This window comes from Phoenix dactylifera, chromosome 3 (genome assembly GCF_051530095.1).
Source record: "Phoenix dactylifera cultivar Ajwa chromosome 3, Ajwa_hap1_PhDact_Kaust_v1.1, whole genome shotgun sequence".
In the NCBI taxonomy this organism is placed as follows: domain Eukaryota; kingdom Viridiplantae; phylum Streptophyta; class Magnoliopsida; order Arecales; family Arecaceae; genus Phoenix; species Phoenix dactylifera.
Window position 1 is genome coordinate 55,763,136 of NC_143192.1, and position 65,954 is coordinate 55,829,089.

At 37.8% G+C, this 65,954-nt stretch overlaps 4 protein-coding genes and 1 long non-coding RNA gene across 10 annotated transcripts; 4 read left to right on the top strand and 1 right to left on the bottom strand.

The window, feature by feature from the left end:
• The first annotated feature begins 5,782 nt into the window (after window positions 1–5,782).
• Window positions 5,783–16,332, top strand: LOC103706456 (synaptotagmin-3-like). 2 transcript variants are annotated; one of them, XM_039116445.2, is made up of 12 exons: window positions 5,783–6,152; window positions 7,380–7,478; window positions 8,280–8,330; window positions 8,466–8,589; window positions 9,457–9,575; window positions 9,657–9,758; window positions 9,908–9,982; window positions 13,110–13,186; window positions 13,603–13,852; window positions 13,953–14,318; window positions 15,833–15,961; window positions 16,045–16,332. In XM_039116445.2, exons 1-12 carry the CDS (start codon window positions 6,036–6,038, stop codon window positions 16,171–16,173), a joined length of 1,638 nt encoding a protein of 545 aa, XP_038972373.2. In that variant the 5' UTR covers window positions 5,783–6,035; the 3' UTR covers window positions 16,174–16,332. The 2 variants fall into 2 exon arrangements, with proteins under 2 accessions (XP_038972373.2, XP_038972390.2); XM_039116462.2 differs by lacking the exon at window positions 7,380–7,478 and having other exon boundaries at window positions 5,890–6,152.
• A 3,129-nt stretch (window positions 16,333–19,461) lies between these two features.
• LOC103706457 (uncharacterized) lies at window positions 19,462–21,932 on the top strand. 2 transcript variants are annotated; one of them, XR_015976830.2, is made up of 3 exons: window positions 19,462–19,880; window positions 21,212–21,380; window positions 21,502–21,932. It is a non-coding gene; the product is annotated as an uncharacterized LOC103706457 (long non-coding RNA). The 2 variants fall into 2 exon arrangements; XR_603977.6 differs by having other exon boundaries at window positions 19,469–19,880; window positions 21,248–21,380.
• Window positions 21,933–26,322: 4,390 nt separating this feature from the next.
• Window positions 26,323–37,152, top strand: LOC103708425 (synaptotagmin-3-like). Of its 3 annotated transcripts, none has more exons than XM_008793347.5 (12): window positions 26,323–26,583; window positions 27,810–27,908; window positions 28,711–28,761; window positions 28,898–29,021; window positions 30,313–30,431; window positions 30,514–30,615; window positions 30,767–30,841; window positions 33,938–34,014; window positions 34,427–34,676; window positions 34,783–35,148; window positions 36,650–36,778; window positions 36,867–37,152. In XM_008793347.5, exons 1-12 carry the CDS (start codon window positions 26,467–26,469, stop codon window positions 36,993–36,995), a joined length of 1,638 nt encoding a protein of 545 aa, XP_008791569.4. In that variant the 5' UTR covers window positions 26,323–26,466; the 3' UTR covers window positions 36,996–37,152. The 3 variants fall into 3 exon arrangements, with proteins under 3 accessions (XP_008791569.4, XP_026660959.4, XP_088575366.2); XM_026805158.4 differs by having other exon boundaries at window positions 30,313–30,392; XM_088719240.2 differs by having other exon boundaries at window positions 26,413–26,546.
• A 3,097-nt stretch (window positions 37,153–40,249) lies between these two features.
• Window positions 40,250–44,466, top strand: CNGC15 (cyclic nucleotide-gated channel 15). Its single transcript, XM_008793383.5, has 7 exons — window positions 40,250–40,393; window positions 40,765–41,341; window positions 41,445–41,657; window positions 42,009–42,298; window positions 42,376–42,487; window positions 42,945–43,181; window positions 43,561–44,466. The coding sequence occupies exons 1-7, from the start codon at window positions 40,365–40,367 to the stop codon at window positions 44,239–44,241; spliced, it is 2,139 nt and encodes a 712-aa protein (XP_008791605.3). The 5' UTR covers window positions 40,250–40,364; the 3' UTR covers window positions 44,242–44,466.
• Window positions 44,467–45,905: 1,439 nt separating this feature from the next.
• Window positions 45,906–57,649, bottom strand: LOC103708426 (uncharacterized). Of its 2 annotated transcripts, none has more exons than XM_008793348.5 (5): window positions 57,516–57,649; window positions 53,132–53,156; window positions 47,440–47,517; window positions 46,315–46,419; window positions 45,906–46,237 (listed from the first exon to the last, which is right to left on the bottom strand). In XM_008793348.5, exons 2-5 carry the CDS (start codon window positions 53,147–53,149, stop codon window positions 46,121–46,123), a joined length of 318 nt encoding a protein of 105 aa, XP_008791570.1. In that variant the 5' UTR covers window positions 53,150–53,156; window positions 57,516–57,649; the 3' UTR covers window positions 45,906–46,120. The 2 variants fall into 2 exon arrangements, with proteins under 2 accessions (XP_008791570.1, XP_008791571.1); XM_008793349.4 differs by lacking the exon at window positions 57,516–57,649 and adding an exon at window positions 56,970–57,027.
• Between the last annotated feature and the right edge of the window lie 8,305 nt (window positions 57,650–65,954).

Genomic DNA, 65,954 nt, shown 5'->3' on the forward strand with positions numbered 1-65,954 from the left:
TCTCTTTCTTTCTCCCCACTGTTGCTCGAAATCTTTACTGAGTTAATCAACAGAGAGTCTCTATTAGAAACTTTCTAGTAAGTAGATTTTCTCTATCAGAAACTTGCTTCTCGGAATGGTGACTTTAGTTCTTGGATGACCTACCTTTCACTTCGACAAAGGCCAACCTTGGTGTACCTTATGTAGCGACCAACCTCAACCCGGATTCTAGGAGCAACAGTAAGTTCTCCTTTTTCTTGGTGCAAGAGATAGAGATCAATTTCACTCTCTCTCTCTCCAATAATTGGCTGACCTTCCACTGGACCTAGTTCTAAATCCAGAGCACTCGTAAGGAGCAGATGCCTTCATCATTTCTGAATTTTAGCCTTCTGATAGAAGTATGCCGTATTGGTGTGTATGGATATGTGAAGATCAAATTTAATATGATGCTATCTTTTTGTTGTCATTGAAATTGGCACAATCATTACCTTGACAAAAGTACTTTACATACTGAACCATGCGCAAACCTAGGTAGTGTATGCTTGCCCAAATTATAGCAGACCATGCACTCTCAACTAAATCAGACTAATGCAAGAGTTGAATGTAGGTCTATATCACCATCACCATGAGATTTGAGTGGCGAGGTGAACTGACTTCCGCCACCCGCTCATCGCGTTTTGCGGCAAATCTAACTGCATTTTGGACTGAAAGGCGAGATAAAGCTTGCTTGCAAAGCATAATATTCCCAAATGTTCGTGGGCCACGTGGTGACCTTTTACGGCCGTGTGACTTGCTTGACGTGGGCCCGAATGGTCATTGCCCAAACTATTCTTGGGCCAACATATGGCCTGACCCAACGTAGCTACTTGTGCGTGGGCCGCTTGCTGCGCATTCCTATCTCCAGTTCATGTCTAAATAAGTCAGAGAAGCTACAAATTTTACTCAACCTGCCCTCTTTGTAATCATGAAAACCATTCCATTATCCGGACCAAATTCAAAGAAAGACATACTTGACACCAATTTAATTGGGTTCAAAGTCCCAAACCACGAGCTCATGTTGGTCACTTCAAAGTCTAGATGCGATCATCTAACCCACATACACCCCCGTACACAATTTAAAATATTGTAGATCTGATCGAAACTTAACCTAAGCTAAGCTAAGGGTTCAAATCCATTTAAATCTAATCTCAAACATCACGATCGGCTCGTGGTCAGCCCCAATAGATCTCTTGACTAAACATATGCTTGCATGGGTCGTCACAGATAAAGTTTTAATTAATAGTAAAAATGCATGGCAAATGTTTGCATCAAAATCACCTGCTGCTGCCCACGCTCTTGGACAGCTTAAATGACCGGAGGATGGTGGAAAAGGAGCTCTGCATATGTAATTGCTTTATTCTGTCCGTCTCCTTTTGATCTGTAACGTAAAAGTTGGGGATCTCAAGCTATCCGCTTTAATGTTATTCCCCTGAAACTTTTAACTATCTAAACAAAAGAAGGTAGCTCCCTTTACGTGTCTGTTGATCATTAGAACCTTTTGAAGTTGCCACGATATTAAAATAAAAAAAAAATCAAAAATCGATTTTATCAAGAAACGTTTTCAACATATTTTTATTATGAATTTTTAATAGCAATAGGTGGCTAAAAAAGTATACAACCCAGAGCACCAGGAATATGCTTTATTCACCACAGCTTTATTCAACACGAATCCATTGCTTCATGCGCCTCCAAGCGTTTTAAAAAATCAAAATTGTCGTATGGGACTAATACGCTGTGCAGACCTACCGTTCAAATGGGTCAAGACATCTGGATTGGACTCAAACCTGAATTACAGACGGAAAAGACTTTAATTTTAGAACATGGACTGAAGGGTTTACATTCGAGCTCTACATCAAAGCACAGATCTAGACGTCTAGTGCCCTCAGTTTTGACCCAAGACAGCAAAAGCCTAGCCAAATTGAAACCACTTAAATAAGATTTGCCATCTTGATACTGGATCCCGTAACGATATCATTCTATTACAGCATCAGTACATGGTACAATATAAGACTGCGTATCGGTATGGTACGATACGGATGGTGCCAATTGGTACAGCAAATTTTACACCTAAAATTTCAAATGCATGCTCTAGGTTGAGAAAATCTAGACCTGAAGCCTATCAGGAGCATCCAAGAACATACTGGATTGAAGTTTGAATCATTCACAGCCTCCATCATATCCCAATTAGTATTGTGGTATTAGTATATATGAGGGAAAAATTATAGTAAAGCCAAACATGGTTAAAGAACACAACTAGATAATTGAGATGCAAGATTTTATCTACAAAATCCGATATAAAAAGTTAAAGAGCGTGGGCTATATGGTTAATGATGATGCTGGTACAAACCTACCCTGCAACAGAGACTTTAACTAATCAATCGGCTTAGGTAGTGAGTAGAAATTTCAGCGTCCGTGACCGTGACAAATGGATCAAACAAGAGTTCCACGTTGCATTAGCTTTGGTAGATATTCCTGGTCTCCTGGTTAGCATATCTACCTTTCGAAAAAGACATTGGCTTAACCTCCGCAGGGAGACGAATTTTTTTATTGATTCTTCCCATTGCATACGATGCTACCTCATCAGAGTTGTCAAGAAAACATTTATATATCAAGACCATATAAGCTGGCAGTGCATTATTGATTAGTGGAAGCTAAGATTCGTCATGGATCTTATATCGGTGCCACATTAGCATTATATCGAAACAGTACAGAATCTCTTCGACATACCAAGCATCGGTATGCCACCTGTACCAGATATGGATACCATTTTGTTCGGATCGAAACGGTGAACCATGGTAAAAGCAATTCTACATACCATCATACTCAAGAATATCTCAGTTTCTTTGATGATGGCACTATTTCGACATAAACAATTTAACTATTGAATTTCCTTATTCGTTTACTGATAGAAAGCTTTTTTGCAAGGAATTGGCTATCTCACAAAAATGCACGCTTGATTCTAGGGTGGATTGATTTGTTTTTCCCTAATACCTTCAGAACTCTCAATCGTAACGAAGGGGGGATCGAAACCTAGGTGTTGACTAGCAATTAAAAAACTTTACCTTGCAAGTGAAACTTGCAACGTTATCTTGCATTTGTTTGTTGCAACGTTATGAGGTTGTAACATACATCCTCAACCTCATTTCATTAGTAGTCTAATATTCCAATAATAATGACCTAATGTAGAGGGTGCTCTGTATCTGGCCTATTTTACTACGTGACGTGGTCATGTTTGGCGCTCCTGCACTTGTCATGTTTGGTGCTCCTACCCTTGACACGGTCGAGTAATCCCTGGCTGTCAACAAAATATTCAAAGCTTTTTGCTAAAGAAAAATAAAAAACACAGAGCTAAAGTATAATAAACTGCCGATATTGGGTGTGCTGTCATCAGAAAACAAGAGTCTCCGGTTCCTGATCGTTTCTTTCTTAAGTAATAGATGCAATATGTCTACGCCTCCATGGTTTCTAAGTCAGCACGGACATTATAGCAATTAGGATGCTTGATTGTAGTCGTACGTTTATTTTGATCTGAAATTAATATTAAAATAATTAACATTTACGTTTTTTTAATTTTATGACTCCTCAAAGAGGTTTATGGGACCATTCATCCAGAAAAAGGTGTTTTATGAATCGTCAAAGATTGCGGTACAAGGGGTCGGCGGCAATGCTATAACTAAGTCTGATAAAGTTCAAACCCATAGCATCAGCATATAATAATCTCGGCGAGCGTAAGATAGAAGCCTGACAAGATTGGATAGCTTCTTATGTGGCTAATCATTCTGAAAAAACCCTTTAGCTGAGAGAGAGGGGATTATCCGGTGCACTCCGATATTTGTTATTCTTCAACTTTTTTAAATATATTCATACCCGCTCTGCATGATATATCCATTTTTTTAAGAAAAAAACACCATGGATTGCTTCGGCAGCAAGCTAGTCGGCTCGTTGATTACTTTTCTGATATACAGTATAATAACCCAAGATCTCGTCCAAAAAAACTAGCTGAAATGTATTATTTATATTTTTTGATTCTGTATAAGTATTCAAGATATATCCAGCGAATAACCGATATGAGATTAAACAAACGTCTGCACAGATCTTTACAATATTAGTTGCTTGAAATACAAAACAAGCATGTTTCCATTGCAATATATTTCTGAGGATTGGATTGGCAGCCTCATTGACAGGCAATTCGATATTTATCTATGATGGAACAATATTAGGATCCCCCTCGGGTCAAATTTGTGATACCTAAAACAGAAGAATGGCACACCGCAAGCTTGCCTATGTGGCCACCAATTTTGCAAATGGAACACGGCACGAAGGTAGCGATATAGTTGCATGAGATTCTATGGGTATTGATATAAAAATACGTGGGGATGCAATGCTACTCCCAATTGTATTTGTAACAAGAAATTATGGTGCAACACTCTTAGAAAATGGAAGGCAAAGCTCTTGAACAAGGACCATGAATTCCCGGTCAGAACAAGGACCACAAATTCGGATTATATTAGTGGCCTAGCAAAAATTTCAAAAGCTTGAAACTTATTCATTAACTCCTAGATTGTTCAACACTTAATTTTCAAGTATGGATCTGCTTTGGTGATGGGGTGGCATCACCTTATATGTACAGCTAATCATCTAGGTGTTGACATCAGATGCATGCTTCCAAAAAGAAACAAACAAACAAACAAACAAACAAAAGTTCAAATAGCCAACCAAGCCAGACCGTCCATGCACATGTTTTGTCACCTTTTGATATAGCTTATCAAGGAATCAAGGAATCTTGTAAGGTAAAAATTGTGCACCTAGTAAGACAAATGTAAAACAATTCTTCGTCATCACGCTGACCTAATATTTGAGATAATAGGATTGTTTTAAATAATTTAATTTAAAAAAGAATATTGTGTGTGATAACCACTCCACTCCTTCACTCAATTTCAAGTCCTACATGGCAATTAAGTGTTGTGATGCACTTGCATTTTCCGCGTTTCCCTATATAACATATTTTATATAGGAACCACCGTCTTTCTATATCCTCAAGATCAATTTTGATAGCAATGTACTCGAGAGAGGTGATATAGATAGAGCAGATTTCATTATTCAAAGTGAGAGTAGTGCTTTCATAGTTGCTAGTGGTGCTAAATTTTTTCTATATCATGATTTCAATGGCAGAGTTGCAGGTGGAACTGAATTATGCTGTATACAAATTACAAGCTTTATAGATTTATCTGGAGGATAATTCTATCAGATGGCTTTCTGACTTACCTGGAGATAAGGATAGGCTTCATCCTATTTTATAGAAGTGTTAGAGACTATTGTGATCACTACTATATTTTGAGATTTTGCATATTTATAAAAAAATGAACAATACAACTGATTGGATAGTATCATGTACAGCGAATCATATGGGATCCACTCTCTAGGTATCCTCACCTGTTCTTTCTACCTAGTTTTCTAATATTTTATTTTTTGATTCCAATTAATATATTTTTTTTAGTTAATTTAAATCATCCGATCCATAAAAAATAAAAATTGTGATGTGCATGGCTTTGTAAGCATCGAGTTGGTTTAGACCATTCTCCAAGAAGTATCATGCAAGTATTTATCATTCATGCGAAATTACTTCGTAGAGAAGGAAGACGAAGAAGGAAAAGCCAGCAAAAAGTAGGAAGGTTTGAAACGCTAGTGGTTGGTTTTATTGAAAGAGAATCTTTTCTCCTTTTTTTTTTTTTATTAAAAGAGGCAAGCCTTTACGGAGCAAATCAGGCATTATGTAAAAGGAGAGTGGCACATGCGTGATTTCAAACGCTAACGTGTCGAAACCGTTGGCCGAAAAAGAACTAGTTTTGGCGGTTTTATTCGGGTACTCCTAGGCCTTGCCGTTCTCCGTCTCGGGACGGAGTTCTCCGGAGACAAGTCTCTTCCCGAGGCCGAAGCCGCCCGATCCTATTTTGCTTTCTCTTTTTCAATCCATCTCGATTCGATTCGATGATTGCGCGCGCGAGAGAGAGTAGACGATGGGCTTTGTGGGCACTTTCTTGGGGATCGTCGGCTTCGGATTCGGCGTTCCCATCGGGATTCTTCTCGGCTATTTCTTGTACATATACTTCCAGCCAACTGATGTTGAAAAAGAGGTCAGATTTTTTTCTTCTGAATCCAATTCCTCTTTTTGTTGTTATAGTGTTTTTAGAATTCGATGATTTTCACTATTGATTCATTATTCTTTTTTTTTTCGTGCAAGAACCAAGAAAGTCGATGAGAATTTTTCTCATGTTTTTTCCCTTTTCCTTTTCGTAATAGATTTTGAGATAAAAATGTGATCTTTCTTTGCTTTCTGTTCTTCTGAAGCCGGCGTTGTTTGGTCTGCTGTGCCGGAAACCCAATAGGAAAAAAGGCTCTGATTTTGGCCTTTTTCTTCGTTGTTGGTTCTCTTCGATAGTTTTAAAAAGAGCGGCGTTGTTGGGTCTGTCTTTTGAACACCTGATGGATTGAGTGAGAAACGAGATGAGGGTTTTGGCAAATTTCTTGATGTCGGTTTTTGATCGAACCTGATGTTCTGTTGTTGATTTCCTTTGACTGTGGAGGAAGCCCGATGAGAGTGTTCTTCTGATTTGGGTTTTGTTTCCTTGGCGTTTAGACATCACATGAAAGAATTGGCTGATTTGTTTTCTTTCTTCCTGCTGTGCATGTTTTCCAAACTCAGTATAAGACATTGTTCGATGGGACTGCAGACTGTCTTATAGGAATATCTTTGCTTGCTTGAGCGAACTTCAGTAAGAATTTTTTTTTTGGTTGAGTTGTTACCTTTTTGGTTCGGATCAAATGACTCTATTGTTCAACCATATTTTAGCATAATTCTAGTAAGAGTGCCTTTGAATTAGTCTTTTATAAAATGAATTCCTATTTTAGATGCTGTAGCTGCTAAAGTGTAAGATTTTTGTGACATTATGGTCCTGATTTGACTTGCCTCACTTTTCTGAAAAAAAGTACTGAAATAATCTATCTTATTGGGTTCTGATATTTTCTTCTTTTTTTTCCTGACTTGCTGTACTGGATCTTCAACGTGATATTTATATATAATTTCTCTGTTTTAATGCATTTTTGGCAAAAGTTGGATGTTGATGCTTCATATAAGAAAGACTGGGAAAACCAATCCGGCTGCATTGAAAGAGATCTTGAAATGAGCAATGCACAGCTATGTTGGCCAGTCCTGTCAAGAACCAAAAACTTCAGAAATTATTATCATTATTTTTTTGGATCATCAACACTTATTGTGCATATGGATATAATTAGGTACACATGTTAAATTGCTCATGTAGTAATTTTTGTTTATCCTTTTTTCTTGTGCTTCCTTCTGGCAGGAACCAATTATAAGACCCTTGAATGAGTTAGATTCAAAAACCTTGCATGCACTCCTACCTGAGATTCCATCGTGGATGAAAAATCCTGATTGTGACCGGGTCAGTTTGTTTATATCCTTGCAGAGCTTTTCCATATTCAGATCTTTATTGGCTTAATTATGATCTCTTGCAAATTCAGTTCTTTCTCCAAGGCCTTGTAGGACCAATTGAATCATCATAATGTGTTGTAACTTGTTAGATCCATGTTTAACCAGGAACAGTTTTTTTTTGTAGCAAGGGAAATGCGATCTTTAGTATGCTCTAATTGAACAGCACAAAGCACAAAGTTTGAGAATGGACAACCTACAAATGAGGGAGATCTAGCTTGAACAATCTCTCCAATTGCCATGGCAACTTATAGTTTGTTGGCAAAAGTACGGCTTTGGTGCCCATGTTCCAATCATCCAATTGGTTGTCTATAAGCACCACAGTGAAGTTCCTGGACCAAAGAACTAAGGTCCTATAAGGATTTTGACTTCTAACTAAGTTTTGGAGATGGTGCAATTACTGATATTAGCAACATGGCAGCTAATGTTAGCAGTCCAAGTTGGATTGATGATCTCCAATTAGTGTCAATGCCAAGTGGACATAAAGATGTTTTTCTAGGTAACTGTCATACCAAGACATCTTAGAAAAACCAAAGGATGGGAAGCATAATGACATGCACTAAATTCTACTTAGGATTTTTGATGTGATCAAAGTTTTAAGTATAATACTGAATTTACAAAAGAAAATTGTACACTAAGTCATCACATGGAGCACACATATATGCATCATAACAATTGTGTCCTAGCAATTTCATTGCTCTGCCTTAGTAAATGTGTATATTTTGTTAAGAGTTCTTCCCCTTTTCTTTTGCAGGTTGACTGGATGAATCAATTTATGTTTGATATATGGCCGTACCTAGATAAGGTTCTTCAACTTTTATATGTTTCATTCAGTAGAGTTGAATTTTTTGTTGTTTTTCTTAGAATAGGTATTTCTGCAGGTATTTGATAATGACTTCACTTGGTGCTCATTGTCTTAAAATTGTATGAATGAACACAGGCAATATGCAGTACAATAAGAAGCACAACAAAGCCAATATTTGATCAATATATTGGGAAATATTGCATAGAATCAATTGAATTTGACCATCTAACTCTTGGTACTCTTCCACCTACAGTTCATGGTGCGTTTCTTTTCTCTTCCTCTAAGCACTAGCATTAAGTAAAAACCTTTCAGAATGCAGCATAGGAAAAAACTCTGGCAATTTCACTTTGGTGAATAAATCTTTTTTAATATTTTGAATATGATTGCATGAGTCTTGGATTGAAGTAGGAGATGAACTTGACTGATGTGTCATATCATCTAAGCACATGATCATTCATGACATGTAACTGAGAAATATTTAAAACTATGAGGTAATCTAAGTGCAGTTCTCCATGTAAAGTGCAGTAAATTCTGTACGGCATCTGCTTAAAATCTGCTCATAAAATAGACATAGTTTTTTCTTTTCTTTTCTTTTATAAGAAATTTTGATGATGTGATTTATTGCAGGCAAACTTCTGCTATATTTGTGTCATAATTTCCAAATATATTATTATTGTTGCATTCCTTAAATTGTTTTCTGCACTAGAACAATTTCTGCAATCTGAAGGTTTTTAAATAAGCCTTTTATTTATAATAAATGAGGGTGTGTGTGTGTGTGTGTGTGTGTGTGTGTGTGTGTGTGTGTGTTCTTTTAGCCTTAAATTGTTTTCTGCACTAGAACAATTTCCAAATATATTATTATTGTTGCATTCCTTAAATTGTTTGACTTGCCTTTTATTTTTAAATAAGCCTTTTATTTATTAATGTCAGTTCAATTTTCAAAAGTTAACTAAAACTCAACAAAATTATTTATATTAACATGGTGAGCTGGTTTAAAATGTTCTTTTAGGTTTTTCTTGGTTGTTTGTTTGTCCTTTGATACTCACTCTCTTAGGGTATTAAGATTTGATGTTAGTAAACTTCATTCTTTCTCTTGCTTATCTTGTTCATCTTTCCGATCTAACAGGTGTTAAAGTTTATGAAACTCAAGAGAAACAATTAGCTATTGAGCCTGGGGTGCGTTGGGCTGGCAATGCCAACATATCTGTAATCCTTAAGCTTTTGTCTTTCAGAGTAACAGTGCAGGTCAGATATGTTCCAAGTCATACCAGGGGATAAAACAATATGCAACATATGCAACTAATAAGACATTTTTGGTGTTCACAGCTGCTGCAATTACAAATATTTTTGGTACCACGGATTACTCTAAAGCCACTTGTGCCAAGCTTTCCATGCTTTGCAAATTTGAGTGTGTCTTTAATGGAAAAGGTAATTGAATGTGTGTGTGTCCTTGTGTGGGTACGCATGTTGCGCGTGCCTGCTTGCGTGCATGTGCGTGTATGTGCGCACGTATGTACGTATTGTTAGATGATATTTCACAGCAAAGCTACTGATCTTCTTCTTCAATCTTATTGCAGCCACGTGTGGACTTTGGACTTAAGTTGCTGGGTGGAGATATCATGGCAATACCCGGCCTGTATCGGTTTATTCAGGTCTTAACTTCTATCTGTTTGGGTTAGAATTAAGTTTGAAGATGATAACTGGTTATGGAATTTAGTGGAGTACATTTGGTGAACTGTCTGCAAATAAATTAGCAAAATACACCATGACAATGCATTTGTAACTTTAAACATTATTAGAGATTCTAGAGGTTTTCTTTTTTCCTTTTATGAACGCTCTTTCTTTTAAATATAGATGATGATCAAATTTTTTCTCCAGTCAGCTTTACTTGAATTTCTAATAAGTCGAAAGAAAAGGATAGGAGAATCAAGAAATATTTGTGGAAAATTGCAAGCAGGATAGTCACCTCTTAGGTCATGAAACCTCTCCTTAAGAGGCTAGCAAAGCATCACAGTGCCCTTCTTTTATACTAGTCAGAGGAGGAGGTAGTGTCTACTTATGAATAGTAACTCAGATTTATTATAAACAATAAAATTTATCCATTTTGTTTTTCTTTTCTTTCTTTTTTGATGGAAGGGGAGAGGGGAATCCTAACTGTAGTGTATCTCTAGTTGAATTTTTTTCAGATTAGAAGTTATGTTCCAATTGAACTTAGCATATATAGTAAGTGACAATGACCATAACAACTGTTCACCAGGTTGACCCACTATAGTGCTTGTCAACATGTTGTTTTGACACCTTAAACGCTGAAGTCAGGCATCAGGTGGGGAATTATTGCTTCTGGATATTACATTGAATGATTAAAGGGTGGATTAGTAAATGCTGCACCAGATTTTGTTTTTTTGGTACTTGCCCTATGTGGGACTTATATGAACCATGGTTTTGGTGATCCTCCTGGATCACTATTTGTTTGGTTTAAGATTCTAACATTAAGACTTGTAGGAATTACTTACGGTTTAGTGTATCTTAAGCGTGGAAATCGCAAACATGTAAACCTGTTCTAATATTAATATTTCTTATGAATAAAGATATGCAAGATCAAATGATACAAAATATACAAGGAGTCAAGTGCACAGAGAAACAATTTAGCTCAATCTTAGTTTATGCCAATCATGCAAGCAAAAGATCTTATGGATTTATAGTAATTGAAAATATGCAATTACTAAATTATTTTATGTCATGCATGTGGCATGTGAGCAATATATTTTAATGTTTTATCTTTACAATGCATAAAATTACATAATTGTGGTCCAACCTCCCCTCCCCACTACTCTTATCAATCCTGATAAAAAAAGGGCCTAAACCCATCTTACCATCTCCCATTCCAAATCCATCATGCTTATTTCTCTCCACACACTCATTCTCTTCTAAATCCGTGTTATTCACTGCCCTCATTCCCCTCGCTTACGCTTTGGCTTGATCCACATGCTATGACATAGGCTAGACCTTATCCCTCGGCTTCCTCTAGTAGCTCTTAAAGTCCTTTTAATGCGTAAATTAGTGTTGCTCAGCTTTTTGACTTCGACCTTACCCTTCTCTTTATGCTCTATCAAATGTCTAATCTTCAAGCTTGGCCAAGTCATCATATCCCTTGACATTCTACTGTCTCATCAGCAACACCCTCCATTCTCTTCACCAGTAGCTCCACTATGGCCACATCTTACCACTTCTTTCCTCCAGTGCCATCTCCACCTCCTAACTAATGAGTAAACCATGTCAACAAGGCTTTGACCAAGCTTGTTGCCACCACATTCCCTAACTCCATTGTTACTATGAGTCAAGGTTCACCGAACCATCCCGAATCAAGTGGTTTGGGGCATACCAAACCAAACTGGTCCTTAATTTTGCCACATCGAAATGATATAAAAGGCAGTTCAAGGGTTTCCACTTTTGTTCGCTTAGTTTCTTTATCTCTGGCATCCTCTCGTGCTTGTCTTCCCCTCGCCGACCAACAACAATACGGATTGCCCCAGTTAAGCCCCTTATCTCTCCCTCCCTCTCTCTTCCCCCCCTCTCTCTCTCCCCCTCTCTCTTCCTCCCTCTTCCGAGTGGGGTTTCCTTGACACTACCATCTTTGTTCTAGACCGGTCCCTATTGTCTTCGCTTCGGAACAGGGGAGAAAGGGAATGAATCTTTGTATGTGGAATAGGGGAGAAAGGGAATGAATCTTTGTATGTGGAATAGGGGAGAAAGGGAACGAAGCAGAGGATCGCAATTGCGGTCCTCTATTTCGAACTCCTTTTTATGTTCAAATCTCGAATTGAAGTTAGCAAACCATTTGCTGACTTTCATTTGTGAACTCAACAAACCATCTGCCAACTTCAATTCAAAATATGAAAATATAAAAAAGGTCCAAAACATCTTAGAACAATATGGTACGGACCCATACTATGCCGAACTAGTCGCCGGTACGCCCTCCGGTACTGGTTCAGCAAACCTTGCTATGAGTTCTTTCCTCGTAGATTTATTTAGGATGTTTTTTAAGTCTGTAAGGTTATCTCTTGATAAATATACATATATCTAGATAAATACACATACATATGCTCATGTGGTAATGGATTTAATGTTCTGAAAATGTAGCTAAGTAGTTTTTCCCTATGCCACAATGCATGGATGATTTACTCAGTTTGTTTCATAGCACCTTCAAATATAGGCTAAAATTCTTGTGGTTTAGGATAACCCCAAATCATAGATAAAGATTGATCGGGATATCCTCAAATCATAGACTAAGATAACCGTTTGTTAATGAAAATTTGCTAGTTCAGCTGGTTAGCATCCCTATCACTTGGAAAGAGGTCCAGTGTTCAAAGCCTGGTGGTAGCATTCCCTCCATGTTTCTCAAAAAAGAGAACTGATGGTTTACTAATCACATGATGTATATATATAGTTTTTTAAAGCATTTGAATTTTTTGTTAGGTATTTAGGGTCTTGCGGATCATGATAAATGGTGTGCCATTGATTTGGATTTCCTATAAGTCGTTATAGGATAACTATGTTAGATATTCTCTTCTCTACGCATGAAGATACATACATGTGCACATGGATACAAATGCACTCCAATAAGGAATTGAAGAGAGAATTTGGTGTGGTTGCTTACTTTTCTTCTGTAATTTAATGAAAATGAAAGTTTACTCTAAAATCATGTATTAGCATGTAGAACAAAGACTTTATAAAAGTAGAACTAACTGCTCTTCTATGATTCTTGTCTGCCATTTACAGGAAACAGTTGCAACACAAATTTCAAATCTCTACCATTGGCCCAAAGTTCTAGAAGTACCAATTCTAGATGGTGCTAGGTGAGCTCAAGTGCAACAATTCTTCATGATTATCTTTTATGTTTTAATGATCAGTTTTAGTTCTTCCAATTTTTCTATTGTTCTGGGATTATAACAACACTTTCTTATACAAATATCATTAGAAATGGAATGTCAAAAATCAAGAAAGAAGTAAATATCTAAAGGTCACCTATACAAAACAGGTTTTTTGATGCTTGCAGTGTGGAAAAAAACTGGTTTCTGGCAGACTCACCTTGAGATGTCGCACTGACTTGCCTAGTTAATTTATGATGTTAAATCTTGAATGTTTTGAAATAGCCTAATAAATAATTGCATTCCATTTTGTTGATTGATTTCCACAGTATGCTTCCTAGAGAAACTGTTACATAATTATTATTGATCGGATAGTCTGAAGTTTTGATATCTCCTTTTTATAGTGGAGCCACAAAGAAGCCTGTTGGTATATTACATGTGAAGGTTGTTCGTGCACTTAATCTACGCAAAATGGATTTCCTTGGTAAATCTGATCCATATGTTAAGCTCAGACTGAGTGGGGAGAGACTACCATCGAAGAAAACCTCGATAAAGATGAGTAATCTGAATCCTGAATGGAATGAACAGTTCAAGCTTATAGTGAAAGACCCTGAGACTCAAGTTCTTGAGCTGCATGTCTATGACTGGGAAAAGGTTTAGCTCCCTGCATATGTTAATTCATACATGTTTTTCATTTTTTATTCTTGTGAATGACTGGATGTCATATCTAAAGTTGCAGTCATTTGTATGATAGGTTAAAATGCATGATAAGCTGGGCATGCAAGTAATTCCCCTTCGCTTGCTTACTCCTCATGAGACAAAGACGTTCACGGTTGATCTTCTCAAGAACTTGAACCCCAATGATCTACAAAATAAAAGAAACAGAGGAAAGCTTGTAGTGGAGTTGACATTTGATCTTTTTAAAGAAGAAAATGGCACGTTAAGTGGTACTTTAGATGGAGATGTTAAGCATAGTAGCATCAGCAGGGCTTCCCATGATGTATCGTCTGATGGTGGGGTTTTGTTGGTAACCATTGAAAGTGCCGAAAATGTAGAAGGAAAGCATCACAATAACCCTTATGCACTGATCCTTTTCAGAGGAGAAAAGAAGAAAACTAAGGTGAGTTTAAATCACTTATTGAGCTATCATTCTTAATGTTGGCAACTATAATTTATTGCTGTTTTCTTGGTTGCATGTGTGTCCTCGGCTGTCACTCTCTGACTTAATACATCTCCATTGAGGTGTTTAACACATATTGAGCGAGATCTTTCTACTTTACAATCCTTTTCCAACATTTTATCTTGCAGTTCATCTGTCTATTTGCCATAAGTAAGCTAATTGATGACTGGTTATGTCTTTTGCTGTGCTGGCAATGTGTGCCTCTTGATATATATCATTACTGCTTTTTTAGTGGTTCTTCAACCCCTTCTTGCATACATGCATGTGTGATCATTCTCATTTGATGTGTATAACTATTGTTCTATAAGTGGATGTGTATCCCCCATCCCCCAACCGCCTAAAAACACACAAAAAAGGAAATACAGGATTTTTCTTGTGCGTGCATGTGTGCATGCACTGTTGTATTAGTGAACCTTGAACTCCTGCTTACTTTTGTGTATGTATTGTATGAGCATGTCACTATTATTCTCAGCGGATCTCTAACCACCAGACCTTTTCTTTTCTTTTCTTTTCTTTTCTTTTGTGCACGCATGCATGTTCATGCTTGTGTCCCTGCTGTTTTAACAGTGGACCTCTAACCTCTAACCCCTTTTCTTCTTGGGTGTCTAAATCTTGTGTATCAAATTAACACTTCTTTTTGTTTTAAAAAAAAATGTTTTCCCTCATCCTTTGCTTTATTTTCTGGTTGTAACGCATCTTCCATTTTAATCCTCTATCCGCATTTGAGTTTAATGCCAGCATTTTGTGGCTTGACATTTTGTCAAATGGTATCATTAGTATTTAATATTAGTTATGCAAGAGCTGTCTACATTTTTTTGGTGCTATGACTGTCTGGATATCTGTTTTCTAATTTGTTTCTTTTTAAGTAGACAAGTACTTCCTGACATGACCTTCCTTTTTTCACTATCCTTTCCACAAAGTTCAATTTAATTCTCATGTGGAATCTTTTTATCTTGTTTGTTCCAACTAGTTTGATGCTACCAAATCTGATGCTATCTTCCACTTTTATTCGAGCCTGCTAAGATGATTCATCTTCTGTCATTGGTTTGGAGAAGCCTATTATTTGGAACTCCTGTGCTCTTAAACTTTTCCCCTTCTCCCCTGTCAGTTATTCTTTATGCTTGATTCAAATCTGATCAAAATGACTCCATTTCACATAGGACATCATTGTGTCTTGTTTTTGTCATTGATTGAGCATCGTTTCTATCTTTTTATACCTGGTGTATATTACGATCACAAGGCATGTCAAATTTGTAACTTATGTGAAGCTTTTTGTTTCGAAAAGGAGGTGAAAGGTCATTTTTTGATGTAAAAGTGGATGATCCATTTGTTCCCCTTAATTTCATAATTTAGAAATCGCATGTTTTACAACAGCAAGTACCCTTGTTACCTCTATTGTCAGTTTTTATGTTGATAAGCATCTCAATATTTCTTCCGTGTCGATCTATATTCAGATGATTAAGAAAAGCAGGGATCCCAGATGGAGTGAAGAATTCCAGTTCATGTTAGAGGAAGCCCCTATAGATGAGAAAATTCACATAGAAGTGATGAGCAAACGAAGAGGTTTCAGCTTTCATGGAAAGGTTAGGAAAATCCCGACAGTCCTCTTTGTTTTTATTTTCCTTTATGTTATTCCCTTCTAATTTCACCTCTTTTAATGCCATAGGAATCAATGGGGCACGTAGATATCAATCTTTCAGATGTTGTCAACAACGGCCGCATAAACGAAAGATATCATTTGATAAATTCGAGGAATGGAATGATAGACGTTGAGATTAAATGGAGCACTATTTGATGTTATGACCATAAATGTTGCATATTCATCGTAAGAGAGCTGTTTGATTTTCCATTTGTACATTCATCATGAGAGTTTGTGTTATGAACAACTAAATTATTGGAACATATCAGAGGAAAAAACACCATCAGAATATATACAACCTATAATTCTTTTCCATAGCACTTGTGTGAATTGAATGAGTGATACACGTCGACTTGATAGAGAACCAGTTAGGGTTGTTTTGATAACATCTCTCATTGGACATCCTTTTTTATTTAAATCAAAATGCTAGGAACTGTAAATTTTAGAATTAAAGATAAGTTAAAGATCATTAGAATTTGATGATGATCATTATTTAGTTCTTTTAGATGAAAAGATCATTTTTATTTAATTTCTCATTATAATTATATATGATGCAATGATGGATCCTCAAAATTTTTATAACGTTATAAAAATCGTTATTTCAAACATCGCACCTTGGCCGCATGAAAGAGACGAGTGAGGAAGCGCACCTCGCCAGCCGCCTGGTGGGAGGTGGCCGCGATGCCTCATCCAAGTTCAGGAGCTTGGGCTGTCACCGGTCGGTGAACAGCTCGAGAGAGACCTAGAAAACAGGCCGCGGCGGATTCTGCCGAGAAGATTTTAGATGCTCTGTATCCAGAGGCCGCTACAACTGGACCTTGGGTGAGCAGGGGTGTGGCCAGCGATGGCGAGGATGGAGATCCCCATCTACGGAAATCAGAGCTTATGTAGTGGCACACTGAAGATTGTGTGAGAACTGTGCGAGCGAATGTTTTGGGGGGTGGCTTCCGGCCCCAAGCCAGCCCCCAACATTGGTACTTTCATAAGGATACTTCGGAGGAAAAGTTTCTCCAAAGAGATAACGCCTTCTAACAATAGTGCTTTCATTGAGAGACTTTCGAAGGAAGGTCTCTCCAAAGAGGTAACACCTTTAAATCCAAGAAAATTTCAGATTTGGGTTGGAATAAGGAGTTTTACATTACATTGCATGCTTAGAAGTGAGGTTTGCTTCTTGATACCTTCATATTAATTGTTGAGCTTGTGGAAGGGTACATTAGAAGTTTATTATGCATGCATTGGGTACTTAAATTTCTGCAACATTGCATTCTTATTTGCAAAAAGAGGAGTGTGCACTTTGTTTTTGTGAAGGAAACAGATTGATCCTTCTATATTGCTCATCATAGGAATGGTACCAATGAGAAGGCTAATGGTAGTACCCGGCTCTATTTGACCCAACTATTCGGTGTAGGGTATATTAGAGACGGCATAAGAGGAAGGCTAGTGGTAGTACCTCGTGCCCTTTTCCAACTCCCGGATAGAGAGCAAATAGAGTATCAAGACGTCTCTTTCGGGGTGAGAGATTTCTAATTTGTAAACTCTTGTAATTGGAGAAGATTGAGTGGTGTTTATTCCAAAATTTTGATAAAAAAGAGGAGAGTCGGATCATCCCTTGGGTGACGGCCAAAGGAGGTTTGAAGTGACGATGTGGGATGAAAATGCGCGGCTTGAGGCTTTAGAGGGGAGTTCTCAACACCTAAACTGAACTCTTGAAAGTCGAAACCGAACTCTTGAGAATATATCAATTACCCTAGCCGGTGTAAATGCCCACCTAGAAAGATTAGAAAGGAGAGTTAGTGAAAATGAAGAAAGAAGAAAAGAGCAAGAAGTGAGGAAAAGAGAAGAAAAAAGAAGAGAGGAAAAGATGGAGAGTTAGGGGAGACCAATCATAATTTCTTATAGATTTATGCTAATGTTGGAGGGTGGCTTTCGGCCCCAAGCCACCCCCCAACATTGGTGCTTTCATTGAGATGCTTCCGAGGAAAAATCTCTCCGAAGAAGTAATGCCATCCAACAGTATGTTTAGTCTCACATTGATTATTTGTTGGATAGATTTTGGATGCTTATATAGAATCAAAAAATTCAAATAATACATTCTAGCAAACCATTTTGGGTGAGGTCTTGAGTTGTTACAAATGGTATCAGACCAGATCCGTTTCATAACCAATGTGGACTAGGAGACGATGATCTGTGCAAGTGCGTGTTTAGTGAGTACTTATACAGGATCAAGAAATTCAAATAATACATTATGCCTAGTTATTTTGGGTAACGTCTTAGAGTGACTCTTTAAATTACTTATAAGATTGTTCAGCTTGTTAAATAGTTTAGCAAGTCACTTATTTTAAAAAAAATTATTGCTCTTTTGTGTTTTTTTTTTGTGTAAATTTTTTATAAATAGTTTATATAAACTTTTCTTTAAATAATAAAGGCCGGTGGCTTTGACTCGCTTCATAAGGAAAAAAAAAAAAGAGAAAAAAGAAAAAATGGGGGGCTCGTAGTTCCATTGTTCGCATTACTCGACCTTGGTCTCTACCACTTCTATCTGTATGACGGTTGTCACCTACAATATGGCTCTGCTCCAGGAGAATCCTACAGCTGATCGTTTCATTCAGTGGTTTTCAGATGAAATTTCTGTAACAAATCCTACTGACTCCTGGAAATGGCGTAGATGATGTTCCTTGTTGGAGAGTGGAGAAATCCGGAAGGAGAAGGCAGGTTGACCAAACAGCTGAAGAAATATGAATCCTCCTCTAATTGGAGCCACAGATTTGGAATTTCTCAAGATGTTGTAGGATTCCTCAGGTCAAAATGTAAATTTGGTGCAAGACACTCAAGACTTTTAAACGTAATGAAAGAAAAAAGCGAAATATTTCACATTTGACGGCAGATCAGGTAGTATTGAATTCATATTAAAAAAAAGAGTTGAAGTAAAATCAAATCGTAATTTATCTGATGATAAAAAAGAAATGAAATAAAATTCTTGCGTTCAGGCTTATATAGTTGCACACTGAAGATACAGAGCTTCTTCAAATTACTTAGAAGATTGTTCAGCTTATTGAATTGTTTAATAGGTCTACTTACATATTCCTATCTTTTGTAAAAAAAATTTATTGCTCTTTTTTTTTTTTTCTTGCAAATTCTTTATAATTAGTTTTATAAATTGTTTTTTTAATAAAAATCGGATGGCTTTCCCTCCTCTTCATTAAGAAAAAAAAAAAAAAAAAATCTTGCGTTCGGATTAGGTTGGATTGCCCAATATCCCCGAATCCGATGCGGTTTTGAGTTGGGCCGGGATTTTAACGCAAATCCACCCAGGCCGTGCCTAAAGCAACCCATGCCCGGCCTAGTTCTAGTTGCGCTCCATGTGAGTTGGGGTTGGGCCGGCCAATTACCACCCCGATAGTTTTCCGCGGGCCAGGGCCAAGACCGTTGGCTCTCGTGAACTCAAAAGAAGGGTTTAGGGTTTTGTTCTCCCTTCTCCACCTCGAAACCGTCTCTCTGATGCTCTTCCGATGGAAGCTCCGACCTTTCGTCCCTCTTCCGCCTCCAGCCCCCAAGCCCTCGTTTTCCTCGGCTGCGGACGCGGCGGAGGAGCATCTTCTTGATTCGTCGACATATTCCGGGAGAGACATTTCAATCCTAGCGGAACGAGCGCCCGGGCCACTGTTCCGCCGATCGAATCGGATGCGGGATGGTCGGGAAGCTTGCGGCGCTGGGAAAGATGGGATCTTAATGGACAGGATGTGGTTTCGAGCACTAGAGTTCGGGACGCTAGGATTTCTCGACTGCAGGCTTGCCATGCTTTGGCTCGGGAAGGGAGGTTGAGGAGATGAAGAGGGTTTTGAGGCAAATGCCGGACCAAGAAGGTTAGTTGATTTTATTTAAAAGAAGAATTAAAAAAAAAAAAACAACTTTTAGCTTTGAAAGCATTTAAGTCTTTGTTCTATTGTATATTAGATTTGATGACCCCCTCTCTATTGATGTTCTATTCTATTGTACTTTCTTTTGTTATTTAATTGCTGTCTTTTTTTTTTTAATATTGGCAAGCGTTTTACTGCGATCATTGCTTCCACCATTTTGGATGACCTACTGTTGTTTTAATGTCAATTGTCAAGATTGATTTTTGGAACTAGTATTTCTTGATTTTGATAATAGAAGCATGCAACCTTGTCTTAGATTAATCTAAGTCCATGTCTTTTCATCGTAAAGATTTCGTTACTTCATCATTTACTAGATGCATGGCTAAGGCAAGAATATATGAACTAGCGTTTTCCAAGCAATAAGGTCCCGTGAAAATCAAAATCCTGATGCAAGCGCACAAACAAGCGGGTAAACTTTCCATCTAAGAGCCTATTTGGGAAATTCAGTAGGATTGGACCCACTCTAGGGGAATTGGGTCCTGCTCAACCTCTTTTTTCGAACGACCCATCCTAGTCTTGGTCTAAATCCCATCTATGAGCCTATTGGACTGCAGGCTGGAGAGGGATTGGGTTGATATGAGCTTTATTTAAAAAGGTTGTGTAATCCATAATCCAACGGGCAATCCAGCCCAATTCTGCTAGATTTTCCAAACAGGCTTTATGTTGATAGGTGTCATAAAAAAAGAAATTGGTTTATTATTTTTTTATATATCTCTTCTTTGCATTTTGATATACTTTGTGCAATGCAGTTAACAGCTGAGCTTAGCCAACAATTGTTAACTAAGTTGGTTGGCACCTACTTGCCCTTCAAGAGGTCCAGGATTCAAATCCTAGGTATTGCTCCAAATAGTTGATAGCTAATTTAAGCAACTTACTTATGTCATTGTTTTTCTTTAGGCTCTAATTTGGCACCAGCCCTTTGTGCATTGCTGCAGAATAACTTCAGAGACTGGGTTTCTTTGTGTATAGTATGGGACGTTCTTTTAGTGTGGTTATTTTCTCCCGTCTCTTTGATGTTTTTTTTTTCTTCAGTGCTTACATTTGGTTTGACTAGTTATTTGCATTTAAGCCACTTTATTGGCTATAGACATGACCTTTTGTTTTCTGTAATGATTTTTCAGTAGCCATGGATGTTATTATGTTCGCTCTTTGCTTCTTATAGTTATTGATTACATTTCCATAGAGTCTTAAGAATCCTTATCTACCCCTTGCTTATTTCAAGTCATGAATTCAAATGTTGCTGACTATCAGCTGGATACTGATGTTTTGAATGGTAGTTGGTGGTTGATCAGGAATATGTTCATGCTATGCAGGGGGCGGCCACCTGCTTTTCATCATTTCATGTCGACATACTGGAATGGATCCCCCTCCTCCGCCACCCCCTCCTGAGGTGCCTCTCCTCCCGCCAGCACCCGCGCCACCACCGGTTGGTTTCCTGGATTTATGGTGAGTTGTCAATTACTGCTTCTTCCGACAAACAAAAATGCAGCTCCCTTGTTTTACAGTGGAATTGCAAACTAATTTGGCTTGTCCAAAAAATTATTTTTCTCCCTTATAAACATTGCAGCTTATGGTGTCTCTGCTGCTGCGGATTATTCACAAGCTGCTGTCCGCCGCTGTTTGAACCAGAACCCCCGCCACCGTGATCTCATTTTTTGAAAGAATCTTTAGTGTTTGGGTACAGCATGTGGTTCGACATACTACTATGAAAAAATTTGTTGTTTTCTGATAGTTTGTTACTAAAAAGGCAGCAATTCTCCGTTTTCCTTCTAATCACACTGAGGGTAAACTATGTAGCTTGAATGAAAAGTTTTCCACTTCTAATGCCGTTCTCTTTTTCGTGCTTCTTCATCCTTGCTTGACTGCTGTTATCGAGAAGCAGAAAGCATGTTGAATATTGAATGTAAGAGCAAATCTCTCTGAATAAATTTTCAATTTACTTTGGTAATCATTTTGTTCTTAATGAGAAAAAGTACAGAGGCCCTATATTTGTATTTATCCGCATAGAACAGTGAAATGTTTGGAATGGAATATTTGTGATTGGACCTTGTCATCATTGTTATGTAGCTATAATCTCTTTTGATTTTAGTTAATAGGGAAAATGCACAATATAGTCCTAAGTACAAAGATTAAATAACAGAGAATTGGAGTATGCTTCCTTCTTGAAGAAATCGGGTCAAATTGGTAGAAAAATCTTTGTTCAAGTTGTTCGTTATGTGGTGAATGGCATTCCATGGTGTTTTTTTTTTTCGTTTTTCAGCTGCAAGTCAACGTGCGTCTTCAACAAGTTGGCAGCTAACCTAACAGTAAGATGAGTAATGTGGATGTTCACCATAGGGAGTCTCATGGGCACAAGATTATATATATATATATATATATATATATATATATATATATATATATATATATATATATATATATATATATATATATATATATATTACGGGTTGTGTAAAAATTGATGCAGCAGATTTTAATTAATAATAAATCATAAATGAAAAATTAATAATAAATCATAAATGAATAACATCAAATACCTAATTAATCGGGGGGTAGTCCAAATGCCAGGATTAGTTCAAATTGGCACGAGGGAGTTACACATGTAACAGTTTGGACTTGAGATGAGGGACTCAATTACATTCAAAAGAAAGTTATATGCAGTGAATTTCTTCAGTTCCAACAATACCCACTTTGAACATGGCGCATAGCGGGGCTAGTACAAATTATGCAAGAGAATTATTTCATTGTAGTCTCTTAAGAGTCTAGAGTGTTACTATTATATGCAGCTCACCCAATCTTTTAATAAAAGAGGAACCTCAGCTCTGCATCATTTTTTTACCACCCCTTCCACCAAGACCATATTCCATCAAGAAACCACATCGCAGCAGTCGCATCGTTGTGACTCTACGTTCGTTGTAATCTGACTTCAATCCATCTAGAACTTCTAATTCTATAATTTTGCGGGTTGTACTAGTACAATCCACGAATCTAATAAAATTTTCAGTCTGCTTATCCCAACATAATCTTAGATTATAAAATTTAATTTCTTAAATAAGTCAAATATTGTACTTTTTTTAATTCTAGACTTGCCAAATCTACAGCCAACTAGGAAATCCGGATCATAAAGGGAGTGAATCTTTTATTCAAAGCTAAAACCTTAGCATACTAGTTACGAATACAAGACAAAAAGTATTGAAGTTTTCTTGTATGGTTTGCATCTCTTTTTTTTTTTTTTTTTTTTTTTTTTGCTTAGAAAAAAGGGTGAAGGGGGGAAAGAGAACCTCACCCGCGTAGCAACCCCATACTGAGCCCCTCTCCCACCAGGACATGTCCGATACGGATAGAAAGCACCCCCTACCCCTTCGGAGGTAGAGGCATACTTATATTTCTCATACCCTCCCTATCTTGCGGGCGGCCCCATCTACGTGGCAACCTCCTCACGGGTGAGTACGTCATCCCGACGTTGGTACCAGCCGGCCAGTAGCGCTTTCAGATCCCGTGTCCAGACATGGGGCATCCGATCTTTAAATTTAATCGACGTCTGCATGTTTTGAATATGAAACTACTTAGTTGGAAGCAAACGCCCCTTTTCAATTGAGCTACCACCTTGGTGGCATCTCTTTTGCTCGCAAAAAGTGCCACATAGCTAAGGAGGCCCATGAGCCCAACACCAACTCTCCTCCATAATATCATAGGCTTAAGCTCTCCTTAATAGGGCAGGCTGGATGCAGATCCCTGACCTCGGAATAAGAGTAAAATAATGGAGGCTGGATTCCGATGATGACCGATATGTGGCCCATGGCTTTTTATTATTATTATTTTAAGGGCTTCGGATCTCTACAAGATTCCATCAGGTATCACGTGACACGTTTGAGGGTATCATGTCCGGATCATCGTGGCCATTCGCACCCTGTGAAACGGTCATTTTTGAGATCCCGTTTCGCTCCCGGTGGGTCCCATCTCTCCTGTAAGGCCCGTAGGACACGGAGTACCGAGTCCCTCGATAACAACTACGAGCACTTCCCGCAGCTCCGCAATTAATTTTAGTTGATGGGTTTTAAAATGACAACAGCAATTATAGCTCTTCCCATTATACTACTAATCAAAAAAAAACAAAACAAATTCAACCAATAAATTGCATAGTATTAATTCACGGATGACTAAGATCTAGATCCATGAATCATGGTTGTAGGAGTTGATATTCCTCTCTGCTCATTGTTTTAAAGAAAGGAGGATGTCATTAGTAGTTGAATGGCTGGTACCAAAGTATAACAAAGTACGGACTATGAGCTATGAACAGCAAAAAACAGATTTTTTTTTCCAAGAGAATGAAATAGATCTTCCTATACTATAATTATCCAAATCCAAATGATTGAGAGTGCACGTCTAGGGCTCAAATCAAAAACCTTTAATTGTTAAGCAATGAGATGTGAGCATTGGAATAATTCTTAATTTATGAACAAAATTATACAATTGAATAATTGGTCTTCAAAGCAAAATACTACTAAAACAAATTCTTTCAAAAGAACTTCCAGAGACGCTGATGCCGGCATCAATTTAGATATGAAATATTCACAATATCTCATGCTAGCTGATAATGATTTTAGTAGTAAAGCAAAAATATTTTTTTTTTGTATAAAAGGGGGAAGTGAAATACTTCCCCAAATTCATTAGTAGAGAAAATTACGTATAAGAAGAAGAGAGATAAGAAGCCTCCAAACAAAGACCACAAAATAAGGATTAATCACCAAAAAAAGAATATATTTCCACATCTTGTTGTGCCCTTCTTTAATTTTTACAGGCCCGAGATTGTGCCAAAAATATAAAAAGCTTATAGGGTTTTCTATAGAACTGAGAATATAGAATACTGCCTGCTGCAAAGGAATATCCTACAATTCCGATCGAGCCATATATGCCAAAACAAAGCCATCAGAAGCCGATCCCAAGATTTTCTCAGGCAAGCTGAAATTTCTATCCTCCACGGAGTCTACAAGGAATGCAAATTTGTTGGCCGGCCTCTAAAGGCAAGATGTAAAAGTGATCCAAATGCTTCTGCGGAATGGGTATCTAAGAAAAAAGATGAGAGATAATCTCCTCAATTCAATTTTAAACTTCTTTGGCTTCGTTATGGTAACATTTTGAGATGGTTTCAAAGCTTGGCCTCCATATGATCCGTTCATAACAACATTTATCCAAACAATTGGGTTCATGCATGAAACCCTAGCAGGATTAAACTAGGCTTCATCTACTGTCACCTGAAGAAGCAAAACTTCTAGAGGGAAAAAGGAGAGAATGAAAAGGAGAACAATTACTAAGAGCGATCCCATCTTCGATAGATTCATAGACGTGCTACGTTGCTAATTTAAGAGTCTTAGAGAAAAGGAGATGTAATAAATATATCAGTAGTCACATGTTCCAAACCATATGTTTGAGGTTCACCAAGGGAAGGATCTCCAGAGCTTTTAATGCAACTAGGTTGTTCTATTCACAAGATCTCTGGTGAAAGCAGTTGTAGGATACCTTTTTAATCTTATGGATGAGAAATGAAATGTCGTCCCTTTCTGGAGTCCTCGTGTTGGAGACTATTGTAATCACTACCATATTTTAAGATTTCTTATATTTATAGAAAAATGAACAATACATCTGATTGGAAGGCATCATATACGGCGAATCATATGGGATCCACTCTCTAGATATCCTCACCTGTTCTTTCTACCTAGTTTTCTAATATTTTATTTTTTGATTCAAATGAATATATTTTTTTTAGTTAATTTAAATCATCCGACATGTATAAAAAAAAAAAGAAAATGTGTGGGGCTTTGTAAGCATCGAGTTGGTTTAGACCATTCTCCAAGTATCATGCAAGTTTTATCATCCTTACGAAGTTACTTCGTAGAGAAGGAAGACGAAGAAGAAGGAAAAACCAACCAAGAGTAGGAAGGTTTGAAACGCTAGTGGTTGGTTTTATTAAAAGAGACAATCTTGATGGTGAGGGAGGGAATTACTTTTCAGACTATGCATATATATCGTGAGGCTAACGGGGCGGCAGACTAGGTGGCGGTGTATGTTGCGGGCCACAGAGGCACTCTATAGGTTAGTGAGGATGATTTGTCTGGTGCATTCTGAGATTTTTTGATTACAAATGCTATTGGATGTATTCGCATCCATGATGTATGAAATTTCAGTTTTAGCAAAAAAAAATAATAAAAAAAAGAGTAGAGACAATCCTGTCTCCCTTTCTCCTTATTAAAAGAGACAAACCTTTTGGGAGCAAATCAGGCATTGTGTAAAAGGAGAGTGGCACATGCGTGATTTCAAACGCTAACGTGTCGAAACCGTTGGCCGAAAAAGAACTGGTTTTGGCGGTTTTATTCGGGTACTCCTAGGCCTTGCCGTTCTCCGTCTCGGGACGGAGTTCTCCGAAGACTAGTCTCTTCCCGAGGCCGAAGCCGCCCGACTTCCTATTTTCCTTTCCCTCTTTCAATCCATTTCGATTCGATTCGATGATTGCGCGCGCGAGAGAGAGTAGGCGATGGGCTTCGTGGGCACTTTCTTGGGGATCGTCGGCTTCGGATTCGGCGTTCCCATCGGGATTATTCTCGGCTATTTCTTGTACATATACTTCCAGCCAACTGATGTTGAAAGAGAGGTCACATTTTTTTCTTCTGAATCCAATTCCTTTTTTTGTTGTTATAGTGTTTTTGGACTTCGATGATTTTCACTATTGATTCATTATTCTTTTTTTTTCGTGCAAGAACCAAGAAAGTCGATGAGAATTTTTCTCATGTTTTTTCCCTTTTCCTTTTCGTAATAGATTTTGAGATAAAAATGTGATCTTTCTTTGCTTTCTGTTCTTCTGAAGCCGGCGTTGTTTGGTCTGCTGTGCCGGAAACCCAATAGGAAAAAAGGCTCTGATTTTGGCCTTTTTCTTCGTTGTTGGTTCTCTTCGATAGTTTTAAAAAGAGCGGCGTTGTTGGGTCTGTCTTTTGAACACCTGATGGATTGAGTGAGAAACGAGATGAGGGTTTTGGCAAATTTCTTGATGTCGGTTTTTGATCGAACCTGATGTTCTGTTGTTGATTTCCTTTGACTGTGGAGGAAGCCCGATGAGAGTGTTCTTCTGATTTGGGTTTTGTTTCCTTGGCGTTTAGACATCACATGAAAGAATTGGCTGATTTGTTTTCTTTCTTCCTGCTGTGCATGTTTTCCAAACTCAGTATAAGACATTGTTCGATGGGACTGCAGACTGTCTTATAGGAATATCTTTGCTTGCTTGAGCGAACTTCAGTAAGAATTTTTTTTTTGGTTGAGTTGTTACCTTTTTGGTTCGGATCAAATGACTCTATTGTTCAACCATATTTTAGCATAATTCTAGTAAGAGTGCCTTTGAATTAGTCTTTTATAAAATGAATTCCTATTTTAGATGCTGTAGCTGCTAAAGTGTAAGATTTTTGTGACATTATGGTCCTGATTTGACTTGCCTCACTTTTCTGAAAAAAAGTACTGAAATAATCTATCTTATTGGGTTCTGATATTTTCTTCTTTTTTTTCCTGACTTGCTGTACTGGATCTTCAACGTGATATTTATATATAATTTCTCTGTTTTAATGCATTTTTGGCAAAAGTTGGATGTTGATGCTTCATATAAGAAAGACTGGGAAAACCAATCCGGCTGCATTGAAAGAGATCTTGAAATGAGCAATGCACAGCTATGTTGGCCAGTCCTGGCAAGAATCAAAAACTTCAGAAATTGTTATCATTATTTTTTTGGATCATCAATACTTATTGTGCATATGGATATAATTAGGTCCACATGTTAAATTGCTCATGTAGTAATTTTTGTTTACCCTTTTTTCTTGTGCTTCCTTCTGGCAGGAACCAACTATTAGACCCTTGAATGAGTTAGATTCAAAAACCTTGCATGCACTCCTACCTGAGATTCCATCGTGGATTAAAAAGCCTGATTGTGACCGGGTCAGTTTGTTTATATCCTTGCATAGCTTTTCCATATTCAGATCTTTATTGGCTTAATTATGATCTTTTGCAAATTCAGTTCTTTCTCCAATGCCTTGTTGGACCAATTGAATCATCATAATGTGTTGTAACTTGTTAGATCCATGTATAACCAGGAACAGATTTTTTTTGTAGCAAGGGAAATGCAATCTTTAGTATGCTCTAATTGAACAGCACAGAGCACAAAGTTTGAGAATGGACAACCTACATATGAGGGAGATCTAGCTTGAACAAGCTCTCCAATTACCATGGCAACTTATAGTTTGTTGGCAAAAGTACGGCCTTGGGTGCCCATGTTCCAATCATCCATTTGGTTGTCTATAAGCACCACAGTGAAGTTCCTGGACCAAAGAACTAAGGTCCTATAAGGATTTTGACTTCTAACTAAGTTTTGGAGATGGTGCAATTACTGATATTAGCAACATGGCAGCTAATGTTAGCAGTCCAAGTTGGATTGATGATCTCCAATTAGTGTTGATGCCAAGTGGACATAAAGATGATTTTCTAGGTAACTGGCATACCAAGACATCTTAGAAAAACCAAAGGATGGGAAGCATAATGACATGCAATAAATTCTACTTAGGATGTTTGATGTGATCAAAGTTTCAAGTATCATACTGAATTTACAAAAGAAAATTGTACACTAAGTCATCACATGGAGCACACATATATGCACCATAACAATTGTGTCCTAGCAATTTCATTGCTCTGCCTTAGTAAATGTGTATATTTTGTTAAGAGTTCTTCCCCTTTTCTTCTGCAGGTTGACTGGATGAATAAATTTATGTTTGATATATGGCCGTACCTAGATAAGGTTCTTCAACTTTTATATGTTTCATTCAGTAGAGTTGAATTTTTTTGTTGTTTTTCTTAGAATAGGTACTTCTGCAGGTATTTGATAATGACTTCACTTGGCACTCATTGTCTTAAAATTGTATGAATGAACACAGGCAATATGCAGTACAATAAGAAGCACAACAAAGCCAATATTTGATCAATATATTGGGAAATATTGCTTAGAATCCATTGAATTTGACCATCTAACTCTTGGTACTCTTCCACCTACAATTCATGGTGCGTTTCTTTTCTCTTCCTCTAAGCACTAGCATTAAGTAAAAACCTTTCAGAATGCAGCATAGGAAAAAACTCTGGCAATATTAAAATCTTTTTTAATATTTTGATGATGCCAATTTTATCTCATATGATTTGTACAAGAGGGTTATACTTATTTTTCATAGGATTGCATGAGTCTTGGATTGAAGTAGGAGATGAACTTGACTGACGTGTCATATCATCTAAGCACATGATCATTCAAGACATGTAACTGAGAAATATTTAAAACTATGAGGTAATCTAAGTGCAATTCTCCATGTAAAGTGCAGTAAATTCTTTACGGCATCTGCTTAAAGTCTGCTCATAAAATAGAAATAGTTTTTTTTTCTTTTCTTTTATAAGAAATTTTGATGATGTGATTTATTGCAGGCAAACTTCTGCTATATTTGTGTCATAATTTCCAAATATATTATTATTTGTTGCATTCCTTAAATTGTTTTCTGCACTAGAACAATTTCTGCAATCTGAAGGTTTTTAAATAAGCCTTTTATTTATAATAAATGAGGGTGGGGGGGGAGGGCTTTGGGTTCTTTGAACCCTCCTTGCCTTTTGAAGAAAGTTCTTCAGATATCTTAAAACAGATGATCTCAGATTGCCCTCGAAATATAGAGGCCATTTTCTAGTAGAGTTGCTGTTCTATACATTTTATAACATAATTTTTCTGAGCTTCATTATGAAATTAAACATTGAGTTTTTCTCATTCTTTTTTGTTTTATACAATAGGGCAGGAGAGGGAGTTTTTGACATAATATCTTTCTTGCTCTAGGTCTTCATTTGTATGCCCTTTTTATTGTCAAACATTTTGACCATGTGATGTTTTTTTACCCCCTTTTTTTTGAGAAAATTAGACCATACAATGTTGGAGGCATGTGTTGATCTCTTAACAGCTTTGGAGCACCTTTCCACTTCATCAACCTTATTTTAATTCGACTGGATATGCCTTCAGTAGTCTCTTCATTTATTTTGTTACAAGAAAACCTGGATATGGATATGATCCATTGAGTATCTTTCAATTTTCTTGACTTCATTTTCATTTACATAAGAAATGAATATCAGTTCATTTTTCAAAAGTTAACTAAAACTCAAAAAAATTATTTATATTAATATGGTGAGCTGGTGTAAAATGTTCTTTTAGGTTTTTCTTGGTTGTTTGTTTGTCCTTTGATACTCACTCTCTTAGGGTATTAAGATTTGATGTTAGTAAACTTCATTCTTTCTCTTGCTTATCTTGTTCATCTTTCTGATCTAACAGGTGTTAAAGTTTATGAAACTCAAGAGAAACAATTAGCTATTGAGCCTGGGGTGCGTTGGGCTGGCAATGCCAACATATCTGTAAGCCTTAAGCTTTTGTCTTTCAGAGTGACAGTGCAGGTCAGATATGTTCCAAGTCATACCAGGGGTTAAAACAATATGCAAACATATGCAACTAATAAGACATTTTTGGTGTTCACAGCTGCTGCAATTACAAATATTTTTGGTACCACGGATTACTCTAAAGCCACTTGTGCCAAGCTTTCCATGCTTTGCAAATTTGAGCGTGTCTTTAATGGAAAAGGTAATTGAATGTGTGTGTGTGTCCTTGTGTGTGTATGCATGTTGCATGTGCCTGCACGCGTGCATGTGTGTGTATGTGCGCACGTATGTACGTATTGTTAGATGATATTTCACAGCAAAGCTACTGATCTTCTTCTTCAATCTTATTGCAGCCACGTGTGGACTTTGGACTTAAGTTGCTGGGTGGAGATATCATGGCAATACCCGGCCTTTATCGGTTTATTCAGGTCTTAACTTCTATCTGTTTGGGTTGGAACTAAGTTTGAAGATGATAACTGGTTATGGAATTTAGTGGAGTACATTTGGTGAACTGTCTGCAAATAAATTAGCAAAATACACCATGACAATGCATTTGTAACTTCAAACATTATTAGAGATTCTAGAGGTTTTCTTTTTCCCTTTTATAAACGTTCTTTCTTTTAAATATAGATGATGATCAAATTTCTCCTCCAGTCAGCTTTACTTGAATTTCTAATAAGTCGAAAGAAAAGGATAGGAGAATCAAGAAATATTTGTGGAAAATTGCAAGCAGGATAGTCACCTCTTAGGTCATGAAACCTCTCCTTAAGAGGCTAGCAGAGGATCACAGTGCCCTTCTTTTATACTAGTCAGAGAAGGAGGTAGTGTCTACTTAATAATAGTAACTCAGATTTATTATAAACAATAAAATTTATCCATTTTGTTTTTCTTTTCTTTCTTTTTTGATGGAAGGGGAGAGGGGAATCCCAACTGTAGTGTATCTCTCGTTGAATTTTTTTCAGATTAGGAGTTATGTTCCAATTGAACTTAGCATATATAGTAAGTGACAATGACCATAACAATTGTTCACCAGGTTGACCCACTATAGTGCTTGTCAACATGTTCTGACACCTTAAACGCTGAAGTCAGGCATCAGGTGGGGAATTCTGGCTTTTGGATATTAGTATATTACACTGAATGATTAAAGGGTGGATTAGTAAATGCTGCACCAGATTTTGTTTTTTTTGGTACTTGCCCATGTGGGACTTATATGAACCATGGTTTTGGCGATCCTCTTGGATCACTAGCTGGTTTGGTTTAAGATTCTAACATTAAGACTTGTAGGAATTACTTATGGTTTATTGTATCTTAAGCGTGGAAATCGTAAACATGTAAACCTGTTCTAATATTAGTATTTCTTATGAATAAAGATATGCAAGATCAAAGGATACAAAATATACAAGGAGTCAAGTGCACATAGAGAAACAATTTTGCTCAATCTTAGTTTATGCCAATCCATGCAAGTAAAAGATCTTATGGATTTATAGTAATTGAAAATATGCAATTACTAAATTATTTTATGTCATGCATGTGGCATGTGAGCAATATATTTTAATGTTTTATCTTTACAATGCATATAATTACATAATTGTGGTCCAACCTCCCCTCCCCACTACTCTTTATCAATCCTGACAAAAAAAGGGCCTAAACCCATCTTCCCATCGCCCATTCCAAATCCATCATTCTTATTTCTCTCCACACACTCATTCTCTTCTAAATCCATGTTATTCACTGCCCTCATTCCCCTCGCTTACACTTTGGCTTGATCCACAAGCTATGACATAGGCTAGAACTTATCCCTCACCTTCCTCTAGTATCTCTTAAATTCCTTTTCATGCGTGAGTAAATTAGTGTTTCTAAGCTTTTTGACTTCGACCTTACCCTTCTCTCTATGCTCTATCAAATGTCTAATCTTCAAGCTTGGCCAAGTCATCATATCCCTTGACATTCTACTGTCTCATCAGCAACACCCTCCATTCTCTTCACCAGTAGCTCCACTATGGCCACATCTTACCTCTTCTTTCCTCCAGTGCCATCTCCACCTCCTAACTAATGAGTAAACCATGTCAACAAGGCTTTGACTAAGCTTGTTGCCACCACATTCCCTAACTCCAGCGTTACTATGAGTCAAGGTTCACCTAACCATCCCGAATCGGGTGGTTCGGTGCATACCGAACCAAACCGGTCCTTAACTTCGCCACATTGAAACGATATAAAAGGCAGTTCAAGGGTTTCCACTTTTGTTCGCTTAGTTTCTTCATCTCTGGCCCCCGTTAAGCGCCTTATCTCTCCCTCTGTCTCTCTTCCGCCCCCTCTCTCCCTCTCTCTTCCTCCCTCTCCTTCTCCCTCTTCCCCAGTGGGGTTTCCTCGACATTGCCATCTTTGTTTCGGACCGGTCTCTACTGTCTTCGCTTTGGAACAGGGGAGAGAGGGAATGAATCTTTGTTTGTGGAATAGGGGAGAAAGGGAACGAAGTAGATGATCGCAATTGCGGTCCTCTATTTCGAACTCCTTTTTATGTTCAAATCTCAAATTGAATTGAGCAAACCATTTGCTGACTTTTATTTGTGAACTCAACAAACCATCTGCCAACTTCAATTCAAAATTTGAAAATATAAAAAAGGTCCAAAACATCTCAGAACAACACGGTACGAACACGTATTATGCCGAACTAGTGGCCGGTACGCCCTCTGGTACTGGTTCAGCAAACCTTGCTATGAGTTCTTTCCTCGTAGATTTATTTGGGATGTTTCTAAGTCTGTAAGGTTATCTCTTGATAAATATACGTATTTCTAGATAAATACACATACATATGCTCATGTGGTATTGGATTTAATGTTCTGAAAATGTAGCTAAGTAGTTTTTCCCTATGCAACAATGCATGGATGATTTACTCAGTTTGTTTCATAGTACCTTCAAATATAGGCTAAAATTCTTGTGGTTAGGATAACCCCAAATCATAGATTAAGATTGATTGGGATATCCTCAAATCATAGACTAAGATAACTGTTTGTTACTGAAAATCTGCTAGTTCAGCTGGTTAGCATCTCTATCACTTGGAAAGAGGTCCAGTGTTCAAACCCTGGTGGATCTAGTGGCCGGTGAATCACTGATCAAAGAGCGAGGGCATTCCCTCCATGTTTCTCAAAAAAGAGAACTGATGGTTTACTAATCACATGATGTAAATATATAGCTTTTCAAAGCATTTGAATTTTTTGATAGGTATTTAGGGTCTTGCGGATCATGATAAATGGTGTGCCATTGATTTGGATTTCCTATAAGTCGTTATAGGATAACTATGTTAGAATTTCTCTTCTCTACTTATGAAGATACATACATGTGCACATGGATACAAATGCACTCCAATAAGGAATTGAAGAGAGAATTTGGTGTGGTTGCTTACTTTTCTTTGTAATTTAATGAAAATGAAAGTTTAGTCTAAAATCATGTATTAGCATGTAGAACAAAGTCTTTATAAAAGTAGAACTAACTGCTCTTCTATGATTCTTGTCTGCCATTTACAGGAAACGGTTGCAGCACAAATTTCAAATCTCTACCATTGGCCCAAAGTTCTGGAAGTACCAATTCTAGATGGTGCTAGGTGAGCTTCAAGTGCAACAATTCTGCATGATTATCTTTTATGTTTTAATGATCAGTTTTAGTTCTTCCAATTGTTCTATTGATCTGGGATTATGACAACACTTTCTTGGTGCTTCTAGAAATGGAATGTCAAAAATCAAGAAAGAAGTAAATATCTAAATGTCACCTATACAAAACAGGTTTTTTGATGCTTGCAGTGTGGAAAAAAACTGGTTTCTTGCAGACTCACCTTGAGATGTCGCACTGACTTGCCTAGTTAAGTTATGATGTTAATTCTCGAATGTTTTGAAATATCCTAATAAATAATTGCATTCCATTTTGTTGATTGATTTCCACAGTATGCTTCTTAGAGAAACTGTTACATAATTATTATTGATCGGATGGTCTGAAGTTGTGATATCTCCTTTTTATAGTGGAGCCACAAAGAAGCCTGTTGGTATATTACGTGTGAAGGTTGTTCGTGCACTTAATCTATGCAAAATGGATTTCCTTGGTAAATCCGATCCATATGTTAAGCTCAGACTGAGTGGGGAGAGACTACCATCGAAGAAAACCTCGATAAAGATGAGTAATCTGAATCCTGAATGGAATGAACAGTTCAAGCTTATAGTGAAAGACCCTGAGACTCAAGTTCTTGAGCTGCATGTCTATGACTGGGAAAAGGTTTAGCTCCCTGCATATGTTAATTCATACATGTTTTTCATTTTTTATTCTTGTGAATGACTGGATGTTATATCTAAATTTGCAGTCGTTTGTATGCAATTGATAGGTTAAAATGCATGATAAGCTGGGCATGCAAGTAATTCCCCTTCGCTTGCTTACTCCTCATGAGATGAAGACGTTCACGGTTGATCTTCTCAAGAACTTGAACCCCAATGATCTACAAAATAAAAGAAACAGAGGAAAGCTTGTAGTGGAGTTGACGTTTGATCTTTTTAAAGAAGAAAACGGCAGGTTAAGTGGTCCTTTAGATGGAGATGTTAAGCATAGTAGCATCAGCTGGGCTTCCCATGATATATCGTCTGATGGTGGGGTTTTGTTGGTAACCATTGAAAGTGCCGAAAATGTAGAAGGAAAGCATCACAATAACCCTTATGCACTGATCCTTTTCAGAGGAGAAAAGAAGAAAACTAAGGTGAGTTTAAATCACTTATTGAGCTATCATTCTTAATGTTGGCGAACTATAATTTATTGCTGTTTTCTTGGTTGCATGTGTGTCGTTGGCTGTCACTCTCTGACTTAATACATCTCCATTGAGGTGTTTAACACATATTGAGTGAGATTTTCTACTTTACAATCCTTTTCCAGCATTTTATCCTGCAGTTCATCTGTCTATTTGCCATAAGTAAGCTAATTGATGACTGGTTATGTCTCTTGCTGTGTTGGCAATGTGTGCCTGTTGATATATATCATTACTGCTTTTTTAGTGGTTCTTCATCCCCTTCTTGCATACATGCATGTGTGATCATTCTCACTTGATGTGTATCACTATTGTTCTATAAGTGGATGTGTATCCCCAACCGCCCAAACACACAAAAAAAAGGAAATACAGGATTTTTCTTGTGCGTGCGTGTGTGCATGCACTGTTCTATTAGTGAACCTCAAACTCCTGCTTACTTTTGTGCATGTATTGTATGAGCATGTCACTATTATTCTCAGCAGATCTCTAACCACCAGACCTTTTCTTTTCTTTTCTTTTCTTTTTTTTTTTGTGCACGCATGCATGTTCATGCTTGTATCCCTGCTGTTTTAACAGTGGACCTCTAACCTCTAACCCCTTTTCTTCTTGGGTGTCTAAATCTTGTGTATCAAATTAACACTTCTTTTTGTTTTAAAAAAAAAATGTTTTCCCTCATCCTTTGCTTTATTTTCTGGTTGTAACGCATCTTCCATTTTAATCCTCTATCCGCATTTGAGTTTAATGCCAGCATTTTGTGGCTTGACATTTTGTCAAATGGTATCATTAGTATTTAATATTAGTTATACAAGACCTATCTACATTTTTTTGGTGCTATGACTGTTTGGATATCTGTTTTCTAATTTGTTTCTTTTTAAGTAAACAAGTACTTCCTGACATGACCTTCCTTTTTTCACTATCCTTTCCACAAAGTTCAATTTAATTCTCATGTGGAATCTTTTTATCTTGTTTGTTCCAACTAGTTTGATGCTACCAAATCTGATGCTATCTTCCACTTTTATTTGAGCCTGCTAAGATGATTCATCTTCTGTCATTGGTTTGGAGAAGCCTATTATTTGGAACTCCTATGCTCTTAAACTTTTTCCCCTTCTCCCCTGTCAGTTATTCTTTATGCTTGATTCAAATCTGATCAAAATGACTCCATTTCACATAGGACATCTTTATGTCTTGTTTTTGTCATTGATTTGAGCATTGTTTCTATCTTTTTATACCTGGTGTATATTACGATCACAAGGCATGTCAAATTTGCAACTTATGTGAAGCTTTTTGTTTCGAAAAGGAGGTGAAAGGTCATTTTTTGATGTAAAAGTGAATGATCCATTTGTTCCCCTTTATTTCATAATTTAGAAATCGCATGTTTTACAACAGCAAGTACCCTTGTTACCTCTATTGTCAGTTTTTATGTTGATAAGCATCTCAATATTTCTTCTATATTCAGATGATTAAGCAAAGCAGGGATCCCAGATGGAGTGAAGAATTTCAGTTCATGTTAGAGGAAGCCCCTATAGATGAGAAAATTCACATAGAAGTGATGAGCAAACGAAGAGGTTTCAGCTTTCATGGAGAGGTTAGGAAAATCCCCTGACAGTCCTCTTTGTTTTTATTTTCCTTTATGTTATTCCCTTCTAATTTTCACCTCTTTTTTAATGCCATAGGAATCAATGGGGCACGTAGATATCAATCTTTCAGATGTTGTCAACAACGGCCGCATAAACGAAAGATATCATTTGATAAATTCGAGGAATGGAATGATAGACATTGAGATTAAATGGAGCACTATTTGATGATATGGCCATAAATGTTGCATATTCATCGTAAGAGAGCTGTTTGATTTTCCATTTGTATATTCATCATGAGAGTTTGTGTTATGAACAACTAAATTATTGTAACATATCAGAGGAAAAAACACCATCAGAATATATACAACCTATAATTCTTTTCTGTAGCACTTGTGTGAATTGAATGAGTGATGCACGTCGACTTGAAAAAGAACCAGTTAGGGTTGTTTTGGCAACATCTCTCATCGGACATTCTTTTTAATTTAAATCAAAATGCTAAGAAGTAGGAACTGTAAATTTTAGAATTAAAGATAAGTTAAAGATCATTAGAATTAGATGATGATCATTATTTAGTTCTTTTAGATGAAAAGATCATTGTTATTTTATATCTCATTATAATTATATATGATGCAATGATGGATGATGGCCGGCTGTCGTGGTCCAATATGACGAGGGCAACGAGGCTGCCACCGGTCACATGCTAAGTTTCCGATGCAGAGGTCGAAGAACTTGGTGTTCGTCTGGGTATTCCTCATGCATTCTTGGTGGACTGCTGTCATTAGTTAGGTTGCTGGTCGTCTTATTATGGAGTCAAATTCTCCTCTCTCAGGTGCTTCGAACCAAGAATATATCATTTTGTTGGGGATTGGTTCAACTATTCTCCATTTTTTCTCAAGCTATTAGTGGCAACTTTATTTGGTTAATGGGGGGCTAGAGATATTGATCTATTCTTTTAGAAAACAAAGCCGACTCAAGTCAGGATACAGAGCTTATATAGTTGCACACTAAAGATACAAAATTCTTCAAATTATTTATGAGATTGCTCGTACTTCCATTGTCTGCATTACTCGACCTTGGTCTCTACCGCTCCTATTTGTATGACGGTTGTCACTTACCATATGGTTCTGCTCCAGGAGAATCCTACAGCTGACCGTTTCATTCAATGGTTTCCAGATGAAATTTCTGAAACAAATCCTACTAACTCCTGAGGATGGAGTAGATGATGTTCTTTGTTGGAGAGTGGAGAAATCCGGAAGGAGGAGGCGGGTTTTTTTTTTTTGGTACACCGGCTCCAAACAGCTGAAGAAATAGGAATCCTCCTCTAATTGGAGCCACTACAGATTTGGAATTTCTCGAGATGTTGTAGGATTCCTTGTATCAAAATTAATCGTGGGGTAGTCCAAATGCCAGGATTAGTTCAAATTGGCATGAGGGAGTTACACATGTAACAGTTTGGGCTTGACATGAGGGACTCAATTACATTCAAAAGAAAGTTATATGCAGTGAATTTCTTCAGTTCCAACTTCCAACAATACCCACTTTGAACATGGCGCAAAGCGGGACTAGTACATATCATGCAAGAGGATTATTTCATTGTAGTCTCTTTAGAGTCTAGAGTGTTACTATTATATGCAGCTCACCCAATCTTTTAATCAAGAAACCACATCGCAGCAGCCACATCGTTGTGACTCTACGTCCGTTGCAATCTCACTTCGATCCATTTAGAACTTCTAATTCTATAGTTTTGCTACTAGTCCAATCCACGAATCCAATAAAATTTTCAGCACGATTATTCCAACATACTCTTAGATTATAAAATTTAATTTCTTATGTAAGTCATATATTGTACTTTTTTAAATTCTAGACTTGCCAAATCTACAGCCAACTTGGAAATCCGGATCCTAGAGGGAGTGAATCTTTTATTCAAAGCTAAAACCTTAGCATATTAAAAACAAAAACAAATTCAACCCATAAATTGAATAGTATTAATTCATGGATGTTTAAGATCTAGATCCATGAATCATGGTTGTAGGAGTTGATATTCCTCTCTGCTCATAGTTTTAAAGAAAGGAGGATACCATTAGTAGTTGAATGGCTGGTACCAAAGTATAACAAAGCATGGACCATGAACTATGAACAACAAAACACACTTTTTTTTTCCCAAGAGAATGAAATAGATCTTTCTATACTATAATTATCCAAATCCAAATAATTGAGAGTGCTCATCTAGGGCTCAAATCTAGAACCTTTAATTGTTAAACAATGAGATGTGACCATTGGAATAATTCTTAATTTATGAACAAAATTATACAATTGAATAATTGGTCTTCAAAGCAAAATACTACTAAAACAAATTCTTTCAAAAGAATTTCCAGAGACGCTGATGCCGGCATCAATTTAGATATGAAATATTCATAATATCTCATGCTAGCTGATGATGAGTTTAGTAGTAACGCAAAAATATTTTTTTTTGTATAAAAGGGGGAAGCCAAATAATTCCCCAAATTCATTAGTGGAGAAAATTACGTATAAGAAGAAGAGAGATAAGAAGCCTCCAAACAAAGACAGACAAAATAAGAATTAGTCACCAAAAAAAAAAGAAAATTCCACGTCTTGTTGTGCCCTTCTTTAATTTTTACAGGCCCGAGATTGTGCCAAAAATAAAAAGCTTGTAGGGTTTTCTACAGAACTGAGAATGTAGAATACTGCCTGCTGCAAAGGAATAACCTACAATTCCGATGGAGCCATATATGCCAAAACAAAGCCATCAGAAGCCGATCCCCCAAGATTTTCCCAGGCAAGCTGAAATTTCTATCCTCCACAGAGTCTACAAGGAATGCAAATTTGTTGGCCGGCCTCTAATATCGAGGCAAGATGTAAAAGTGATCCAAATGCTTCTGCGGAATGGGTATCTAAGAAAAAAGATGAGAGATAATCTCCTCAATTCAATTTTAAACTTCTTTGGCTTCGTTATGGTAACATTTTGAGATGGTTTCAAAACTTGGCCTCCATATGATCCGTTCATAACAACATTTATCAAAACAATTGGCTTCATGCACGAAACCCTAGCAGGATTAAACTAGGCTTCATCTACTGTCACCTGAAGAAGCAAAACTTCTCGAGGGAAAAAGGAGAGAATGAAAAGGAGAACAATTACTAAGAGCGATCCCATCTTCGATAGATTCATAGACGTGCTACGTTGCTAACTTAAGAGTCTTAGAGAAAAGGAGATGTAATAAATATATCAGTAGTCACATGTTCCAAACCATATGTTTGAGGTTCACCAAGGGAAGGATCTCCAGAGCTTTTAATGCAACTAGGTTGTTCTATTCACAAGATCTCTGGTGAAAGCAGTTGTAGGATACCTTTTTAATCTTATGGATGAGAAATGAAATGTCGTCCTTTTCTGGAGTTCGACGCCTCGTGTTTCGATGCCTTCATCCTGCAATGACACATAAACTAGGGTACCTTTTTATTCTTATGGATGAGAATCGAATTGTGGTCCCTTTCTGGAGTTTCGATGCCTTCATGCTGCAACGACATATAAGCAGGCAATAGATTGATGACACAGAAGAGGAGTCGTCACAGGACACAATGGCTTATGGTAGCTCAAGATCTGTCAGGTGAGCTTATCGTCAACTGTTTCTGATTTGGAATTGCTTCTCTTCTTAGATGCGTTAATACCTTCCAGTTAATTCAATACAAAAAGAAGTAGATTGAGTTCAGCTTTCTGTGAATATTAAAAAAAGAAGCACAAATCCTTTACTTTGTTATGAAATTCATGGTAGCGAGAGATTGTCTTCCATGAATTTTGAATGTGCGATATCTGAGAACCATTCGATCGACATGAGAATTTCTTATATAGTCCTTAGCTTTTTTCTTCCAATTCTAGGAAGGAAAAATGGATCGAGTACCTTGAAGCAGTTCGCTTTTTATTGCACTCTTAAGTCCTCACAAGAGGATATTACCTTCACCTTTTTCGGATGTTTTTCAGATTTTATGATGATGATGATGATGATGATGATGATGATGTTGAAGTTGCAAGATCAACAAAATGCAATTCAAACAATTCGGCCAAACACGCCAACAGTATTTATGGGGCGTGGAGACGTAAACCAGGATCCATGTTCTGTCCTCGGAAGTCCTGCAGATCATTCAAAGAGACACTGCTGTCTCGAGTCTTCTCGGAGGATTATGAATCTTTAATGAACGACGAGAAGAAGTTCTTAGATCCTCATGGACGCATAATTCAACGGTGGAACAAAACCTTCTTGGTGGCATGCCTGATCTCACTCTTCCTCGACCCTCTGTTTTTTTACTTGCCCGGAACTCAGAAAACAGAGTGCATAGAAATAGAGATACCACTTGAAGTAGCTCTCACAGTGCTGCGCTCCCTGGCAGATGTATTCTATGCTGTTCGAATCTTTGTTCGCTATCGAACAGCATTTGTTGCTCCATCCTCTCGGGTATTTGGGAGGGGCGAGCTTGTTATCGATTCTTGCAAGATTGCTTCAAGGTATCAATCCAAGGGCTTCTGTCTCGACCTCATTGCTGCGTTGCCTCTTCCCCAGGTACAAAACCTCCTCCACTTTCTCAATTTGTTCTGAGCCGTGCTGTGGAATAAGAATTCATTTCTTACATTTCGGAGAACTGATCTTGAATTCGTGGTGACAGTTTCTACTGTGGATCGTCATTCCCAGCCTAAAAGGTTCCACAATGGTCCACATGAAGAACGTTTTTCGCTTTAGCATCATCCTGCAATACCTTCCAAGGCTGTTCTTAATATTTCCACTCTCAAAGCAAATTGTAAAGACATCAGGGGTCATGACTGAAACTGCATGGGCAGGAGCTGCATACAACCTTGTACTCTACATGCTCGCAAGCCATGTAAGTAAAATCCACACCTCATCAAGATCTGTGTGTGTTAAGACATCAATGGAGTTTGCATGAAGTGTAGATCCTATTTCACTTCTCGTATTTGATTCCCTGAGTGCATGGTAATTCTTTTGGAAAATAATGATAAACATGAACATTTTATCAATGGTGGTAGAAGTTTTTTTTGTCTAATTCTCAGTTGCATATCACTGTATTCTTATAAAATCCTCTTGAGTTAAAAATGAGAGTGCATATATGATAACAGACAGCAAGATCCAACTACATATAAATTAAAATCTGATTGCCTCAGATTAATTTCTCTTTTTTGATCTTCTAAGCAATCTATTTGCCTCGTGAGCGTAGGTGCTAGGAGCATGTTGGTACCTTCTGTCCATCGAGCGACAAGAAGCATGCTGGATGGAGGCCTGCCGTCTTGAAAGCCCATCTTGTCAGTACCGATACTTCAATTGTCGAAGCATCGACAATTCTAGGAACAGGTGGTATCAATCGAGCAATCTAAGAGATCTATGTGACCCTAATAAAAATTTCTATCAGTTTGGGATCTATGCTGATGCAGTGAACTTTAATATCACATCCTCACCGTTCCTCCAGAAGTACTTCTACTGCTTCTGGTGGGGACTGAAGAATCTAAGGTAAGCATTATGTCTGGATCTTCCTAAAAATGTTTTAATCTGAACCATGTATGCCTGATATTCATTATATTCTGCAGCTGTTTGGGGCAAAATCTCTCGACAAGCACATATGTAGGAGAAAACAGCTTCGCCATTATCATCGCCATTCTTGGGTTGGTGCTCTTTGGATTGCTCATTGGCAATATGCAAGTAAGTTTACGCATCCAAATATTGCTCAATAATCCAAATGATAGACAGTTCCTTTTTCATGGACTAGCCAACGTCTATTCAACACAAAGGCTATAAAATTCCAATTTAAGATGTGTTAGCTCATGATTAATAGTTTCAAAGCATGCACGAACATGAAAGAAGCAAGAGAGGGGGAAGCTCCACATGCCAATACTGATTTCAAGCGAGCAATTCATCATATTAAGAAATCCATGATAGGCCTGTATAATTGAAGAAACAATTCCATGTTCCAATACCTGGGAACAAGATCTATAAGAACAAAGGGATGCAAGAGCAACGATAGTTGTCATCAAAGCGCCAAGTTGAGACCAGTGACTACTAGTAATTAAAGTTGACACAAGATAAGTGCCGCATATTTCAAGTATTAATCTTGTTTCTCCTTCTTCTTTCGGTTTTTTTTTTTTTGTTTATTCGACAGTCCTACCTCCAAGCAACAACAGTCCGATTGGAGGAGTGGAGGATTAAGAGGACGGACACGGAGCAATGGATGCGTCACCGGCAGCTGCCCCCAGAGTTGAAGCAGTCCATTCGGAGATACCAAGAGCATACATGGGTGGCAACCCAAGGGGTGGACGAAGAAGAACTGCTTCTGGGCCTTCCCCTGGATCTGCGCAAGGACATCAAGCGCCATCTGTGCCTCGACTTAGTTCGAAGGGTAAGGATGGATCCATCTCCCTGGCTGCCCGTTTGTTTCAATTTTCCAGTCAACACGTCAACATGCACCGTAATCACCAGGTCAACCATTGACTTTCGAGAACACGAGTCCACCTTTAAAACCATTATCTATTTGATAGTTGCTGCATGCATGCTAACCAAACTTTGTCGGGATGACACGCCTATTCGTCATTTAGAAAAGAGAAGGAAGGAGAACAAATGAACTTCGCCGGAAGTCCTCTGAGATTTCTGTGTGTCTTTTTTTATAGTTAAATTCTCTTGTCTTTATATAAAAGTAAAAGTGATTTTTTTTTATTAAAAAAAAAAATCCCCGGACTTTGCATGCTGGGTGTTAATTTCAGCATATAAATTGGGTGCAGGTGCCGCTGTTCGATCAGATGGACGAGCGAATGCTGGACGCCATCTGCGAGCGGCTGAAGCCGGCCCTCTACACGCACGGCACATACGTTGTTCATGAGCTCGACCCCGTCAACGAGATGCTGTTCATCATCCGGGGACACCTCGACTCCTACACCACCAACGGCGGCCGCACCGGCTTCTTCAACTGCTGCCGGATCGGGCCCGGCGATTTCTGCGGCGAGGAGCTACTGACGTGGGCGCTCGACCCCCGTCCGGCGGCCTTCCTTCCCTCGTCCACGCGCACCGTCCAGGCCGTGTCGGAGGTGGAAGCGTTCGCGCTCGTCGCCGATGACCTCAAGTTCGTTGCCTCGCAGTTCCGGAGGCTCCATAGCAAGCAACTTCGGCACAAGTTCAGGTTCTACTCCCACCAGTGGCGCACCTGGGCTGCGTGCTTCATACAAGCAGCATGGAGGCGGCATAAGCGCCGGAGGCCCTCGACCGAGCTTCCACTCGATGAGGCACCGGTCGAGTTGACGGAGTCGCGGAGAGCGCCAGTTCCGGGGCCGGAGGGGGCCCTGTTCGTGAAGCGTTTGGTGACCAGCACGAGGAGGGAAGGCGGCGAGGTCTCATTGGTGCCGGATTGTGGGTTGAGGAAGCCATCTGAACCAGACTTTTCTATGGAGGAAGAGAGCTCAAGCTAAGTTGCTAACCGACACTAGCTGTACGTATGGGAGAGGCAGGATAAATCATTCAGGATACTGTGGGAGTGGAATATCTACCCCCTTTCTTTTCCCCTGGTTGAACAACAAACTTATCATCTGCTTTTAACTTTGTCAAGGAATAGGAATCTAGGTTAGGAATTGGGACTTTATCCTAATTCTCATACTTAGAAACTGGAGGTTTCATATTTGACTCGCTTCCCAAAATATTTGGACTCCAATAGTTACAGTGTGGATGATAGAATGCCCATCTAATAACCTTCATCCCCTTGTTTACATGCCTATCCCCTTCTCATCATGTTGGCTGCAGCTTCCTAATTACTTTTCATCTTTTTGTAACCAAGCGTGAAAATATAGTACGGATGTATTGCAGATTATTTGAACAACGAGGAAGAGGCCCTTAGGCTGAGAACATAATCTAAAACTTCGACTCCTTCACACAAATTTCAGCTAAGAAACAACGCTACGTCTTGATCCACCACAGGAAACTGCATCAAAAAATTCTCAGGTATCCATCCGCAAAATCTAGGCATTGAATTAGAGCTTGTCAACTGATGTCATAAGCAAATTACAAAGTATACAAGCTTCTCCAGCTTCATCTCTCCTCATCTGCCCCGTTGATCTCTCTCGAACCCTAAAGAACCAAGTGCAACAATGAGACATTCTCAGAATGATGAATTCATCAGAGATAAAAGCAGACACCTGCTGTTACAGCGTTACTCCCTAACTTCCACATAAACCTAGCGAACATCCTTGCTAGTTTTACTTCCAAATACATAGGTGTTATTTTCCCTATTTAGGGTAGGATCATTGAGCTACATATTTTGAAAAAACATCCTTCAACCTTTCCGCATCGAAGCTAGTTGATAACCCGATCGAAGAACATGATACTAGCCACTTGATAACCCTATCAAAGAACATGATAGTCCTACCATGTTGTGGACAACTCAAGTTGAAATGCATTGGGGGGGGGGGGGGGGGGGGGGGGGGGGGGGGTGGGGGGTGGGGGTGGTGGCGGGGGGTCGGTCATATCCAATTTCCATTGCCCTCCATTACTCCCACAAAACCTTAGCTCTCTGACCACCTCACGACCATATCAAGCCACCAACGAAAAAAACCAAAGCAACTCTTCGCAACCGTCCGTGCTGCAGACTGGTTCAAACTTCAATCCAACCTTTGCCCGCAAGAGTTCACCTTCAATTCAGCTTTGGCTAGTAAAAATTTCTTATTAAGCTTTTTAAACAATAGTTATTTGTTCCATAAATGCATTTCTCAAGACCACGATTCCTACAGAGCCACAAAAATCAAATCATCAGAAGATGAAAATTCACACATTTTTCTGATGGATGTTCCATATTTTATAGAAAATAGTAGATTCACTCCTTACTTTGTTATTCCACACTACAAAGCTATATATCTAGCCTCACCACATGCTATGAAATCAACAAAAAAATTAATGCTTGGCATTAGATTTTAAGCAAAGAACCCATTCAAGCTGAATTTCAAGGCATCATCCATAACCGGGTCACAAGTGACCTTAAATCTCTTTGATATTACAAAACCATTAAAAAAAAAACATATCATGTGCTACTTGATCCGATGTGCATGCTACTCCATATGATGAAAATAATCAAAACTACACCATGTAAAAAATTTATAAGAAGCTTCAATATCAAGTTACCGGTTAAAAACCCAAAATCTAAATCCAGTCGAAAAATGATATACAAATCAAAAGAGTGATAAAAACCATTACACAGGATAGATGGACAGCACACCCGCAAGTCAATATTAGTAACAGACACAGATTAGCTGCACTACAAGTATGACATGCCTGTATTCTGCCCAAGAGTAAACTTGATCCTCACTTGGGATTCCTGAGAACAATAATAACAGAATCCCCTCGAAGAAACATCTTGCTGATGAATCTATCCTTGTTAACAGGGAGAGCCTTCTTCTTGCCTTTACCAGTCTTGGGTATCTGCAGAAAAAACAATAACTAATCATTGTAGATACAGTAATGATGTAAAAATAACTATAATTAAGTGTTGAGACTACCTCGGTCCACATTTCCCTGACGTTTTCGAGAACCATGTTACAATGGCGATCAAATGCTCTCACACGGCCAAGTAGCTTCTTGTTGTTCCGGCAATTAATGAGTACCTAATGTGGCAATAGTTTAAGTCCAAATCTTATTGAATTGTTTTATTGGAATTTTGAGCACAGAAGGTAAAGAAATAAATGTAATCCAAGTTTTTGCCCGATGACACGAAGACCCCAATTAAAACCAGATTCCCCACAAAGATAAACAGAAGGAATTCCTCCTCTGTAGAATTTATGTCAATGACTCAAAATTGCAAAAAAAGCAGAGATTACTAATAATCAATGCCATTTTCTTAGGGTTGGAAATTTGCAGGTCAGGTTCAGTTCAAGTCACATCGAGATCATACATCAAAGGCCCTATGGACCTGACTGCATCAGACCTGTTGACCTGTTTAATTGGCTCAGGCCCATCTAGCTTTGGGCTTTTTATTGCATGGATAGACTGTTTTTTGTCCACATTTTTTTAAAATTGTTTGAGCTACTACCCAACTCAAAATCTGTTTCACTGTAGCGAAAAAAAAATAAAACCTGTTTGGAAATTAAAAACTGAATACACTAACTAGTGAATAATAATATAGCAAAGAAAGCAACATGCTAATATAAATCACATACCTCTAAGTAAATATTACATGCCAACCCAACTTTTAAAACAAGTTTTCTCCAAAGTGAGTGAGATGTCCAAACTCCAAATCACAATCTCCCTAATGGCTCAACGGGTTAAAGGATCTTGAACCGAACCCCACCCAACTTGGTGGGGGGCTGGAGTTGGCTGACCCATACCTGGCCCGGTACCAGTATTCACAATCTTTTACTTCTCTATTATATTGTTCAATATGTTCCCAAATAATATTACTAATTTTGTCAGCTCGAAAGGTTACCATCAGTGTTTTTTTTATTCTTCTTCGGGTAAGGTTAGGCAGGTCAGATCAGGTAAATGGGTCTAGGTCAGGATTGCCACCCTTACATTCACTCAATGAGCTCATTCTAAAGAACACAATACAGGAAAATTATGCAACCATTAAGCTAACCCTCTTTGAGAATAATGTTGACATACATTAATGAACAGCATAAGTCTCTTACCTGGGTATTGTTTTTGACACTCATCATCAGAACAGAGAGAGGGCCTGTGTTGAATTCCTCCTCTTCTTTCTTTCCAGCCTATAAGAAGTGGAACAAGCAAGCATTCGTCAGTTTGGTCGAGAAAATTGTAATACAGCTTATAGAAGCATCATCAAGATTTAGCTGATACAAAAAAAAAAGTGGGTTTGCATCAGCAATAGTTATCATAGTTAACACTTCATATGTTGTCCTTTAAAGCACTGTCTTCAATGAGCTTCAGAATGGTATTCCACGTAGCAACGTTTTTTATGAGGGAGATGAAAGATGATGCAAACCGGTAGCAAGTCACAAATTTTTAAGCTAAGGGAAAGTCCAAAGAATTAAACCTGATCAAATTGAATGATCAATTTCAAGAGATAACATGAAGGTAAAGAGAGCAATATAATAAGTGAATGAAATACTTTCATTCCATTGAATACATTTCTTGTAACCCCATCATGTTTTTTGCTATTGCTCATTGTTCTTGCCTCTTCAAGACATTTTATTCCATGTACAAGCTTGTATCAATGATTTGACATCTAATCTCTTTCTGTCACCTCTCTTAGTTTTTTTAGTATCTGGTGGACTCTTCACATCACAATGTAAATTGAAATCCATCCCCAATTTGAATTGTTCCTAAACAATGAGCTTGTGATATAAGTTCACCAGCATTCACAGCCAGCCAACAAGACTAGTTCAGGTTCAACTTTATGTCATCCTAGGGCAAACAAACATTATTCATGTTGTGCAGTCTCCAGGTTAAAGGCTCTGGATACCAACTCAATACAAACTGACTCAAAATTGACCTGATCAGAGACAATACTGTCCTTGGCACAAGATCAACTTGAAATCAACTAAAATTAATATTTGTTAACTATTTTTTCATATGTACTAATTGGGATTCCATCATATTTCTGATATATCCCTCAAAGATCCTTTATTTGCATATTCACACTTCAAAAAGTTGAAAGCACAAGCCCATCCAAAGGCCTTTTATTTGCATATTTAACCTTCTTACTTTATTGAGTCAATTTTCATCATGCTACGCTACATTTGGCTGGGATATAAGGCAACACAATGTAGCGTTGACTACATTTCTTTATCTTTTAAAAAAACTTGAGGGGCACATTCAGAAATTTTATGCTAATAGTATCGATGTATTTTCATTTGTTGACAGATAAACAACTAAGAGTGTATATCCGCCTCTCCAAAAGCCTTAAATTTGAATGCATAACTTTCCTATCTTATCGAGTTAAATCTTCATCACACTGAGCTAAGTTTGCCTGGACTAAAAGATAACTTAATTTAGCATTAATTATTTTATTTTTTTTAAAAAAATGAGGGGCATAGTTGTAATTTTGTCTAACTTTTATTCTTTGACAGCCAAACAAGCACCCTAAGGACCTTTCGAAGAGAATCATACAAAAGCTAGTGATGGGGTTAAAGGCTGAAATAATAAGGTAACAGGCCCTTTTGTTTGGAGAACGCTATTTAATCTAGCTTATACATGGATTTTGTGGATTACTCGACCAAAATTATAGGGAAACCAGTGAAACCTTAAAAACCTCCTGTCCTGAAATTAATTTGGTCAGTTGGTCTGTATGAAACTAAAACCAACTTCAGCCATACAAGAACCATGGAACAATGGAAGGATGGAAGTTGGTGGGAGGGCTTCATCTCATGTTGCACAGTAAAGGTTCTATGTTACATACCTAAACGAGATCATGAATAGCAACTTGATAGTTCACAAAAATGGACCTGCATAAATCGAACCCCTAGCATACATTGTTAGTTACATAACAACCTGCTTCAGGTCAGTGGGGCATTCAAGTCAACTAACTCAAATCTCATAAGGGCACGTCCAAATAATGGGAGAGATCATGAACCACAATCATTCAAAACCAATTCATAGGTACACTCCAACACATAGTACCATTGCCCATAAAACATGCAAGGGGCATATGCCTCTTTCATGAGGACATGCATGATAAACATGTTACCCACCTCAAGAAACTAAAGATGAAAAAAAAAAAAGCTGGCAAGTGAAATGTCCACCTTGGAAAATGCTTGACATCCCACTTTAAGAAGCCTTTGCTCTATAAGAATTTTTTTATCTCAGTCACAAACAGAAATCCAACTAACTTGACAACCATAGGTTATTTAAGGGCTTATACAAATGGAAGCAATCAAGATAGCATCTTTAGCTAGACAGCCTTATTAGTTGCATCCTACTTAACTACTTATCTGACACAGGTATATTAAAAGCAAAGAAGGCATCAAGCGGTGACAAGTGCCCATAAGCCTTTTATGGAAAGGATGAGTGCTTCTTTAACTTTCCCTTTTTATCAAAAAGTTATACACTTATTAGTGAAAGAACATGAATTCAAGGGCAACAACTTAGACTCACAGGCCTTAGGCCAAGGAAGACCATAACTATCAAGTTCAACAAGGTCGAATAATGAAACATAACCTATCAAGTACCTCCAAAGTTTGCATACATCCAATAGTCCAGGGTAGGTTCAAGGGACACTTCCAATACCTTGACTCTGGCATTCAATGTCATTACCTTGACTCTAACATTTAATTGTCCAACTGATCCAAACACTACTTAGTCACAACTCCAGTTTTTAAAAGCATTACCATAGGGGGTAGTCCAGCCAAATAACCATGTTATAAAGTTTCGGCTACAATTGCAAAAACAAAATAAAAGCTTGATTTTTGGTCTGAACCAACTCAACTTATGTAAATTCAAAGTTTCAGGCCTTCTGGCAGAAACTGACATATGACAAAAGCAGTGTATATAGGTCATCTGTGTTTGTATTTGTCATTTTCTCATCTCTTTGAATTATTTTCTCTAGATCAAATTCATATTCTATAGAAAAGACCTTCCGCATAGCATCCAGAAATTCTGCTTTCGAATCTTGGGTGGTGCATCCCAAATACTAGAAACTAGGTAATTATAGTGCAGGTGGGTCAGCATCGAGAGAGAGAAAGAGGGAGGGGGAGGGGGGGGGGGGGGATTTGGAGCAATGTGATCTTACAATGTCATTCAGGGAAGTAATTTTTGACAGATGCAACTATTCTACTGTTCATATCACAACTACATCGAATTTTGTCTGTTAGATTCTCAAATAATACAGAGATTAATGTGAAATTTTACCTATTGTTTAAAACATAAAAACATAACTTTTCAATTGTTTCGGCACAAAGTTAGCCAAGGTTCCAAACAACACAATATCACTAAAATGACATCTGATTTATTTTCTAGAATTATATAGTTTTTCTTTACACTTTTCCTAATTTTTCTTCCTTTAAATATTTTTATTTCAACTGAAACTATCCAAGCTAAAGAAGAAATCAATGTTTTTAAAGCCGGACCAAACAGCAAACCAGCAAGTTGTCTAGTTTCCAAGTCGACCAGTGACATCGAAGAGCAGTACAGGGCTCCAACGTTGTGTGAGGCCGGAGATCAAGCAGTTGGCAGCTATCGCTGAGCGAGGCCTTGCAATAGGGGGCTTTGGACGTGGAAAGAAGGCAACAGGGGTCGGTGAAGAAGGAACTAGAGAATAAATCCTCCGAGGAGGATGTGTTAGGGCTACCCTTGACCCTGGTATAGAGCAAGTGGAGCTTGAAGGAGTTCCTGAACAGGATGGTGAAGTAGGCGGAGATGGAACAAGCGAGGCTAAGGATGGAACTAGATATAATGAGGAAGCACTGGGAGAGGGAACTAGCGATGGCGAAGGGGGATGAACATGGGTTGATGAAGATGAAGCAAGGGAGGATGTTGGTGGTTTAGTCGGAGGAGTTGGGGATGGAGGCAGAGATGGCAATGGCGATGTCGAGGTAGGCGGTTGGGTTGGCATTGGTCACTGGTCCCACTGATGAAGTAGAAGAGAGAGGGGGAGGGGCCGTCGACCACTAGCACCAAGACACTATGGCAGTGCGCAACAATAGAAAAATAGGGTAGAGAGAGGGGGGCAGGGCAAGCCAGAGCTAGAAAGGAGGTTGGAAGGAAGGAAAGGGAGAGAGGGGGGTAAAAGAGAGGGGAGAGGGAAAACATATTACTGGCCGGCCCCATCTCCACTCGCATCCACCACCTCCGTTGTCATCGGCCATCAAAGAGAAAACAATTGAAGAGGGAGCGTCGCCAGAGACCAGGGAAGAAGAAAAAGATAGAGGGAGAGTCAAAGCCACTTAGTTTCAGCCAATCTAAAAGAATTTTGAGTTAAAAAGACGTCAAACCTGACCGGTTCATTTAGTTCTCTCGGGTTTCACTGATTTTGACCACTTTAAAATATCCTTTGAATCGGACTGGACAAACAATCAGCTCCCAATTAAACCAGTCAAATCAGCCGGTCTGGTCTGGTTTTATAAACATTGGCAAAAATGACAAAACTCTTTTGGGCCAGCCAAAGCCAAAACCAAAACCGAACTTTTAAATCTTGAAATTGAGCTACTACCTTAACATTTGGTAAATGCAATAACTAGGGATTGATTACGTTCAATGGCACAAGCCAAAGCAATGAAGCATAAAGAAGAATGCCTCACAAATTCTCCCCACAAAAGGATCTAGGGTTGCAACTAACCTAACCATATATTTTTGGGTGGAATAGACATTACAATTTAAACTCATGAGAATAGCTAACAAGCAAAATTTGATATCCTTTTTTGTACGTAAAAGGATGCAACCAACCTAACTCAATCTAACATATCCAGAATTTTGCCTATTTTAGAGCACTAATTCATAGTTCAAACTTTGAGATCCTACTTGTAAGCAACTTCATAGACTCGTATTCCTATGATTCTCAAATCAAGGCTATCATTATCCCCATCTCAACTTGAAGGATGAAGTAATGCCACTTCTATTTCTCTTCTTCATCCTCTTCAAGCCTATTTTGATCTTATGACTCTCGATCACAAAAGCATTGCTGCCTCCAACCCTAGGCCACCTTCAGCCCAATGGATAGCTGCACCATGTTGAAGTTAAAAGATATTTGATCAAGATGGACTTTAATAAACTGTTTAGGTTTCTGATTAGGTCAAAAAAAATAAACAATGGGTAGTCCATTCTTTATCTCAGGCTTCTTCTCTTGGTCCCTTCAAGGTATTCATCTCTATTTTTCAAATTGAACAGCCACCACTCTCAATATTCATGGAAAAAATTTTGTATAGTTTTTAAAGTTACTTAAACAGGTATATGCTTTTCTTATTAGTTAACTTCAAAAAAATTTGTATACTTTCTAAAGTCAATAAAAAAGTTAATATGATTTTTTTCTTTGTTAACTTGATTAAAAAAGAAAAAGATTCGCCGAACAAAATTTTGCTAATAGTGCCACTTTGTAAATCAAGCTCCAAGGTCTCTAAGAAACCAGGATGCGGGCAGAAGACCACATGCATAATCTACTCATAATGGCAATGCACAATTCATGATTACCACTTTTCGTAATAAAGGATTCATATTCTTGCACAAAACTTCTATATTATCAGGTTAACAGTGACATGTTCAAAAATTGAATAAGCTTGCACCTAAAAAGGAATATTCAGTTTGCATAGACCTCAAATCACATTGTCATGATATCAAGTTTCAACTTTCAAAAACATGCCTAACAAGTAATTTTAAGGTAGTCACATTACAAAAAACATGCAGCTTAGATGTCGATTTTACAAAACTTACATTAGTGTCGTCCTCCATTGGCTTACTGCAAAAGAAAGCAAAAACCTATGTTACCACATTCGTAAACAGAGGATTAAAATATCATGCATGACTATAATAACATTAGTAGCTGATCATGAAAATAAAATTTAAGCAAGGCAATCTAAAATGGAAACAATCATGCAAAGGAAGCTTCCCAAAAAAACTGAAACAAATGAATATGTAAGGAGAGATTCTAAAGTCTAAATGAACAAGCAATATGCAAAATGTAAAGTAGCATCATAATTAGAAGAATTCAAAAAAATTTCCAGGAACTTATTGCCAAAGCAACTTAGATTTTTAAGTGCTTTTTCAATTATTCATGTTCTTACAGAAGGGGGCATGAGTATAGAATCTTATAAGGTCAGTTATATATTATTCTCTATCAAAGAATTCCCAAATAAGGGAAAGTGGAAATATTTATTATTCTGTGATAAAGATCTTGTAAACAGTTACAGCTTTATAAACAAGTACCTAAAACTAAGGAAAGATATAGCATGTTATAGAATTACAGTTTGGAACCTTAGATTTTTAAAATATTTTTGGAATGCTTGAAAAATAGAAAAACACATAGGGTTTCCAACAAAAATAGTTGATTAATTTCTAGGTCAAAACAACAACTTGCCACCAAGGCAGTATACACAAGGTGTCTATATATGGTGCTTCACGGAACTACAAGTTTAGTCATTTGATACCATGAGATGGCAAGTATTTTTAACCAAAATTCACCCAAGGAACAAGGAGGAAACAAGGCAAACTTTAATCTAAAAGTCTTAAAGAAAGAAGACACAACAAACTACCATTAGAAAAATGAACCATAGCAAGGACATAAGCACAAATGCACAAATTCACAGATGCATGAGGCCATACAAGCAAAACTGTGCATGCAACACCATTTTTCAACTGAAATACTCCATCATGTGCTCTTTACCAAAAGTTATGACAGTGCAACTCATGGATCCTGGATTAATACCAAAACTAATACAAATCATCTACCAAACATATATCTCCAAAGAGAGGGAGTAAGTAAGGACTAATTTTCTCCAGAAAGTACAGAATTATTGAACTCAGGGATGGAAACTTCAGTGGTCTAGTTTTAACAAAAATTGAAAAAGCCCAAAAGTTTCTTAAGGTACTAAGACAGGGTTATGAATATCAAGCTCCATCTTTTTGAAGCTTGAATATTAGTGGATTTTAAAATCAAACTTTTAATTCTAGAAGAAATCCTAAACTTTTAAAAAAATAAAAAAAAAATGCTTAAAAAAACTCATGCATGGATCAAGGCTATTGACTCAAATTAAAACCAATTCCCATTAAATTGCTTGATACTTCTTTTTTAATCTTAGCCAGCCCAATTTGTGCTAATGGTTTTTTTGGATCAACAGCTGCTTTATGTCAAGAATTCTTTGGGAGTTGCAGTGATTTGCAGTATTCCTCAAATTAGAAGTTGCAATGCACCAATTCATCTCATCAAATGTATTTAAAATTCACCATGAGTTGCATTGCCATATAAATTGCTCTAAAAAACACATGAAATATCATTCCAAAAGCACTACTGCAAGGAAGTTTATTGTATTAAATAATTTCACAACTAGAAGAAACAACTTTGGTGATTTAAAATTTAAAGATAGCTACTCAACCTAATCATAACACCACTTTTGTAACATCTTGTTATTAACAATCTTCTTATTTAACCAATTCACCTCGCCAAGATAGAAAATTATTGAAACTAATGTTAAGCCTTCAGCGACAGTAAACCCATGAACATTAGGTAAACAAGAATAACAAAAGAACTGCAATCTCATTTTCTAGCACACAATGATGTCTTAAAACAATTCTTCTTATTAGCTTTTATTTTCATGAAATTAAACATTTTGAGTGGGGTTAAGCTTCCAAGAGCATTTGCCTTCAAATGCTTCCCAGTCAAAAACAAATAAATGACCTCCGAAATGGAAATCAGCATTCTTGATCATAACCAATGAGATTAAAATTGGCTAGAAGTAAAAAGTCGTGCATTTTTTATGTCTGTTACACATGCATCAAATGAAAACAAAATTGATAATTTCAACAGTATGACATCATGTTTCAGATTGATATATAGTTTAGAAAACATCCAAAGCAGCAGAAATTTGATCTGTTTATGTTTTAATATGTTCAGATCACGATCAATTGTTTGCTTGGAATTGCAAATTATAAAGTATATGCTATGTTTTTGTTCACTAGCTATATTTATACCATTCATCTTTTCTTGGTTTGAAGCATAGGCAAGAAGCTCAAGAATATGTTTTTTTTTTAGTTTCCAATATTTCATATATCTTGGATCATGACCAAAGGTCCTAATTTTCATTCTGAAAAATCATTTATTATTTTTGATTAGGAAGCATTTGGAACTAGATGCTCTCAAAAGCATCCCCGCTTAACTCAAACATTTTTACCAGATTTACTGTGTTTTGCACGCTTGTAAAATATAAGCAAGAGATTATAAGCCCTGGCACCTCGAATAAGCTAACTCAACATTTGAAGAATGGTGATGGATCATCACCATTCTTGAATTTCCATCCAAGTGATCAATGATGATAGTTGCCTAAATTCCTAAAACCTACAATGCCCTCACCAAAAAACAATTCAACAAAAAGAAGCAAAAATGATGCAACAGCTTCTTGATGACAATGAGAATAACACTATGTCATCCTAGAAAAGATTTATGACTCTACTTAAATAATTTAATTTTCATATTATAAGCCCCCATGCTCATTGTAGCAAATTCTTTTGTTCAAATATATAACCAAGAATAATCACTTCAAGATAGTTATTTTTAACACGATAACTAAATCTAAATTCAAAAAATTATGTTAGCAGACTCAAGAATCGCACCCTGCAAAATTTGAACTTAACTAAATCTAAATTCAAACAACTTCGTTAGCATCAAGAAATCGCACCCTGTCAAATTTGAACTTATCATCCGCAAATTCAACTACTGACTTTAACTCCTTCAAGCTCATAATGATCTATATGATAGTTCTAAATATTTCAAACACATGAAATGTGCATAAGCATAATGGTCACTAAATCAACCATTGTATGATCCTGCTGTGATGTCTAGCATAGTCTAAACTTGCTTTTTGTTACACTCCTAATCTCTAAATCAACCTTGGTATGATCTTGGTGTGATGCCTATCATAGTCGCACCGTGCTTTCAAGTATACTCCTAAAACTATACCAACTCTTTACCATATTCCAACCCTAATTTTGTTTATCCAAGCTAGGACCGATTTTAACTCCATCACCATCTTTATCCTTACAATTGTTTCAGCTCTCCATTGATGGAAGGTTATTAGTACAACATAGGGTGTGTTACCAATTACCATCCACGTCAACACATGTCACCATGTATCGACCTGTATTGCTGTGTAGCAATTTGTCACACCGTACAAGCCAATAAATTTTGATATATGCTTGGAACTTCTTTTTCAATTCTAAACAATGCATGACAATCTCTGTCGCCTTATTTCTACTCAGTATGGATGGAGCTCTTGCTAGTCTCTTTCTCTCTGTTTCTCTCTGTTTTTTTTTTTTTGTTTTTTTTTGGGGGGGGGGGGGGGGGGGGGGGGGTGGGGTGGGGGTATTGTCTTTAAAGGATTTGAAAGATCAGAGACAAAAAACAAGAAAGAAATATTCGTCAACATCAGTTAGCAGATAGAAAGCAAGAAAGGCCTTCTGAGATTCTCACAGTATACTAATATATGAATTCCCTGTGATATGAACTTCTCAGTAGTCAATACAAGACTTCAAATGGCAAAAGACTAAAGAAAACACTCACATAGGTATTCTTGATAGATCCCAACTACTTCAGCGACCCAAAACCCTAGCATCTTTCAGGCCAGACAAAATTATTCAAATCAAAATCACAACCCATCATAATCTGATCTCTTTCATAAAAATCGCGAAGAACTCCTCCTTTTAAAAAGAACATAAATGAAATTTTCTCGCTAAAAAATTCCTTTTGATCCCTCCCCTTTCTAACAAATGCCACTATGTATCGGAATTTCAAGAAAACCATGGCCCGAACTAAACGATCTTGAAGTGCAAACATAAGATTTAAAACTTGTAAGCATTCGCCCCACCGATCTCTACTCAATCAAACTCCTACAAAAATAAATCCTCCGTGCTAATCCATGCATCAAAATATTCAAAAAGAGGGGGAAAGATCGAAAGAACAGTATTATCGTAGAGCTCTGCTCTTCTAGGATTTAAGAAGACGAGACATAAGATCCATCGACCCAAACTTGAAGGAACAAGCTTAAACCCTAAAACCCAAGTGGGAGATACGAAAACCCTAAGGACTTGGAAAGGAGGAGAAACGCACCTGGAGCTGTTGTTTCTTTCTTTTCGCAAACCCTACACGCGGAGAGTCGGAAGCGGAGTTTAAACGCAAGCGACCGACATTGCTAACGAAGGATGACGCCGTTACGCCGCGTTGCCTATGAGTTCGGATTGTACCTTTCGGGTGAAATAATGATTGATCTCCTTCGGGTACATCGTTGGATCTCGTCTCACACATATCTCAAAGCATTCCGAACTCAGGATCCATGGATCTCGAAGCGACAATTGCACGATCCATCGGTGGATTCAAGCGAAGAAAAGTAAATCACGGGCCTCGCGGGAGCCCGTGCGTGCCACGGACGCCGTCAAGACATCATGTCACGTGCATTGCAGGTGCACCGATCCAGTGATGCACCGATATTGATGCGTTCTAGCGGGTTATGTGCGTTTTTTTTTTTTTTATTTAGAGGAGGGCAACTGCGGGGCCGGGGGGAATATCTCCGGTACGATAGGCGGATATATGAATAATTTTGGAGTTTTTTTTGAAAAAACATTTTTAAGAATTGGAAGCTGTTTTGAGTTATAATAATTTTTTTCTTTTTATATCAAAATACCCATAATAAAATATAATAATTATACAAAATATACTATATGATATAATTATAATATTTTATATCTTTATTATTGTATTATACTATAACTATAATATTATATTATAATATATTAATATGTTATGTTAAATAATTTAATATTATATTTATTATTCCATAGTCATCGAGAGGATGGAAAATTAATTTATGCTAATAATTATAATATATTATATATTTATTATTATATTATACTATAAATATAATATTATATTATATTATATCATATTACATTGATATGTTATGTTAAATAATTTAATATTATATTAAATTATTATGCTATAGTATATAATATTATATTACTATATTATTATATTATATTACATTAATATTATACTATATTACATAAAGCTCAACTGCCAATGACTTCCCCAAACGGGCTTTAGAAGTAAATTGTTAAAAGTTCTCTTCAAGACAAGAATAAATCATTGATTTGCAATTCATAGAAGAATGAAAGAATAAGCCATGCTGAATCTGTGAATAAATCATAACTTTTAGAAGAAAAAAAGTGCTTGAATGATTTTGGATTAATTTGTTTTGTTTTGGTGAGTTCGTATCAGTTTATTTACCAAAAAATAATTCTGCAATCATTTGGCCAAGTGAAGAACCAAGAATTATTCAAAAAAATTTAATGTATTCTACAATTTAATCTCTACTACCAACGGCTCGTCATGGAATCCCTAGTCTCTCTTTGATACGGGTACCAAAAGGCTCTGCGTTCAGCTAATAAGGCATCAAAACCTGGATAAGTGTATCCTCTGCAACTCTCGAAGGTAGAGCAATCCTCTACAATTATATCCTGGTAGAAGGCATCATTGAATGTGGTAAAGGGAGGGAGGAGACAATGCAAGAAAGTTGGGATGGGAAGGAGATTGAGAGAGGATGGAAGTGTCAAAGCATGTAAGAAGCATTAATTTAGGTCCTATATTGGACCATCAATTGTTATCATTTTTTCCTTAGAAAGAACTATAAAGCTCTAATCCATTTGGATCTTTAATTATTTTCAAGTCTTTGAGTTGCAAATCCATGACAATAGAATAGTATTCTGGTCACTATATGAAAAGAAAAAATAATACAAAAAAAACAATTTTTATTGCTTATGTGTTTTTACTTTTGAAGATTGCATATTATTTGCAATCTCTATCCAAAAAATATTCTAATGACATTTTTTTATGCCTTGGAGTGGACCCTTAACAATTTTTTATGACAAATTTACAAATTTTACATAGAACACCAACTATTGCCGATCTATATGAGAAGCATATTAATAGAAAAATCATTTACAGCTCTCCTAAAAGACCTCAGTTGCTTATAGCTAAGTCTTTGCCACATGTTTGTGAAGTATGTAGGAAGAAGAAAATATTATTCAAAATGTCAAAAGAAACATTTAGTTATTTTCAGACTCCCATCTTATGGTTTCTACGTGAAAGCCTCCGCATATATATGAAAGTGGATGGTGAGAACACTTACCGAACAACTGCTTGAAATATGCCAAGCACCAATCAACCATAAAGTTGAATGTGAGTTTTTACGAAAGTATTTTGAAAAAAATTAATTAATAAGAAAAATATGTATGAAAAATAAGAATCATATATCAGAAAATCTTTCTTATTTTTGGTGCTATAGATGTTGAGCTTTATGTTTCATATTTGGAATGTTACATGCATAGTTGTTTAATATTTTTTTTCACCCGGAGAATAAGGACAGCAATGGATTGAGTCAGGTTGGGACCTCACTTCCCCTTGCATAGTTGCACTCATTGTAAACTTGCATAACCATTCCTTAATGCTCGCACTATTTATATATTGTCACTCATCAGGAAAGCAAATTTCATGAGCTGATTATAAAAATTTACATGAAGCTAGAGATCCCACTTTACTTTTTATGGTCTCATATTTAAAGGTGATAGCTTACCAAGCTAGTAAAATTTTTAGGAGTTATATCAAATAATTTGGGATCAAATCCTCTCTTCTTAGATTTTTTTTTTTTTTTTGGTGAAAAAAGAGGAGGGGGGAGAGGAAATCTCACCCGCGTAGCAGCTCCCACTTGGCCCCCCTTCCACTAAAAAATCTTCGATGTAGGTAGAAATTTTGCTCATACCTTCCCTGACCCGTGGGTCACCCCACGTGTGAGTACGTCACCCTAGCACCACCTCAGTGACAGCTGGACCAGATAGCGTTCCCAACGAGCGTGTCCAAACGGGGACATACGGTCTCCAACATTTAATCGACGCCCGTGCATTTCGAACCTAGACTACGTCGATGGAAGCAAAGCTTCGTTCCAACTGTGCTACCACCTTGGTGGCTTCCCATAAATTTTGTGTAAGTGGGTCCAGCCCACTTGGAGAGGCCCAGAAAGCCCATTAGGGCTTTACCTTTGTTTGCTTTTGCAGGACCCTGGGAGTGTGCGCGTGAAAGTTAAATAGGGAGGCGTGAATCAATGGGGTGGCACATGAAAACCCCAAAAACAGAGAGAGCGGCTGTGAAGAAAAAAAAAGGGAAGGTTCACGGCGCGTCAGATCTTGGGATTTTGGGCAGAGGGCACAGTGACAGAAATTGGCACGCCAAACGAAGAAGAAATAAAGGAAGAAAAACAGGTTCTCTTTCTTTCTTTATTTTTTTTATTGGGTGTGGTTTTTCACACAATGATTTAACAAATTGGATTTCTATCTAAGAGTTGTGTTGGATGCTATAGGGAGTTTATAGTATTCATTTGTTAGGGATCTCATTACATTCTTAGGTTCATCACATTGTGGTGGTTTGGGTGAGATCATTGTTACTCTTAGGGAGGTGATATTGGAGTTTTCCCAATTTGTTATGAACTCAAGTTTTGGGCATAAACTTGAGGATTGTAAACTCTATATTTATTATAGTGGATTGATTGGATTTGCCCCGTGGTTTTTTTCCCTCTATACTGGAGGGTTTTCCACGTAAATTTGGTGTGTTTTTTTTCTTTCTGCTCTTCAGGTGTTTGATATATTGCCTGTGTGAATATTGCTTCTAGTTGGCTTTGGTTTTGCCCTAGTTTATTCCGCAATATCCCTGTTTTGGCCCCAACAAGTGGTATCAGAGCTGAGGTTGTGTGGGTGTGGAGATATTGTGGAAGTAGATGGAGAATTCTTCTGGTACTATGATGAAACTTAGTGCTTCTAATTATTCTATTTGGAAGCCTATGATGGAGGATATTCTTTACTGTAAGGATTTACATGAGCCCATTGAAGGTGCTAATGCTAAGCCAAAGGATATTAGTGATAGTGACTGGAAGAAGATGCACAGGAAAGCTATTGGGTATATCAGACAGTGGATTGATCTCAGTGTGTTCCATCATGTATCTCAAGAGACAGATGCCTACAGTCTTTGGATGAAGTTAGAGGGTCTCTATGAGAGGAAGACAGCCCAAAACAAAGCCTTTGCAATTAGGAGGCTTGTGAATTTGAAGTTGAAAGAGGGAAAATCTGTTGCTGAGCATTTGAGTGAGTTCCAAGACTTGGTGAATCAGTTGACCACAATGAAGATAGTGCTAGATGATGAGTTGCAGGCATTATTACTGTTGAGTTCATTGCCCGAGAGTTGGGAGACTTTGGTGGTGTCACTTAGCAACTCTGCTCCTGATGGGGTGCTACAACTTACTCTGGTGAAAGATAGCCTGTTTAATGAAGAAACAAGAAGAAGAGACATGGGTAAGGACAGTGCACAGGCTCTTGTTACAGAAAATAGGGGAAGAGGTAAGAGCAGAGATTTCAAGGGGCGCGGTACTTACAGAAGTCAGTCTAGTACAAGAGGAAAAATCAAGTGCTACTACTGTAATAAAGAGGGTCATATGAAGAAACACTGCAAGGCTTGGAAAAAGAAATTGAAAGAGGAAAAGAATCATAAGAAGGCCAATAATGAAGACACCACTGTTTGTGTTTCAGATGAAGCAGTAGCAGTTCTCTGTGTGGGAGAGGACCAGTGTTGTCATGTTGCAGATCCTGATGTGGAGTGGGTAATTGACTCGGCATGTTCCTGTCATATCACTCCAAGGAGAGAGCTCTTCACTACTTATAGAGCAGGTAAATTTGGCAGGGTGAAGATGGGAAATGACAGTTATGCTGATATTGTGGGAATTGGTGATATTTGTTTTGTTACCAATGTTGGATGCTCCTTTACACTCAAGGATGTGCGACATGTTCCAGATATGCGTTTGAATTTGATCTCTACTAATGCTCTTGATATAGCTGGGTATGATAATTATTTTGGCAACAGAAGATGGAAACTATCGAAGGGGTCCATGGTATTTGCTAGAGGAAAGCTTTGCTGTACACTTTATAAAACACAAGTCAAGTTGTGCGGTGGTACAGTGAATATGACTGAAGACGATGCTTTACCAGATCTGTGGCACAGACGGCTGGCTCACATGAGTGAGAAGGGATTGCAGATTTTGGGAAGGAAGTCCCTCATTCCTTTCCATACAGGTATGTCATTGAATCCCTGTGATTATTGTTTACTTGGCAAGCATCATAGAATTTCTTTTCAAAAAGCCTCTAGTAGAAAACCAAATATATTGGATTTGGTATATTCTGATGTATGTGGTCCCATTGAAGTAGAATCCTTAGGTGGTCGTAAATATTTTATTACCTTTATTGATGATGCTTCACGAAAAGTGTGGGTTTATGTTTTAAGAACAAAAGACCAGGTATTTCAGTGCTTCAAGCAGTTTCATGCCTTGGTGGAGAGAGAAACAGAGAAGCAATTGAAGTGTCTTCGTACAGATAATGGAGGTGAGTACACATCTAATGAGTTTGAGAATTACTGTTCAGAGCATGGTATTAGACATGAGAAGACAGTTCCTGGTACCCCACAGCATAATGGTGTTGCAGAGAGGATGAATCGCACCATTATAGAAAAGGTCAGATGTATGTTGAGGATGGCTAAACTGCCTAAGTCATTCTGGGGTGAAGCTGTACTTACTGCGTGCTATTTAATCAACCGGTCTCCATCTGTTCCTTTAGGTTTTGATATTCCTGGAAAAGTGTGGACAGGGAAGGATGTTTCCTACTCTCATTTGAAGGTATTTGGGTGCAAGGCATTTGCACATGTGCCTAAGGAACAACGAGCAAAGCTTGATGATAAGGCTATTCCTTACATATTTGTTGGTTATGGAGATGCAGAATTTGGCTACAGGCTATGGGCTCTAGAGAAGAAGAAGATCATCAGAAGCAGAGATGTGGTTTTTCATGAAGACCAAACCTTGGCAGATTTTGAAAAAGTAGAGAAGCCCAGTCAAACAGTTGAAGGTGTTCCTGACTTTACATCTATCTCTTTGCCTCCAGAAAGTGCCACTGATAGAGAAGAGATGCAAGTTGAAGACCAAGGTGATGGGCCAGTTGTTGATGAGGACGATTTGTTTGAGCAGAGGGAGCAGTCTACTCTGCCAGAGAGTGTTGAGCAGGGGGAGCAGCCTACTGCGGTAGAGCCTCGGGTTAGGAGGTCTACCAGGAAGCGTCGTTCATCAACTAGATACCCTGAATCAGAGTTTGTTTTGCTTACTGAGGAGGGGGAGCCAGAGAGCTTTCAAGAAGTGCAGACTCATAAGGACAAGCAGAGCTGGGTGACGGCTATGCAAGAAGAGATGAGTTCTCTACAGAAGAATGACACTTATGAGTTGGTAGAGCTTCCTAAAGGTAAAAGGGCTCTAGGAAACAAATGGGTGTTCAAGCGAAAGATGGATGGTGAAAAGTTAGTGAGGTACAAAGCTCGATTGGTGGTAAAAGGCTTCAAGCAGAAGAAAGGTATTGACTTTGATGAGATATTCTCTCCAGTTGTCAAGATGAGTTCCATTCGAGTTGTTCTAGGTTTGGCAGCTAGCTTAGATCTTGAACTTGAGCAATTAGATGTGAAGACTGCTTTTCTCCATGGTGATTTGGAGGAAGAGATCTACATGGTTCAGCCAGAAGGATTTGAAGTAAAGGAAAAAGAGCACATGGTTTGCAGGTTGAAGAAGAGTCTGTATGGGTTAAAGCAGGCTCCAAGGCAATGGTATAAGAAGTTTGATTCATTCATGGTGGGTCATGGCTATACCAAGACAGAGGCAGATCATTGTGTGTATGTCAGAAAATTTTCTGATGGTAAATTCATTATTCTCTTGTTATATGTAGATGACATGTTGATAGTAGGACAAGATGTTCAGTTGATTCGCAGTTTGAAGGTAGAGTTGTCCAAGTACTTTGACATGAAAGATCTTGGTGCAGCACAACAGATTTTGGGTATGCAGATTTTTCGTGACAGAAAAGCTAAGAAGCTGTGGTTATCACAGGAGAAGTATATTGAGCGAGTACTTGAAAGGTTTAACATGAAGCAGGCTAAACCAGTCAGTACACCTCTTGGTAGTCACTTCAGACTGAGTAAGAAGACTTGTCCTTCTACAAAGGAAGAGAAAGATAGCATGGCAGTAGTTCCTTACTCCTCTGCAGTCGGAAGTTTGATGTATGCCATGGTTTGCACACGCCCAGATATTGCTCATGCTGTTGGAGTTGTTAGCAGGTTCCTTGTTAATCCTGGGAAAGATCACTGGCAAGCAGTGAAGTGGATCTTCAGATACTTGAGAGGTAGCTCCAAGATGTGCTTGACTTTTGGGGGCTCAAAACCAATTTTGGAGGGCTATACAGATTCAGATATGGCAGGTGATCTTGATGGAAGAAAATCAACTTCAGGGTATTTGTTTACTTTTGCAGGGGGAGCTGTATCTTGGCAGTCGAAACTGCAGAAGTGTGTTGCCTTATCTACCACTGAGGCTGAGTATATTGCAGCTACTGAAGCAGGGAAAGAGATGCTTTGGATGAGACGGTTTCTCCAAGATTTGGGTTTGAAGCAAGATGAGTATGTAGTTCATTGTGACAGTCAAAGTGCATTAGATTTGAGCAAGAATGCTACATATCATTCACGTACGAAGCACATAGATGTGAGATATCATTGGCTACGTCAGGTAGTTGCAGAACAGTTAGTATTACTACAAAAGATTCACACTGACAAGAACCCAGCTGACATGATGACAAAAGTTGTGACAAGAGAGAAGCTGAAACTTTGTGCCGGATTGGCCGGCATGGATTCTAACTAGCCAGTTAGAGTACAGTCTCCTTCTTCTGTGGGCTGGAGGGGGAGATTGTGAGTGGGTCCAGCCCACTTGGAGAGGCCCAGAAAGCCCATTAGGGCTTTACCTTTGTTTGCTTTTGCAGGACCCTGGGAGTGTGCGCGTGAAAGTTAAATAGGGAGGCGTGAATCAATGGGGCGGCACATGAAAACCCCAAAAACAGAGAGAGCGGCTGTGAAGAAAAAAAAAGGGAAGGTTCACGGCGCGTCAGATCTTGGGATTTTGGGCAGAGGGCACAGTGACAGAAATTGGCACGCCAAACGAAGAAGAAATAAAGGAAGAAAAACAGGTTCTCTTTCTTTCTTTATTTTTTTTATTGGGTGTGGTTTTTCACACAATGATTTAACAAATTGGATTTCTATCTAAGAGTTGTGTTGGATGCTATAGGGAGTTTATAGTATTCATTTGTTAGGGATCTCATTACATTCTTAGGTTCATCACATTGTGGTGGTTTGGGTGAGATCATTGTTACTCTTAGGGAGGTGATATTGGAGTTTTTCCAATTTGTTATGAACTCAAGTTTTGGGCATAAACTTGAGGATTGTAAACTCTATATTTATTATAGTGGATTGATTGGATTTGCCCCGTGGTTTTTTTCCCTCTATACTGGAGGGTTTTCCACGTAAATTTGGTGTGTTTTTTTTCTTTCTGCTCTTCAGGTGTTTGATATATTGCCTGTGTGAATATTGCTTCTAGTTGGCTTTGGT

Coding starts and splice junctions, on each gene's coding strand:
- LOC103706456 (XM_039116445.2), top strand. CDS start 6,036: ATGGGCTTTGTGGGCACTTTCTTGGGGATCGTCGGCTTCGGATTCGGC. Junction 13,187..13,602: donor CCAATTCTAGATGGTGCTAG/GTGAGCTCAAGT, acceptor TCCTTTTTATAG/TGGAGCCACAAAGAAGCCTG. Junction 15,962..16,044: donor GTTTCAGCTTTCATGGAAAG/GTTAGGAAAATC, acceptor TTAATGCCATAG/GAATCAATGGGGCACGTAGA.
- LOC103708425 (XM_008793347.5), top strand. CDS start 26,467: ATGGGCTTCGTGGGCACTTTCTTGGGGATCGTCGGCTTCGGATTCGGC. Junction 27,909..28,710: donor AAAAGCCTGATTGTGACCGG/GTCAGTTTGTTT, acceptor TTTCTTCTGCAG/GTTGACTGGATGAATAAATT. Junction 30,432..30,513: donor CTTTCAGAGTGACAGTGCAG/GTCAGATATGTT, acceptor TGGTGTTCACAG/CTGCTGCAATTACAAATATT.
- CNGC15 (XM_008793383.5), top strand. CDS start 40,365: ATGGCTTATGGTAGCTCAAGATCTGTCAG. Junction 42,299..42,375: donor TGGGGACTGAAGAATCTAAG/GTAAGCATTATG, acceptor TATATTCTGCAG/CTGTTTGGGGCAAAATCTCT. Junction 42,488..42,944: donor TGCTCATTGGCAATATGCAA/GTAAGTTTACGC, acceptor TTTATTCGACAG/TCCTACCTCCAAGCAACAAC.
- LOC103708426 (XM_008793348.5), bottom strand. Junction 46,420..47,439: donor GTGTCAAAAACAATACCCAG/GTAAGAGACTTA, acceptor TTGCCACATTAG/GTACTCATTAATTGCCGGAA. Junction 46,238..46,314: donor TCAGGGAAATGTGGACCGAG/GTAGTCTCAACA, acceptor TTTTTTCTGCAG/ATACCCAAGACTGGTAAAGG.